We start from the raw sequence: 72,089 nt of genomic DNA, 5'->3' as shown, positions 1-72,089 counted from the left end.
CACCTCTACCGCCTCAAGGGCAGTGTCCTGGAGCTTCAGACTCTTGGTCGGGGGATACAACTGGGGAGTATGACCAGTACCTCGCCCAGGCGGCCTCACCTGCTATGCTGAACAGGGGCCTTGTGGAGGGATGGGAAGATTGGAAGGGATAGGCAAGGAAGAGTGAAGGAAGCGGCCGTGGCCTTAAGTTAGGAACCATCCCGGCATTCGCCTGGAGGAGAAGTGGGAAACCACGGAAAACCACTTCCAGGATGGCTGAGGTGGGAATCGAACCCACCTCTACTCAGTTGACCTCCCGAGGCTGAGTGGACCCCGTTCCAGCCCTCGTACCACTTTTCAAATTTCGTGGCAGAGCCGGGAATCGAACCCGGGCCTCCGGGGGTGGCAGCTAATCACGCTAACCACTACACCACAGAGGCGGACGCAAAATAACAGAATATTACAAAATAAAAATTTAAAACATCTATATCTAGGGGAAGGGGCTGCCTTGCCGAGGCGGTAAAGGCGTGCTCGGTTCACCCGGATGGACGTGGGTTCGAATCCCGTCAGGAAGTCGAAAAATTCAAGAAACGATATTTCCACTTCCGGAGCTGCACATGGCCCTGAGGTTCACTCAGTCTACATCTAAAATGAGTACCATGTTAATTCCTAGGAGCAAAGGCGGTCGGGCGAAGAGCTTACCACTCTACCCCACGAAGTGCCGCTCTAAGGGCCTGCATGGTCTGTACGGAGATGACTTTGCTTTGCTTTTTTATATATTAGGGGAATAAAATTAAATACCACGAACCTGCTACGCAGGCGTAGCAGGGGGAGAGGTGATACTCCCACGTGGCGCGTCCCAGGTGGCGGATAGGGGGGTCCTAACCGGCTTGCCGGCGGACTTGAGGGAAATAAAATACCACTCGTGGACCAAACACACACACACTGTGGGTGGGGGAGGCAGACGAAGAATTCACCCACGGTATCCCCTGCCTGTCGTAAGAGGAGACTAAAAGGGGCGACCAAGGGCTGACTGAATTAGAACCATGAAACTAATTTTGAAACGTACCATCACGCGGGGAACACCATAGGTTGTCTGTACTTGCGAGTAGTACCACTAAATTCGGTACAAAATAGGTTTGTGATTAGTAGCAGTAAAAGCCTGGCCTGGTGGATTCCAGTACCCGTGCGTCGTACCCATGTGAGCAACACCGCGGGTCTGGGCGTAGCCTGTGAGTTGTACCACTATATGAGCAGCACCGTGGGTCTGCGTTGCCTGTGATTAGTACCCACTATGTGAGGAACACCATGGGAATACCGGCGCCCGTGTTTAGTACACCTAGGTGGGGAACCTTCTCGGTTTGCGTTGGCTATGAGTTGCGCCATTGTGTGAGAAACACCATAGGTCTGCGTTACTTGTACGAAGTACAATACTTGTGAGTAGTACCATCTTTTGTGGAACACCGTGAGTCTTCGCTACTTCTGATTAATACCCCAACATGACACATACCATGGTTCTATTTTACTCGCGACATGTACCATTCTGTGGGGCCTTAGACGTGGATTTTGCACCCCTGTAGACATCAAGCATCATTGTGCTTTATAAATGGTCCCTTGGTCAGTAATACTATTATTCACGACCTTTTCTTGTGTCTGATCCACTGTTTTTTTTTTTTTTTTTTTTTTTTTGTAGGGTTCATATCCATCCATTCATTCTTCATGACATTTTTTATTTTATTTTGTTCAGTGGATTAATTTGAACTTTGTTATTTCATTTCGTACCATTAGGGGCCGATGACCTCGATGTTAGGCCCCTTTAAACAACAAGCATCATCATCATCAACCTAAATGCAGTTCCGGAAAAACAGCCTAAAACCGCTTATTTCTTTACCCGGTTTCTTTTTTATTCAAATCGTAGCCAAATTAACTTATTTTTACTGTATAATTCCTACTGTAATGTGTTCCTCGGTTCAATACCCTCAGGGGTTTTTAATTTTTTGAAAATGTCCACTCCGAAAGTAGGTAAAGGTAAGGGTTATTCTGCCCGAAGGCAGGTCCGAACCTCCGCAGAGGTGTTCCTGAGCCAGAGTTTAAGTGCGGTAGGGTGGCCAGTTCCTTTCCGCTCCTCCATTCCCTTACCCCCCCACCAACAGCGCGTGGCAACCCATCCAACTCCTGACCACGCCCAATGTTGCTTAACTTCATAGATCTCACGGGATCCGGTGTTTCAATACGGCTACGGCCGTTGGCCCGAATATAGTAAATAAAAATAATATTTACTACATTCGGTGTGGTTATAAGAGCTTAAGTGAAACCTTGCATTGACTCGCATTAGCGCTCGTAGTGGTAGGAAAAGGCAAACTGCTAATCTAATCGCCCGGATAACGATGATTAAGAAAAGGATTGTAATTTTTAGGCATAAATAAGAAATATGTTCTCATATTTTATTATATTTTATTTTATTATTAGCTCCTTTTTCAGTGGCGAAGTTAGGCTCGAGGCCCTGTCTTACACTTAACCATTTACCTACAATTCGTAGCTCATATCCATAAGATATTTTCAACATTGAATTGCTTGCCTGAAGGGCTAGAACTGTGGATTTTTAGAGTACTTTTGGAAATAAGAATCAACAAGTTCACCAAAATATTTCTGTTTTCAGATTGCGAGGAATACGGCAGATCTCACTTCGCCTGCGGGTCTCATCTGGGCCCTGAGACGTGGGTTGATGACCTCCGATTCAGCTTATCGACCTGTAACTCTAGTAGACTCTTGTCGTCGAGGTCTTCTATAAACAGTTAAAGTCTCGACTGAGTCATTCGGCCGTCAGGAGAGCAAGCGGACGACCTTTCACATTGTGTCGCGCCTCTCGTAGCCAGTGTAACACGGATAAGGTGGGTGGGGTTGTCAGCCCTACATTCAGAATGTATTTGGCGCCAAGCGGAGATCTGTTGAGCTCCTGCCAGGTACTTAAAGCAGAAAACCATCACTACTTGTTGAGTCTGGACAGGAAGAGTTACTGTAGGTTAACTTCTCTGTGGCCACCTCTTAATTAGTTCTGCAGTTCTTCGTTGGCACAGGCTGGAATAAAACGTCACTGAATATCTGTGTTGTTTAGAGTAGAATTTTCTGATGTAGATTTATGAATTACACCCTGTGGGTAGGTGACGGTAGACGAAGAATACACCCACAGTATACCCTGCCTGTCGTAAGAGATGACTAAAAGGGGCGACCAAGGTATTATGGAATTGAAACCATTAGTTTACTTGTGATTAGTACCATTACCTGGGCGACACCATGGGTCGACGATACTTGCGATTAGTACCATTATGGCCCGGTTTATTCCAGTTCAGTTAACATTTAACTGAATGTTCAAATAATTTAACAGTGAAATTAACCAAATTAGCATTTAATAAAGGTTAGTTAAGACTAACAATCTCCACGAACCTACTACGCTGGCGTAGCAGGTGGAGAGGTGATACTCACACGTGGCGCGTCCCAGGTGGCGGATAGGGGGGTCCTAACCGGCTTGCCGGCGGACTTGAGGGAAATAAAATACCTCTCGCGGACCAAACACACTACCCCCTGCGGGTGGGGGACGCACATGTAGAATACACCCGCGGTATCCTCTGCCTGTCGTATGAGTCGACTAAAAGGGGCGACCTAGGCGCGGACATGGATTGCGGTTTGGTATAATGTGTTGGACCTCCTGTGGATGCGAGGGGTTGAATACATTCACACGTAATCCCTGCCTGTCGTAGAAGGCGACTTAAATGGTCATGTGGCCATGGTCCCCTCTTTCTTCTTTATTATTTTTCCGAGGGTCAGATGTAAAACATTTCCAAATTTTGATGTGCGTGCTGCACGGATGTGGGCCTCTTACGTGTGCGATTACGCCCAAAATCCCGCAATTAACCACCCAAGACTTTTGCGCGTGGGCAGGCCATGTACCTTGGCAGTAGTATCCGCCTGACAACACAGGTCCCCGCACAGCCGAATGCCAGAAGTACATCATATTATTAACTACTTTTTTCTTTTTTCTCTATATTTAACTGCTCTGTACTCGCTATGGGATACATGCTATTGCGGATGACTGGAGGAAGGGAGTCTTAGTGCTCATTGCCTCAGTCATCCCGTATTAGGCATCGTCCAACATCGGACCCCGGGCAGTACCTGCTATGACCAGGTGGGTATTGCCTTGGCTGCTTGGTTCGGCTACAGAGACCCCTGATCGGAGTGGGTGGCATTCGGGGGGAAGTTTTCGGACATGGCTTCCAAACGAAGTCGGCTCTCTCAAGGTGGTCCTCCACCTAAGTCTTTAACTTTTGCTTCCCTGAGAGGTTCAACTCCCTGGGAACATGTGCAGCGTGAAGGAATGGGATCCAGCTTCCCTAGGTTTCTGGTCGCTACCAGAACCGATGGGCACGATTTTAAGCTGGTGAAGTTCATCCTTTTTAGTAGGCACATCGAAGGCGTCTATGGCGAACTGGAGTAACTTAAGAAAATGCGCAACGGTAGTTTGCTTATGAAGACTCGTACAGCACTGCAAGCTGATCATTTGCTTAGGTGCGACCACTTTGGCGAAATCCCCGTCAAAGTGGAGGAGCATAAGTCCTTGAATCTGGTTCGCGGAGTCATCTTTCACCGCGACCTTATTTTGAACACTGACGACGAGTTGATGAAAGACATGAAGAACCGTGGCGTGACACACGTCCGGCGCATTACGCGCAAGGTCAACGGTGAAGACGTTGCCACTGGTGCCTTCATTGTCTCTTTCAAGTTGTCAGTGTTACCAGAGAAAGTCAAGGTAACAACTTATCGTTGCGATGTGAGGCCGTACATCCCGCCTCCTATGCGATGCTATCAATGCCAGCGATTCGGACATATGGTCTCTCGCTGTTCGAATCAGGCTGTATGTGGTACATGTGGACGAATAGCTCACGGCGCGGAGGAGTGCACACCTCCATACAAGTGCACTAACTGCTCCGGTTTTCATTCTCCTCGGGATCGGAATTGTCCGACATACCTGAGTGAGAAGAAGATCCAGGAGATCAAGACCCTGGATGGTCTTTCCTACCAGGAAGCGCGCCGTAAGTTTAATTCTACGAATACACCTGCCCGTACACTCGACTATAGCTTGATAGCCCAGAGTCTTCCAGGTTCGTCATTTTCAACATCGACTCCTGTCCAGACCGCTGCGCCCAAGGCGACTGTTGCTGCTCCCAGCAACGTCGCAAATAGTCAAAGCTCGAAGGGGGGGACCACCCCACCTTCGACCAACCGAATTCTGCGAAGGCTGGCAGTTCCCAGCCGGCACAGCAAGGGGGAAGGCTAAGTCTCCCCTCCCTAAGAGGTCGGCGAAAGCCGTGCCCAAGTAGGCGCGGCATCGTCGACCAGGGCTGGGAAACCACCTCCCAGCCCGTCTAAACTAGAAAAGAAGAAGGCGGCTAAGAAGAGCGCCCTTGCTGAGCGCTCTCGCACTTCCCCTGCGAAGGAGAAGTCGTGCCCCCCATCTCGGGGGTATGAGTCTGCGCCGGCAGGTACTCCTGCTCCCAAACCTGTGCGCTCTCCTCGCAGGGGTCCTGCTCGCCCCCGAAAAACGTCGAAGTTCCGGGCGGCATCCCCGCCGTCTGTTGATGACGGGATGGATGTCGCGCTGTCCTCTACATCTTGCGAGCATTTTGTCGCTCATAGCCTAACACTCCTTTTATAGTGGAATTGTAACGGTTATGACAGGCATCTTGCTGAGTTACGTCAGCTCATTAGTGAGTACGCAGCGAGTATAGTCTATATTCAGGAGACCAACTTCAGACCTGGTCATCATACGGTCTTGAGAAATTTCAGACTATACTCGACAGAACGATACTATGCTAACCGGGCTTCCGGTGGCGTTGCCATTTTTGTACGTTCTGATACCTACAGCGAAGAGGTTCCATTAAGAACTCCGCTCGAGGCTGTAGCTGTTCGCGTTCCGCTGCCTGTCATAGCAACAGTGTGTAATGTTTATTTTCCACCAGGCCAGCATCTTAATATAAATGATGTCGCTGATCTTATAGATCAGCTTCCACCTCCCTTCCCCTTATTCGGTGATTTTAACGCCCATCACCCCATATGGAGTTCGAAACACTAGTACCAGAGCTGGATTTATGTATTTTGAACACAGGGGAACCAACTCACTTTAGTGTACGTTACGGCACATATTCTCGCATAGACGTAAGTCTATGCAGCCGAACGTTGGTTCCATTGTTTCGGTGGAATGCACACGATGATCTCTGTGACAGTGACCATTTTCCCATCATTCTTACTTTGTTGAAACATAAACCCGTGTGGCTCCCCCTCGATGGATTCTTAAACATGCTGACTGGCCAAAGTACACCTCACTAGCTGTCTCTAACGATGATATTAGGCGGACCGTCGGCGAGGAAATACCTTACGTCACCCAAGTTATTCTTGCTGCTGCTGAGGAGTCCATTCCGTTCTTCTCGGGGACTCCTCGCCGAAAACTCATTCCTTGGTGTAACGATGAAATAGCAGCAGCCATCAAAGAACGCCGTCGCGCTCATAAGCGTTACCGTCGACAGCCTACTGTGGCCAACTTGGTAACATTTAAGAAACTCTGCGCTAAGGCGCGAGTTCTAATTCGACAAAGTTAGAAGGCTCATGGGAGGGATATGTGTCGTCTATGACGTCACATACTCCATCATCCCAAGTGTGGACTAGGCTTCGACGGATTTCGGGTATCTAAGGATCATCTCCTGTACCGGGAATTTCTATTGCAGGTAATGTCGCCACTGACCCTCTCGCGATTGCTGACCATCTAGCTAGTCATTTCGCGGATGTATCTGGCTCCGGGAATTACCATCCTGATTTCCTCGCTCTGAAGCGGGAGGCAGAACGTTATCACCTTAGTTTTGCCACCCAAGCTTCGGGGACTACAACGTCCCCTTTACGGAGTGGGAACTCCGCAGCGCTTTAACGCTTTGCAAGGACACGTCTCCTGGACCGGACAACATCCATAACCAGATGTTGAAACACCTTAGTAATGATAGTCTATTGTATATCCTTCGTGTGTTCAACCGAATCTGGATAGAGAGTGATTTTCCGTCTCAGTGGCGAGAGTGCATAGTCATTCCTGTCCTCAAGCCTGACAAAGATCCTAAGTATGCAGGAAGTTACAGACCGAGTTGTCTTACAAACTGCCTGTGTAAGCTATTTGAGAGGATGTTAAATCGCCGAATCGTGTGGTGTGTGGAGAAACAAGGACTCTTGTCCAAGTACCAATGTGTTTTTCGAGCCGCTCTATCCACCACTGACCACTTGGTACGTCTGGAGAGCTCTATCCAGGATGCGTTTCTCCGCAAACAGCACTTGGTAGCGGTTTTCTTTGACTTTCGAAGGCCTACGACACCACATGGCGATATGGTATCCTTTCAGTCCTGCATCAGTGGATATTCTGAGGTCACTTGCCGGTATTTATTGCGAATTTTTTGTCCCTCCGTCTATTCCGTGTCCGAGCAGGGAGGACATATTCGCAATACCACGTTCAAGAAAATGGAGTCCCACAGGGATCGGTCCTTAGTGTCACTCTGTTCGTGATTGCCATAAACGGTATTGTTGCTGCTGCTGGTCCAGCAGTAATACCGTTCCTATATGTGGATGACTTTGCTCTGCACTATAGCTCGTGAAGCATGGCAGTCGCAGAGCGACAGTTACAACAAGCTATTAAGAGGGAGGAGCAGTGGACCTTAAAACATGGCTTTCGGTTTTCTGCCGCAAAGACCTCTGTATTCCACTTTTGTCGTCAACGTACTCTTCACCCTCATTCCGTGCTGTATTTAGGAAATGTCGTTCTGCCAGTTGTTGACACTTACCGATTTCTTGGGCTCCTTTTTGATAGTACATTATCGTGGGAGCCACACGTGCGGTAGTCAAAAGTGCAATGCACCAAGAGGCTTAATCACTTGAAGTTTCTTAGCAGCACTAATTGGGGAGCGGATCGCACGGTCCTCCCACCATTCTATATGGCACATATTTCATTCCGGTAGACTACGGCAGTGCAGCATCCAGCTCAGCAAGACCAAGTGTTCTTTCAAAGCTGAACAGCATCCACCACAGCGGGGTTTGGTTGGCGACTGGAGCTTTTCAAACAAGCCCCATAACTAGCCTGCTCGCTGAGTCTGGTGTGCCGCCTTTACATCTGAGGCGCCAGCAAATGCTTCTTACCTATGCTGATAATTTTCGACAGATGCCACTTCATCCATGCTATCCTTACGTGCTCAACAATGGCAACCGTTTGCTGTACGCTGCTTGTCCTCGAGCAACGCAGCCAGTTGGAATACGCTTGGATATCAGTTACAGATTTTTTGACGTACCTTCGGTTCCTTGCCATGTCAGACAACCAAGCGGGATACCTCCGTGGGTCGTACGACGACCTGAAATCATCCTGGTCTGCACACTGGCCCGAAAGGAAACACGGACCCTTCGATTTATCGGAGGCTCTTCCTGACCGTTGTTGGCCGCTATCCAGGTTCAGTCGTCGTTTACACGGATGGTTCAAGAACAGATACGAAGGTGGGCTGTGCGTTCGTTGTCGGAAATGATCGGTTTCTTTTTGCTCTCCCCCAAACCTGTAGTGTGTACACAGCCGAGCTCTATGCTATCTGTGGAGCTCTGCGGTACGCACTGTACAATGTGCGCCGACACTTTCTTGTGTGTACTGACTCCTTGAGTTCGCTCCAGTCTATTGATACCTGTTTCCCTCGGCACCCTCTGGTGCAGCGGATCCAGGACCTGCTGGCCGGGTGTTCGGATGCCGGCATCAGAATCACGTTTCTGTGGCTCCCAAGCCACATGGGCATAGAAGGAAACGAGTTTGCAGATCAGGATGCCAAGGAGGCAGTTACACTGCCCCCGTTGCCTTTCAAGGTTCAAGCAAGTGATATTCGCTCTCAGCTGAGACATCTGGTCATGTCTCATTGGGAGATGGAGTGGCAGGCCATTCCACTTCCCAATAAGCTGAGAGCGATAAAAGGAACAACGAAAGTATGGAGGAATTCCCTTCGGGCTTCGCGGAAGGAAGCCGTGGTATTATGTCGTCTTCGGATCGGTCATGGTATCGTGACTCACTCGCATCTTTTGAAAGGAGAACCCCCTCCGGTGTGTACCTGCGGCGATCATCTTACCGTGGTACACATCCTTACGGAGTGTATGGACCTGGTCGATCTTCGCCGTAATCTTAACCTTCCGTGTACCATCTCCCTTATCTTGCGAGATGACGAGTTGTCAGCAGACCTCGTCATCCGCTTTATGAGGGATAGTGGTCTGTTTTATCGTGTCTAATGATGTCCTTTGTCCTCGTGTATTTGTGTCAATTGTGCTTTTATCCCATTGACTTCATTTTAATTTGTGTTGCGTATTTTAATGTGTTATTTTAACGTCTAACGTAAATTATGTATATATATCTGTACTAACCAGCCAATGCCTTATTCCTTTTTCCCCCTGTATTTTCTCTTATTTTATTAGCAAATTTAGATCCACTGCTGTTTTAATCTCATAATAATTTTCTCATCACCATATTTTTTAACTCTTGTCAGTGGATACATTTTAAAATTTGAAATATCATGTCGTCCATCACGTTCCATTAGGGGCCGATGACCTTCGATGTTAGGCCCCTTAAAACAACAAGCGTCATCATCAGCATCGACTATCAATCTATTAAACTCTCAGTTATCTTTACTGGCCTGGTTCATGCAATTAAGTTCTCACTTAGTTCGAAATATGCCAGGTGCATTATATGCAGAACTTCTATGTCTTGAATATTAGGAGTACGATAGTCGATAAGCCTTTTCCAGAGAGAGTTAGAAAAGGAAGAGTTGATTTTCGTACACTTGTTTCAGTTGCTTGAGCTTACGTTGGCTAACGTCAGTAGGCACATTGAATTCACTACAGTTTTTCCGCAGGGTCACGTTTTTTTAAAAGTTGCTTTCCGTCGCACCGACACAGATAGGTCTTATGACGACGATGCGACAGGTATGGTCTGGGAGTGGGAAGGAAGCGGCCGTGGCCTTAATTAAGGTACAGCCCCAGCATTTGCCTGGTGTTAAAATGGGAAACCATGGAAAACCATCTTCAGGGCTACCGACAGTGGGGTTCGAACCTACTATCTCCCGAATACTGGTTACTGGCCGCACTTAAGCGACTGCAGCTATCGAGCTCGGTCAGGGTCACTTTTAGCTTTGAGCAGGGATCCATTAGTTTGCTTGCCTTCTACAATAGGTACATACTTGGAATTAATTTCTAGAAGAAGAGAAATTTGAACCACGCATTCCCTTCTCGGCTTTTTCCTTTTCCGCCTATAGAGCAACAGTAAAATTCGAGGTTAAGACAAAAAGCATTCTAAAAAATGTTGACATCAAGCGCCTTGGATTACAGCTGTATTTAAACAAAAGCGCATCGGAGCGCACTCACAATCTGCCTGGTAGGTTCTCACTGATCGTGACCCTTGGTTAAAGTTAACATCGTGTTAGCTAACAGTTCCCAGGAAATGTATGCATAAACGCAAGAATCTTAGCATGCTTCTAAATTTTTAACGCTATGTTAACAAACAGTGCGTTAGTTTTCTTTTAACTGAGATTGAATTATGTGAGGAACACCGTGGGTCTGGACGTTGCCAGTTATTAGTACCATAGGGTGCATTCCATCGACGCGGGGGAGCGGACACGCCCGGCTACGTAGATTAATATTAATGCGTGAGAAAGTGCCGTGCGCTGCGCTGAACTGTGTTGGTTCTCCTGTATTCAGAATGGGTCTGCGTTGCCTTGCACTTCTATATAAAGAACGCCATGAGTCTACGCTCCCTGTGATTAGTACCATAATGTGAAGAACACCATGTGCCTGTGTTACCTGTGAGTAGTACCATAATGTGAAGAACACCATGTGCCTGTGTTACCTGTGAGTAGTACCATTATGTGAGGAACACCATGGGTCTGTGTTACCTGTGAGTAGTACCATAATGTGAAGAACACCATGTGCCTGTGTTACCTGTGAGTAGTACCATTATGTGAAGAACACCATGGGTCTGTGTTACCTGTGAGTAGTACCATAATGTGAAGAACACCATGGGTCTGTGTTACCTATGAGTAGTACCATAATGTGAAGAACACATGTGTCTGTGTTACCTATGAGTGGTGCCATTATGTGAGGAACACCATGGGTCTGTTTTACCTGTGAGTAGTACCATAATGTGAAGAACACCATGTGTCTGTGTTGCCTGTGAGTAGTACCATAATGTAAAGAACACCATGTGTCTGTGTTACCTGTGATTAGTACCATTATGTGAAGAACACCATGTATCTGTGTTACCTGTGAGTCGTACCATAATGTGAAGAACACTATGTGTCTGTGTTACCTGTGAGTAGTAACGTTATGTGAAGAACACCATGTGTCTGTGTTACCTGTGAGTAGTAACGTTATGTGAAGAACACCATGTGTCTGTGTTACCTGTGAGTAGTAACGTTATTGAAGAACACCATGTGTCTGTGTTACCTGTGAGTGGTGCCATTATGTGAGGAACACCATGGGTCTGTGTTACCTGTGAGTAGTACCATAATATGAAGAACACAATGTGTCTGTGTTACCTGTGAGTAGTAACGTTATGTGATAACACCATGTGTCTGTGTTACCTGTGAGTAGTACCATAATGTGAAGAACACCATGTGTCTGTGTTACCTGTGAGTGGTGCCATTATGTGAGGAACACCATGGGTCTGTGTTACCTGTGAGTAGTACCATAATGTGAAGAACACCATGTGTCTGTGTTACCTGTGAGTGGTGCCATTATGTGAGAACACCATCTGTCTGTGTTACCTGTGAGTAGTAACGTTATGTGAAGAACACTATGTGTCTGTGTTACCTGTGAGTAGTACCATAATGTGAAGAACACCATGTGTCTGTGTTACCTGTGAGTGGTGCCATTATGTGAGAACACCATCTGTCTGTGTTACCTGTGAGTAGTAACGTTATGTGAAGAACACTATGTGTCTGTATTACCTGTGAGTAGTAACGTTATGTGAAGAACACCATGTGTCTGTGTTACCTGCGAGTAGTACCATAATGTGAAGAACACCATGTGTCTGTGTTACCTGTGAGTGGTGCCATTATGTGAGAACACCATCTGTCTGTGTTACCTGTGAGTAGTAACGTTATGTGAAGAACACTATGTGTCTGTATTACCTGTGAGTAGTAACGTTATGTGAAGAACACCATGTGTCTGTGTTACCTGTGAGTAGTGCCATTATGTGAAGAACACCATGTGTCTGTATTACGTGTGAGTAGTAACGTTATGTGAAGAACACCATGTGTCTGTGTTACCTGTGAGTAGTAACGTTATGTGAAGAACACTATGTGTTTGTGTTACCTTGAGTAGTACCATAATGTGAAGAACACCATGTGTCTGTGTTACCTGTGAGTAGTAACGTTATGTGAAGAACACTATGTGTCTGTGTTACCTTGAGTAGTACCATAATGTCAAGAACACCATGGGTCTGTGTTGCCTGTGAGTAGTACCATAATGTCAAGGACACCATGGGTCTGTGTTGCCTGTGAGTAGTAACGTTATGTGAAGAACACTATGTGTCTTTGTGTACCTGTGAGTAGTACCATAATATGAAGAACACTATGTGTCTGTGTTACCTTGAGTAGTACCATAATGTGAAGAACACTATGTGTCTGTGTTACCTTGAGTAGTACCATAATATGAAGAACACTATGTGTCTGTGTTACCTTGAGTAGTACCATAATATGAAGAACACCATGCGTCTGTGTTACCTGTGAGTAGTAACGTTATGTGAAGAACACCATGTGTCTGTGTTACCTGTGAGTAGTAACGTTATGTGAAGAACACCATGTGTCTGTGTTGCCTGTGAGTAGTAACGTTATGTGAAGAACACCATGTGTCTGTGTTACCTGTGAGTAGTGCCATTATGTGAGAACACCATGTGTCTGTGTTACCTGTGAGTAGTAACGTTATGTGAGAACACCATGTGTCTGTGTTGCCTGTGAGTAGTAACGTTATGTGAAGAACACCATATGTCTGTGTTACCTGTGAGTGGTGCCATTATGTGAAGAACACCATGTGTCTGTGTTGCCTGTGAGTAGTAACGTTATGTGAAGAACACCATGTGTCTGTGTTGCCTGTGAGTAGTAACGTTATGTGAAGAACACCATGTGCCTGTGTTACCTGTGAGTGGTGCCATTATGTGAAGAACACCATGTGTCTGTGTTGCCTGTGAGTAGTAACGTTATGTGAAGAACACAATGGGTCTGTGTTACCTGTGAGTGGTGCCATTATGTGAAGAACACCATGTGTCTGTGTTACCTGTGAGTGGTGCCATTATGTGAAGAACACCATGTGTCTGTGTTACCTATGAGTGGTGCGATTATGTGAGGAACACAATTAGTCTGTGTTACCTGTGAGTAGTACCATAATGTGAAGAACACCATGGGTCTGTGTTACCTGTGAGTAGTACCATAATGTGAAGAACACCATGTGTCTGTGTTACCTGTGAGTGATGCCATTATGTGAGGAACACCATGGGTCTGCGTTGCCTGTGAGTAGTAACGTTATGTGAAGAACACCATGTGTCTGTGTTACCTGTGAGTGTTGCCATTATGTGAGGAACACCATGGGTCTGTGTTACCTGTGAGTGGTGCCATTATGTGAGGAACACAATATGTCTGTGTTACCTGTGAGTGTGTGCCATTATGTGAGGAACACCATAGGTCTGTGTTACCTGTGAGTGGTGCCATTATGTGAGGAACACCATGGGTCTGTGTTGCCTGTGAGTAGTAACGTTATGTGAAGAACACTATGAGTATACGTAGCCTGTGATTAATACCACCATCTGAGGAACACCATGTGAGTAGTACCTGTATGTGAGAAACACCATGATTCTATGTTTTTTAAAATGATATTTGTTCGTGGCGTCGACATATGAAGATCTTTTGCCACTACTTTCATCATTTGAGAGGAACCTGCGTGTAACCGGAATTGCGGAAGTGTAGAGTGTTGGATGTGAGGCAAGGAACGTTAAGGACGACACAAACACCCAGTCACCAGGCCAGGGTATTGATTAATTACAATTAAAAACCCCTAACCCGGCCGGGAATCGAACCCGCCGGGTGACAGGCGGACACGTTGCTCCCTACACCGCGGTGCCGGACTGGGTCTATGTTAGCTTTGAGTAGTACCTTAACGTGTGACATACCATGGGTCTAACATATCATGGGTCTACTGTATATTACCTGTGATTATGAAAGGAACACTACGAATATACGTTACCTGCGATTAGTGCCACTATTCCATGGCTAAATGGTTATTGTGCTGGCCTTTGGTCACAGGGGTCCCGGGTTCGATTCCCGGCAGGGTCGGGAATTTTAACCATAATTGATTAATTTCGCTGGCACGGGGGCTGGATGTATGTGTCGTCTTCTCATAATCATTTCATCCTCATCACGACGCGCAGGTCGCCTACGGGTGTCAAATCAAATGATCTGCACCTGGCGAGCCGAACATGTCCTTGGACACTCCCGTCACTAAAAGCCATACGTCATTTCATTTTATTTCAGTGCCACTATAGGGGGAACACCATGGTTCTTCTTTACCAGCGATAAGTACAATTATGTGGGGCCGGTGACCTGGATTTTGGACCCCTTTGGACAACAAGCATCATCTCAGAAAATAAGGCAGTGTGGATTGGATCCACTCATAAACATTTTCATCAACATTATTTTTTAATTCGTAGTCAGTGGGTAAATTTTAATTAATATTACGTTTTATTAGGGACTGCCTGGCCGAGGCGGTAAAGGCGTGCTCGGTTCGCCCGGAATGACGTGGGTTCGAATCCCTGCCAGGAAGTCGTAAAATTTAAGAAACTTCCGGAGGTGCATATGGCCCTGGGGTTCACTCAGCCTACACCAGAAATGAGTACCAGTTTAATTCCTGGGGGCAAAGGCGGCCGAGCGTAGAGCTAACCACTCTACCTCATCAAGTGCCGAGGTTAACAATGGTGGAAGCCTTTACCTTCCACTCCTCCAAGGGCCTTCATGGCCTGTACGGAAGTGACTTTGCTTTGCTTTTATTACGTTTTATTTCATCTCGTACCATTAAGACCAGTACCCTAGATGTTAGGCCCCTTTAAACAAGAAGCGTCATCATCATCCAGCAGCAGGTGAATGCCTAACTTTCGTTTTATGGCCGGATATCTTTCCTGACGTCAACTCTTTGTAGAGGAATGTATTTACTATTGTGTGTTTCTGTGGTGATTGGTAGTGATGTGTAAATATGAAGAATATATTGAGACAAACACAAATACACAGTCCACAAGCCGAAGAACTAACCAGACGCGGTTAAAATTCGCAGCCCAGCCGCGAATCGAAAACGAGGCCCTCTGCATCGATGCCCATTACACTGACCGTTCAGTCAAGGAGCGTTACAGAGGAACATTACTCGATACGGAAAAGTTAAAAATGTTTTCTTTGTCCTCGAGCGAGATGAGTACATAGCCGACTGTGCCACGTCTCACTGCTACAGGGACTGTAAAACTAGGACCGACCAAAATTAAAGCAGTTCGCTACCCAAAGGTAGCATTTCGCAGCACATCACTTGGCCTTCTTGAGACAAACTCTCTGAACCTGCCTAGAACGCAATTTGCTGGCACGTGCGGGCGATCTGGGTCGTTAATCCCCTTTATCCGCCGCAGGAAAGAATTTAACAGCACAATTAGCGACGACAACAGTAGAAGCGCAGTTAACACCAAAGATCAAGGCACACTGTGGGAGGATGTATTTCGAGAGTACGAGGGAAAATGAATAATCAGGATTACAATGTTCCTTTTACAATGTTAAATACTGTATTTTTATAGCACCTAGTTTCCGTCCCATTCATTCCGAGCTGTTCGTGGAAAAGTACATGTCGTTTTCAAGTTGTTGTGACACAATGTAATCGTTGCTGGATCGTACGAAGTGCTTGAACCATCAGTTATAAGATCGCTGCGTAGTTCAATTCTTTAATATTATCTATTCACCACTATTTTGTCCGGCTCCATGGCTAAATGGTTAGCATGCTCGCCTTTGGTCACAGGGGTCCCGGGTTCGATTCCCGGCAGGGTCGGGAGGTTTAACCATCATTGGTTAATTGCGCTGGCACGGGGGCTGAGTGTATATGTCGTCTTCATCATCATTTCATCCTCATATCGTCGTCTACGGGCGTCAAATCAAAAGACCTGCATCTGGCGAGCCGAGGTCCCCGGACACATCCCGGCACTAAAAGCCATACGCCATTTCATTACCACTATTCTGACAGCAAAAATCTGCCTCCATGGCTTCCCCCTGTGGGTGGGGCGGTAGAATAACACCCACGGTATCCCCTGCCTGTCGTGAGAGGCGACTGAAAGGGGCCCCAGTGGCTCTGAATTTTGGAGCGTGGGTTGGTGACCACGGGGCCCTTAGCCGAGCCCTTACATTGCTTCCACTTACTTGTGCCAGGCTCCTCATTTTCATCTGTCCTATCCGATCTTCCTCGGGCAACTCTTGTTCTTTTCCGACCCCGACGCTATTAGATTTGCGAGGGCTAGGGAGTCATTTTCACGCCATCGATCTCGATAGCTGCAGTCGCTTAAGTGCGGCTAGCATCTAGTAATCGGGAGATAGTGGGTTCGAACCCCACTGTCGGCCCTGAAGATGGTTTCCGTAGTTTCCCATTTTCGCACCAGATAAATGCCGGGGCTGTACCTTAATTAAGGTAACCAGTATACAAGTAAAATAAACAAACACACTTAAATGAGTAAAGTAGACCCTAAAGGATGCCATTAATCGCAAGGCTGCTCACAATATGGACTGAATTTTGAAATAATAAGAGTAACCGCTGGCGTGAGGAAATTTGAATATGTATAGGAATTAAAAACAGTTCTGCATTTTATTATCATATTTTTACTCCTGAAGTAGCGCGAAAGTAGATTTTTGTCTGTCGAACGAACAATGAAAAGCTGAAAATGTATATCTCCAGCAGTTTTATACCTGACTGCAAAATCCGGCGTTGTTATTAAATGTACGAGTATTGTTGACAAGTCTGCAAAAATTATAACGCAAATAAATGAAAACTGTGCCACAAACAGCACTTTACATGCAATATCTAAAAGTAAAAGAAATATTTGTTAATAACTTTGCAACCAATTAACTGATCAACTCCAAATTATGTGTGGGGCTGTATCTTATGAATATGTGCTTGTGTTTTAAATTTTGTTTTGATAAATGGTAAATTGTTGAAGTTCAAATTTTCATTCGTGACTCCCCTTAATATAATTTACGTCATCTACATCTACGTACTCTACAACACATCACACTACCAACCAATATAAAAAAAACGCAGTGTGATATACTGTGCCCTACTGGACTCTTAGGTTCCGGCCAGGCGAAAGCCGGTCTCGAACCCCAAAGTACAGTAGTGAAAGAACTCTCACAAACGTGAGCTGGTGCACATAGTCTTACCTGAACACATATCCATCCTCAGCCGGTAACAAGCGCTCTTCTCAGGGATAACATGGGATAAATGGGCAACATAAAGATAAACACTAGGATATGTGACTAATCAGGTAAGAATTCGCTAAAAAAAAAAAAAAAAATATCTAACAGAAAACATCGCTACATTCAAAGTTTAGCAAATAGGGATTTATTACATAAAATTTAATTATTTACAAAGATAAGGGCCTTCAGAATGCTTGGGTCAAGATAATGCTGAGCCGATGACAACCAGTTCACTGCCTTCACGAAACAGCTGTGCTGTAACAAGCATGTTACAATAGTGTAAGTAACGAACTCTAGAAAAACGGATATCCACTGAAATACACATCAAACAGTGATTCCCATAAAATTTACTATGCCTCGTACCATCGAACCCCGGTGCTAACAAATATCAACACAGAATGTACAGTGTCCTGACTCGGTCACGAACCCTAGTCCCATGAAGAGTCATGCGTATAAGATACCGATACAAGCCAAATAAAAAGAACATAACCAAAATATCCACGGGTGTCAATATCAAACGGGCCAGTGTAAAATTAACGTAGAACAAATAGAACATAAAAAGATCTCTTCCTGCTTTCAAAACATGAAGGCCGTTTCTTCCCTTAGCACACTTGACAAGCTGCAGACGGCAATATCACAAATTTCAAGACTGTGACGTCAGGCTCAACGACCTTCACCCTCCAACCACTTCACCAGTGACAGTCCACATAATTTACGAGCTCATCTGGGCGGCAGGCTAAAAAATCTCGCCTTTCAAAAAAAACACCTCACGTAATCTGCTGCTAAAAGCCCTCTTTTAAATACACCTGGGCTATCTGCCCTCGTCTCAATATCACCAGCAATATCGCAAATCTTACTTCCGCCTCTTATGGGCTCAACCTTGGTGCTACAAAACACTAATCACTAAGCGATAGTCACATGGCCATCCTAAGGCATCTCCAATACATCCAATATACTCTCAACTGTGCTGGGCTCTCTCATATCAATCGCAAATCTTACTTCTGCCTCTCATGGGCTCATATCTCTCAAATATTCGGACTCGCTCGCTCTATCAGTGAAGCTAGGGGAATTACGGGTTACATTCTGGTCACAACAATACACATCTACGTCTGCAGAGACAAATGCCTAAATGTGATACAATAAAAAGTGCCTGTCTGTTAGACTAACCTACTATGACCAAAGGAATTCGACCTGACCCATAAAAATAACACGTACGTTAAAATAATACTATCAAAGGAAATATAAATACACCAACAACGAATCTACAAACAATCATCTACCCTAATGTACGGGATTCGAGCTTGAGGCCTAGCTCATTATTACCAAGAAAATTTCCTCCCATAACTAATCTGTTGACTGACGGGCCCCATATTCCTATCTAAATTTAAATGACATGCTTGAAACAGAATTGGAAAGCTCTGACCTTATGTTATCGATGACATGACGGAGCGGCCCTCCCTGTGGACCACTCAATTTACCACATCATGATAGACTGCGGCGCTTGCATCAGATACTGTTGACCACTTGGAGACATTCTTTCTTGTGTGGCTCCTTCGTACAGCTCCCTAGGTTGGAAGATGTCCCCTTCGACGTCGCGCTGATCAGGTGCTCCCAACGTTCCTGGATCGATGCCCGTTGTCGTGATGGCTTCAGCTCCGGTTGTGGCTCCCTCGCAATGATGATGTCAAAACTCGTTCTGACTTGATGCTGGGGTAACTGAAAACAAATTCCTTCATTACAGACTGTCCAAACTCGATGCCTGTTTCCACTACTATCGTGTCTCACACGTCACATTGACCAAGTCTTGTTCAGAATCTTAAACCTGGTACACAATAGTTTCTTCACTACTCTAAGTCACTGTTATTTCATCCCTTCACTCGGACAACATGTCGTTCTGAATTACTACCCTGAGCCAATATTAATTCTAGCATTTCGTCAGTAATACCTTGACCTCACAGAAATATGAAGCTACTAGTTCGTCAGTTTTTTACAGGCAGTACCTCATCTCCCCATAGCATATCCTCACAGGTAAAATCTTAAATTCAGCTGAATATTCAAGTTGATTACTTACTTCCTCGCAGGTACAGCAGTACTAGTAGTATGTGCAGCTCGAAGACAAAGCGTTGTTCTCAGTACCAACACGCAGTATGACGACTCGTTCAAGCAGCCTTCCGGTCAAAGAATGAGACTGATATGCCAGGCGGCCTTGTGTTTATAATCCAGCTTAGCGTAACCACGCCGTTTGATCGCGTGCAGGATACGCGCGCGCGCGACTCGAAGTTTTCCCGCATAAAGTACATCATGTGCTCTATTTAACGAATGCATTTATGAATGCAGCCCTAATGCATATCAAAATTAAGCAGGTTGCAATTCTTGTCTCAAATCCAATGCAACTCTTCCGTAACCACAGATATTAATTTAATTCTTTCTTCCCTCCTAATATAAGTTTTGCCGGGATCCAGGGAGCGTCCCCAATCTTCATCAAGAGGCTTGGCTTGGGACATAACTCCCTTTAATGAGGTTCTGGAGATTTCTCATAATGACGCTCTAGTTCACTTCACACAAGAACGCTTCTTCTGGACTCCTTTATGAAATATACTGTAAGACAATGGCTTCGTGGGTGGCCTTGTGTAATCCCCATATCCAATACTAAAATCAATACAATTGAGCCATGAACAGTATGGTTCAATACATCCCTTCACAGAGGGTTGGTGTCGGTAAGCCTGTCCGGTCATAAAACTAGGCCAGTTGAACATGAAGTGCCGACCGCAAGAAATTGAGGATAAGGCCTGGAAGAACTAGTATTTCAAAAATTACATTCCCAGAAGGGAACCATATATCTGGTGCGGACATACACTGACTTAGCAAATGTCATGGTATAGTCACCTAACAGCGTGTGGGGCCTCATCTGGCCCTGCGAACCGCAGTGAGACGCCGTGGAAGTGAGTGGACAAGTCCCTGGTAGTCCTCTGCACGTAGCTGACACCAAATCGTTTGCAGAGCGGCCGCCAATGCTGGTCTGTTCGTGGGTGCAGGATCTATGGCACGGAGCCTGCGTTCCAGGACATCCCAGATATGCTCGATAGGGTTCATATCGAGGCTCCTGGGTGGCCATGGCAGTCGTTGGACCTCCGCTGCATGTTCCTGGAACCATTCCCGGGTGACGTGGGAGCGATGTGGGGACGCGTTATCATCTTGAAACACCGCAGAACCGTCTGGGCATTGGAAGGCCAAAAATGGGTGGAGATGGTCTCCGAGCAGCTCAACATACCGCGTACCATTCAAAGTCTCTTCCAGAACAACTAGGGGGGCCCATTCCATACCAGGAAAATGCACCCCAGACCATAACAGAGACAACAGCGCCCTGGACCACACCTTAGAGGCAGGCGGGATCCATCGCTTCATGTGGTCTGCGCCAGACACGGTGCCTCCCATCGGCATGGTGCAGTTGAATTCGTGATTCGTCCGACCATATCACGTTACGCCATTGTTCCAGTGTCCATCCCTGGTGACTGGCGACAAATGCGCGTCGTTGTGCCCGATGACGGGTTAACAGTGGCACCCGTGTGCGGCGCCGGCTCCCATACCCCATAGAACCCATGTTCCTACGGATTGTCCACTGAGAGATCTGTCTAGCATGGCCTATGTTGAATTGAGCCGTGATTTGCTGCACGGTTGCCCGTCTGTCACTATTGAAAATCCGTCTCAGATGTCGCCGGTCACGGTCATCGAGGGTGGCTGGACGGCCGGTCGTTCGTCTGTTGTGGACGGTGACACCCACATTCAACCATTCACGATACACTCTGAACACGGTTGATCGTGTGAAGCCGAATTCCCGCACCACTTCCGAAATCGCACTTCCCATCCGTCGGGCACCGACCACCATACCCCGTTCGAACGGTGTCAGCTCACGACGACGTTCCATGTTACACCTGTCACATGCTCAGCCACTGCTCACAAGGTCTCCTATACAACTGGCGTTGGCACAGGCGGCGTGTGGTGCGCAGACAACACACCTGCTTATCAGTGCTCCGCTATCCCATGACATTTGCTCAGTCAGTATAAGTGCGCATTGTAATCCATGCACCGAGCGAGTTGGCTGTGCGGTTAGGGGCACGCAGCTGTGAGCTTGCATCCGGAAGATATTGGGTTCGAGCCCCATTGTCGGCAACACTGAAGATGGTTTTCCGTGTTTCCCACTTTCACACCAGGCAAATGCTGGGGCCATGGCTGCTTCCTTCCCACTCCTATGCCTTTCCTATCCCATCGTCGCCATAAGACCTGTCTGTGTCGGTGCGACGTAAAAAAATGATGTAATCCATACAGCAGAAATATTCAGCCTGGAGTGCCACAAACCGCACTGCAGTAGCGATAACATATACTGTATGTCCTCGCACTGGAATAGCTAGGAGTTATGTCGGCAACTTGTCTGTCCACAGCGTTGAGTGGCTATGCGTACCTTCCAGGCGTTCTTAATGGCGATACGAACTGACTTTTTGGCCGCACTACATATATCGTTAGCTGAAAACTGACGTAACTTAAAATTAGCAGTTTTATGAAAAATGCTTTTGAAGTTTTGGCGCAACTCAATCTTTCATTCCGCCGTCACCGTTCAATATTTTTAAGAATTTTGATTTATTTACAGACGGTACTCTTCAAGTTAACGTAATATGAAAGCATTTTTGTATGTTAGTAAATGTTTTTATTTTTCTGACTTACGTCGCTAATGAATTAGTTGGTATCATATTCCAAGGAAATACGGATGCAATAATGACGTAATGAATGCTATTCTTACCGAACGGTTTACTTCCCATTAAGACCACAAATATTGACAGATTTATACAAACAACGAATGATAAAAATAAAAATAGATATTTGTTAAAGCATGGAGAGACAACATTGTTCATTATACTTTAGATGTCTTACTGAATAAATTCAGGAAGAAATATCATCATACAGGGAGTCACATCAAACCAAATGAAAAACTAAAATTATAATGATAATGCATGGTTGGAATACGTAAAATTAGATAATAAACACATTGTTTATATGGTTTACCAAATGAATAAGTAAATAAATAATGTTTAAAATGCAAGTGTACCAAATTTCTGATTTCACATTCAACCGCTTGACAAATCCATTCCAACATCCCATTAGATCACTCATCCATGTGGTCACATACCGTACGTCTTTTCACTCTACTAGTCTGCTCTTCGCTCATTCTCTCACACACTCACAGCCGCATGCAGCAGTTCCTTTAAATAGTGTTCTTGTTTAAGCTTTGAAAAATCACTCTCAGCATCATGATGGGTTTTATCAAACTTCCCGCACAGGGGACATTTTCCAGTCCTGTTCGAAGTAGGCATTAGCTTCCCTGTAATGTAATCACTCCCTCGTCCTCGATGGAACTTTGAGAAGACTGAGTGGGTCACTTCCGCCTACAGATACGTACGAAGGATTCCTCGTGTAAATTCATACTACTGTATTACAGGTTTTTAAGGGCCATAATGAGCACGGCAGAGAAATGTATACCCATAGGCTTTCGTAAGGAATATATACCTGGGTGGACAGGAAAGTGTGAAAATTTGGACCAGGAATTTTGTGTTACCTTACCTGATTAGAACCACAATGTGTGGAACACCGTAAGTCTACGTTCCTTGTGATTAGAACCGCTACATTAGAAATACCAAGCCACGAACCTACTACGCTGGCGTAGCAGGGGAAAAGGTGATACTCCCACGTGGCGCGTCCCAGGTGGCGGATAGGGGGCTCCTAACCGGCTTGCCGGCGGACTTGAGGGAAATAAAATACATTTCGCCGACCAAACACACTACCCCCTGCGGGTGGGGGACGCACATGTAGAATACACCCGCAGTATCCCCTGCCTGTCGTAAGAGGCGACTAAAAGGAGCGACCAAGGGATGATTGAATTAGGACCATGAAACTACTTTTGATTCGTACCATCATGCGGGGTTCTCCTGTGGGTTTCCAGTACCCGTGCGTCGTACCCATGAGAGCAACACCGCGGGTCTGGGCGTTGCCTGTGAGTTGTACCACTATATGAGCGACACCGTGGGTCTGCGTTGCCTGTGATTAGTACCCACTATGTGAGGACCACCACGGGATAGTGCGAGTCACTGTGGTTAGTACACCTAGGTGAGGAACCTCATCGGTTTGCGTTGGCTATGAGTGGCGCCATTGTGTGAGAAACACCATAGGTTTGCGTTACCTATACGAAGTACAATACTTGTGAGTAGTACCATCTTGTGTGGAACACCGTGAGACTTCGCTACTTTTGATTAGTACCCCAACATGACAAATACCATGGTTCTACTTTACTCGCGATATGTACTATTCTGAGGGGCATTAGACCTGGTTTTTGGACCCTTTTAGACATCAAGCACCCTCGATTCAGGACTGTGCTTTATAAGTGGTCCCTTAGTCAGTAATAGTGTTATCTACGACCTTTTGCGAGTCGGATCCACTGTTTTTTTGTTTTTTTGTTTGTTTGTTTCTTGTTTCTTGTTTTTTTGGGTTCATGTCCATCCATTCATTTTTCATGAATTATTTTATTTTTTTATTATTTTATTAGGGGCCGATAAGCTCGATGTTAGGCCCCTTTAAACAACAAACATTATCATCATCATCATCATCAGAAATACCAAGGACTGCCTGGCCGAGGCGGTAAAGGTGTGCTCGGTTCACCCAGAGGGACGGGGGCCCGATTCCCCGGCAGGAAATCGAACATTTTAAAAAACAAAATTTCAACTTCTCGAGGTTCACATGATCCTGAGGTTCGCTTAGCCTACACCAAAAATGAGTACCAGGTTAATTCCTGGAGAGCTAACCACTTTACCCCACCAAGGGCTGAGGTAACGGAAAGTGGAAGCCTTTACCTTCCACCATTCAATGGCTTTGCTTTATTGAAGTAAATTTTGTGGATGTTTAAAAATATAATAGATTGTTTCGTAAAAACGTTTGACAATGATTTAGGAACTCTTGGTAGAGAGAATATCGTGGATAATCTGCGGTCAGTATACTGTACAGTGAACGCTTAGCCCTTAGCGACAGTAAAGCTTTTCCTAAATGTATTCTCTCGTGTCAAGGCCCTATGGATCGAGATCTTGGTAAACCTGTTTTTACTAGTTCCACACTTGGCCTCCATATCGACCTGCAGCAATTATAGTTCTCGTTGACTGATAATGTCCACAGGTGGTATACAGTACTCGCATTGATTATGAGCCCAACAGCAAACAAATTTATGGACAGACAATATGCTTTCAAACTACCGATATCGTTATAATGGCCTTATAACTTTTTATTGTGGACGACATTTTTGTACTTTTAGTGTTTTAGAACTGAGAAAGATGGCGTTTGGTTTTTAGTGCCCGGAGTGTCTGAGGATATGTTCGGCTAGCCAGGTGCAGGTCTTTTGATTTGACCCCCATAGGCGACCTGCACGTCGTGATGAGGACGAAATGATGATATAGACGATACATATACCCAGCCCCCGTGCCAGCGGAATTCACCAACGATGGTTAACGTTCCCGACCCTCCCAGGATTCGAACCCGGGGCCCTGTGACCACAGGTCAGCGCACGCTAACCATTTAGCCACGGAGCCGGATATTTTTGAACTAAATGAGTCTTTTTTGTCTATATATTTGTTCGTTCTGTTAATTTTAGAATACAGTAGTACACCCAATTTAATACAAATGGCTTACAGACAAAGAACTCTCACTTATTCCGCCAACATACACTTTTTGTACAGCGCTAAAATAAACATTCCTCTAAACAATTCTGCGGATATTGGCGTCGTGAACTAAGGGCGGGTGAAATATGTTTGACAGGCTGTGTCGCTGTGTTGCTTGCACTACAGTAGAGGAATATTCCCATTCTGACTTGGATTAGGAGGAAACAGTCATAAATAAGTCTGCATTTTAGGAAGAAGGAAAGCATGTAAACCAATTTCCAGGTTGCCCGAGAATGGGATTTTTGCTCATACATATTGTGTTTCTGTTCTGACGCCTTGAATTGTGCTTCGATTTGTCGAAATATGTATTCAAAGAATGAATTTTGAAAAGATAAATATGTTTTATTTTTCGTTTTCTGCCGGGATGGGTAGCTCGGGTGGTAGAGTACTCGCTTTCTGAGCTCAAGTTGCCAGGTTCGATCCTGGCTCAGTCCAGTGGTATTTGAAAGTGCTCAAATACGTCAGCCTTGTGTCAGTAGATTTACTGGCACATTAAGGAACTCCTGGGGAACAAAATTACGGCTGCTCGGCGTCTTCGAAAATCTTAAGAGTAGTTAGTGGGACGTTAGTCAGTAGCATTATTATTATTATTATTATTACTATTATTATTATTATTATTATTATTATTATTATTATTATTATTATTATTATTATTATTAGTTTTGAGTGCATGTAATTTGTTGAGTGGGCTGATAATCGAGTTGCTTTTCCCATAACCTACTCTAGACTGGCTTAAAAACACTCTTTAAGGGAATTCGAGTGCTTTAGAAAATAAATACGGCTCCTAAGCCAATGAAAATAGTTGGAGCTGTTTTTTTTCCTATGATACCTGCCCAATGAAAATGAAAATCCACAGCCTGTTTCCAGTCACTCTACCAGATGAGGAATGAAATGAATAAAGCTCCAACCAGCGGTGAGGATACGAACTGTGTCGTCTGCCGAAACCTGTCGCACCCCTCTGGGACAATGACTAATGACTGACAGATGGAATGAAATGATATTAGCGAGTGTTTCTGGAACGAAAAATGACAGGGAAAACCGAAGTACCTGGAGAAAAACCTGTTCCGCCTCCGCTTTGTCCAGCACAAATCTCACAAGAAATGACCGGGATCTGGAACACGGAACCCAGCGCTCAAAGTCCGGCGCGCTGCCACCTGAGACATGGAGGCTCATTTTAGTGTAAAGAATAAGATAATAATGTGTATTTTTTACAAAGAAACTACCTATTCACAAATATCAAAATATTAATTTCCCCTTGTGTGCCTGAATAATTGCATAACGCATGAAATATCATCAACACGTCGAGTTCATCAAAAGCCCAGCTCGCCATCCTGATTGCTCGGTGACTCACGTAACATTTCCGTTCACTGCCTCTCTGTGAAACAGTGTGCCGTTTGCCGGATTGCTTCAGTAACTAAGAAAAGTAACTTACTCTCAGAGTAGAACAACTGCCGTTATAGACCGTCTTGAATTCCATTCGAATTTACATTACTTATGCTCCAGAACACATAGTGAATGAGCCATCACCAGCATTACACACTCAAACCTGTCGAAAAATTCTCGACATAACCACGAATCGAACTCAGGATAACTGGATAGGGAGCTATCATTATTAAATATCAATGTTGTTGGCTGCCACAGTTGAACTACTTTCTGTTGCTAAACAAGGTGCAAACCCAAGTAGGTCATTAAGGAAGTGTGTGGTGTCTTGTCTGACTATTAGAGACCAGACATGGTGTCATTCCTATTTCTGATTCAAACGATTAAGTCTTCTTCACTGATACACCTGTAGCATGTGTCATACAAGTGTGCTGTATATATTGGGAGATGGGAGAGACTGTTGCGTAATTCGTCTAACGATTGCATATGTTTAAAATAAGGAAGTTGGAGGTTTCAAAGCCTAAAATCCGGCTGTGGAAGATCAGATTGGCATTGTTATTTACGTGTTCAAAATATTATTGCACTCGGCCTTCCCAGGAACTACTGTACTGCTTCTTTACATCCGGTGCTCTCTCGCCAGGTACAGGAGTGCGCTAAATCTATGACTTCTGAGTCAGTTGATCAGTTCCTCATGATATACATGGTGTATCTAAATATTCCGACAAGAAAATCAGGATTGCTCTTTGTGTTATATAAAGAATGATGGCATAATTCAGTTGGCGGTGAAAATGTTTCTTTTCTAGAAAATGAGATTATTTTGTTACTTCTGGCACGCGATTCAAATTGAGGAACTCACCGTATTTGCTGTGCCAGAGGGCTAATCGCTGCCCGCTACTGCGCTTCAAGAAAGGGAGGGGAAGTTATATCAGTTATTACTAACCTACTACGCTGGCGTAGCAGGGGGAGAGGTGATACTCCCACGTGGCGCGTCCCAGGTGGCGGATAGGGGGGTCTTAACCGGCTTGCCGGCGGACTTGAGCGAAATAAAACACTCTCTCGGACCAAACACACAACCCTTTGTGGGTGGGGGGTCGCTGATGGAGAATACGCCCACGATATCCCCTGCCTGTCGTAAGAGACGATTAAAAGGAGCGACCAAGGGGTGATCATATTAGAACCATGAGACTACTTGTAATTAGTACCACCACACGGGGAACACTATGGGTCGCCTTTACTTGCGAGTAGTACCACTATGTTAGGTACACAATAGGTTTGTAATTAGTAGCTATTTGTTTTACGTCGCACCGACACAAATAGGTGTTATGGCAACGAAGAGATAGGAAAGGCCTAGGAGTGGAAAGGAAGCTGCCATGGCATTAGTTAAGGGACAGCCGCAGCATTTGCCTGGTGTGAAAATGGGAAACCACGGAAAACCATTTTCAGGGCTGCCGACAGTTGGGTTCGAACCCACTATCTCCCGGATGGAAGCTCACAGCCGCGTGCCCGTAACTGCACGGCCAACTCGTCCGGTTGTGATTAGTAGCAACAGAGTGTGAATCAGAATTGGTTTTACAGTACCCATGATTGGTACCAGTATACGCGGAACACCACGGGCTTACGTTGCCTGTGATTAGTACCATTATGTGAGGAACACCACATAGGTTTGCATTGCCTGTAAGTGGCGCCGCAAGGTGAGAAACACCATAAGGATGTGTTACCTGTGCGTATTACATTACCTGTGAGTAGCACCATAATGCGTGGAATACCGCGAGTCTACGCTACTTTTGATTAGTGCCGCAAAATGACAAATACCATCGTTCCACTTTACTAGCGATAAGTACCATTATGAGGGGCCAATGACCTGGATTTTGGACCCCTTTAGACAACAAGCATCATCGATTCAGAATTGTGCATTGGAAGCAATCCCTTGGTCAGTAATACTATTGTTTTATGATAGTTTCTGGGAATGTGGGGCATTGCGGGTCGGATCCCCTGATTGTTTTAAATTCATATTCATTCCATTCATTCTTCGTCATCACGTTTTGTATTCTGGTCAGTGGATGGTTTTGGACTTTTAAATTGTCATTACATTTCGTCTCATTTCGTACTATTTGCGGCCTATGACCTAGATGTTAGGTCCCTTTTAACAACAAGCATGATCATCTGCATCATCATTATATCAGTAATACAACCCACGAAAATAAATCAGGCCCAAGAGGGCTAGTACCTTAGTGCTGGATTTAGAAAAAAAAATGCGGTGTAATTTAGACCACTAGTAACTCACGTACCCATACAATTTATTTCCCTTCATTCCCAGAAATTTAATGTGTATGGATGTGTTAAGATGCTGAGCATTCTACCCAGCGAGTACTTCAAGGTCAGTGAATGCGGATGTAATCATGAGTCAGTGTTTGCCTATCTTTAGTGTATGTGAGCAAATGATTTGTGGATGGCGTCACACATCAGTCCATAGCAGGCATACTTTTTCACTTTCCACCCCCTGAAAATTCAGCACTATAATTTATTTATTTAATTACTTTAACTATTAAATATAGAGTTAAATAAATCAAGGTGTGGCAAAGCTACTACACTGAACTTGCACGAGTGAAAAGAAAATTAAGAAAGATGTTAGTTATCTTTACATTGCTTTGTATTCACACCGACTTCGCTATTTGGGAATACGCCTGAACGCTGGGTGAACGAAGGATATCTTATTCATGTGCTGAACGTAACAGATATTAATTAATTAATTAATTAATTTATATTTTTATTTATTTACTTATTATGATATTTATTTATTTATTTATTTATTTATTTATTTATTTATTTATTTATTTATTTATTTATTTATTTATTTACACTTGATCTTTAGCTGTATTGCTAGGACCCTAAATTTCTCTGGTGAAATAAGCATATAATATTAATAGATCTTGTACTGACGCACTCAGGTGGCATTTAAGACTACTTATACGTGAAAGATCCGTGGGGCTGGTGCTTTAAAGGGCTATTTTGATAGACAATAATTATATCGATACTCCTGCTCCTGTCCTAACCAATAGAATTGGAACGAGTGTGATATACGTACTGTTTATTGCTCTGATACTCAAGTGTGAGAGAGGTTTTCGTCTAGTCATTCGTGTCTGTGAAGTGAGAACGAATTATTGTTGTTAAACGTAGACAATGTATAAGACATCGCATCAACACACAAAATATACGATTTAATGTCCAAATTCTGTACATAGGTATGTATGAGAAAATCCTCAGTTTCTCCAAGGTAAGCCCTCGGTGGACGCTCCGACACTATACACCGGATGCTTTATCGTCTGAACACCAATAACCACAGTGAGGAGAATGGCAGCTTATTCCATCTGTACAGTGCGTCAGAACATCCACTATGACTGGCCCGAATTATTTTCAGCTTGAACCAAATGTGTCTGGGCAGATCAAACTCAGAAACCTTCGTGGAGATATGTGGCATGTGCAGAATATTGAAAGAACGAACAATCTTCAGGCTGAACCCAAAAATGGTAAGATTTCCTCCTTATTTCTTTCCCTCGAATATTATCATACTTCTTTCACGTTTTAATAGTGAACATTTAAATACACGACTGGGAATTGAAAAGACAGGTGTTTGCCAATCGTCACGTCCTGACCTCATAACGGTCCGCTGAACTTATACTGGAGTAGTCTAAGATCACCTATAGCACTTGTGAATTCTATTTGGACCTCGTCCTTGGACATTGAACATGATCGAAACCAATGGAAAGTATTGTCATGGGCTATTTCAGGTGCATATAACTTATGACTGCTTGATAAGTTATCACTAAATCAAGTACAACACCAGATAAGTGAATATATGACACGTGCTACTTCGCTACAGTTCCACAATGAATCAGTAAATTCATTAGGTTAGTCTTACGATCAAATGAAGGAAATTACCGTGTGTGTGCAATAATAATGGTATTGGTTTTACGGTTAATGAAGACGCCGAAATACATGAAACACATTTACGTGCTAGTAAATCTGTCACCGGGCGAGTTGGCCGTCCGCGTAGAGGCGTGCGGCTGTGAGCTTGCATCCGGGAGATAGTAGGTTCGAATCCCACTATCGGCAGCCCTGAAGATGGTTTTCCGTGGTTTCCCATTTTCACACCAGGCAAATGCTGGGGCTGTACCTTAATTAAGGCCACGGCTGCTTCCTTCCAACTCCTAGGCCTTTCCCATCCCATCATCGCCATAAGACCTACCTGTGTCGGTGCGACGTAAAGCCCATAGCAAAAAAAAAAAAAAAAAAAAAAAAAAAAAAAAAAAAAAAAAAAAAAAAAAAGTAAATCTGTCGACAATACCTTATAATGCTACCAGACTCTGTCGGACTCCGAAAACTAACATTCCAGTGTCTTAACCAGGCAGCAACGTCGTCTTGAAATATTTCTTACACTAATAGGCTAAGTAATTGCATGGTACTGGAGCATTTTATCCGGCAAGATTAAGGCCTTCAGATCTTCACTTCCATATAACCAAGCACTGAAATATACGCACATTACATTATTGGGGACAAATTTATGCGAAGGTCGAAAATGTCAGAATTTATTTGCTTTATATCGACTTGCGATTGTAGATTTCGACCCAGCATATGTATATCAATGAATAGAGACTTTTAATCCCGACACAACGGTAACATTACGGTAGATATTTCTATATCTCAAAAATAGCCAATTGTCTCGAAACAGTACGTGTGTAGTATCACTAACTAACCACATGGACTACAGCCCTAAAGGGCCTTGGCTTACCAAGCGACCGCTGCTCAGCCCGAATGCCTGCAGATTACAAGGTGTCGTGTGGTCAGCACGACGAATCCTCTCGGGCGTTATTCTTGGCTTTTTAGACCACAGCCGCTATCTCACCGTCAGATCACGTAGGCTGAGTGGACCTCGAACCAGCCCTCAGATCCAAGTAAAAATTCCTGACCTGGTCGGCAATTGAACCCGGGGCCTCCGGGTAAGAGGCATGCAGGCACGCTACCCCTACACCACGAGTATCACTGGATAGAGCAATTAGCGTAGCACTGAACTTCAACTTCAAAAACCACAACCGCACGGGATCATGCGACTTTCATATAACTATCTCAAATCAATTTGGCACTTGAAAGAGAAATCTAAGGCTGCTGCAGGACCTATTTCATGCTGATTGACAGCTAGTATACTAGTGGAATGAGGAAGTGCGGTGGGATGGGAACATGACAGGGTTGTACGGTCAGTAGCTTAAAGCAAATCGGTTCATTATCAGTACAGATTCCCAGTGCGCCAAGTGAGTTATGCCGCCTGTTAATGTTGTTCCTTTAGGGCCGCTTCACACTAGGCGACAGGAATCGGCGACCAGAATCGGCTACACAGTAACTCGGTGAATTCCGTGTCGCCGGCCGCGCTATTCGGCCGCCTTCCCCGGCCTGGTGACAGATTTCATTAATGAGTTCTCAGGCAGAGGAGTGTCTCTTGCTGCTCTTATTATTGTCGAAAAGAAAGAAGGAAAGCTTCGTAGGTTTCATTCACATCCTATCTTGAAAGATCGTTTGGAAAAAGTACTTTCCTATAAACTATCCAATGATTTATGTGATGATGGTACCAAGTATTTTTGTTACCGGGACATCGTTTTTCTCTGTAAACTACTGAGAAGACGGTACCGTAGAGTGATTACTGATTAGTACACACAGCCGCATTTTGAAAATTTATAGGTTGATTCCATTCAATCCTGATTTTTCAAGTAAAATCAAGAACACTCTCAACAAGGTGCCTTAAATATCGTTCTACCCACAAATTAATAAAAAAATGCCTGTCCTTGTATTGACAAAATCTCCATTATCTTCTTATTCTGCCGGGCGTTTTCCCAATCAGTTGAAGTCGGTGCCTTATGTGGATCTGATCCAATTTTACGGAGCGATGTATTCACTATTGCGTGTATCTGATATGGTTGGTAGTGTGGTCTGTTGTGTGTACAGACGAACAAAAGCACCCAGTCCCCGAGGTAGTGGCATTAACCATACGAGATTAAAATCCCCGACCGAGCAAACGGCCATGCGGTTTGGTCCACGTAGCTATCATCTTGCGTTCGATAGATAGTGAGTTCGAACTCCACTGTCGGCAGTCCTGAAGATGGGTTTCCGTGGCTTCCCACTTTGAAACCAGACAGATGCTGGGGCTGTACTTTTATTAGGGACAAGGTCGCTTCCTTACGCTCTTATCCCTTTCCTACACCCTCCTCGGCATAAGACGTACCTGTTCGGTACTACCTAAAGCAAATTTTAAAAATCTAGTCCGAGAATAGAACCCACGGCCCTCTGGATCGAAGGACGCTGTGCTGAGCATACAGCCAAACGAGTCGGGGAGCAAAATCTTTATTATATTGAACATTTAATAAAAGTGATGTCGCTTATATTTGTAATACTTAAATTACAAAGCTCTTTTATTTCTTGGGATGTTCATTCTTTAAAGTCGCAGAAAAACTGTCATTACTTCATAGTATGCATTTCTCTTCTGAACGTCATTACTATAGCGTACTCGTCACAGTTTAAGTTCCAGGTGGACGCTGCTCAATTTGTATAATTACTGAATGTAATATATGTATTTAGTACAGTTTATATTATTCTGAAACGGAATACGTAACGGGAAGGAACTTGAAATGCACAATGGCACTCAATGATGTTCTGAATGGAACGCAAAGAGGACGAGTAGCTGGGCTACACAGTCACCTAGTGTGAAGACTCCAATACAAAACAATGGTTCACCAGCTGTCGCCAGCCGGGGTTGCGGAATTTGCCTCGGCGATCGGTAGCGGGAGTGAGCTACTGCAAGGTCGGTCGCCGGGCTTCTTTCTGTAGCTCAGCTACTGAGTAGCCCAGTGTGAAGGACTCCATTTAAAACAATGTTCCACAAGCACGGGCGGCTGGTCGCCGATTCCTGTCGCCGATTCCAGTCGCCTAATGTGAAGCAGCCCTTATTATAAATTACAAATTACTGTCGCTATATAGACTGTATTTATTCCTAGTTGTAAAGATGCGAAAAAGAAATTATGGCACATAGTGGTTTTCTTCTGAATAAATTTACGAGTGAGAGTTGCTGCGGACTACGACTGACGAATGACATAAAACAAGGAGATTAGCAGGCAACACAGGGCAGCGGGCCAAGGAAAATAAGGAGATTCTATTCAACTTCTTATGAGACTTGCTCAAAATCCAGTTATTAGTTTTGAAGCAATAATAAGCACACTCGCCGATTGGCACGAAATAATACGGATTGATACGTATATAATAGAACGACAAATTCGTATGTCAAACGGTCCATAAGGAGAGAATATTCTTACTCTGGGGGCTAATCTAACCCACTGTCGGCAGCGCTGTAGATGGTTTTCCGTGGTTCCCTATTTTCACACCAGGTAAATGCTGGAGATGTGCCTGAATAAAGGCCACGCCCGCTTCCTTCTCCCACGAACCTGCTACGCAGGCGTAGCAGGGGGAGGGGTGATACTCCCACGTGGCGCGTCCCAGGTGGCGGATAGGGGGGTCCTAACCGGCTTGCCGGCGGACTTGAGGGAAATAAAATACCTCTCGCGGACCAAACACACTACCCCCTGCGGGTGAGGGACGCACATGTAGAATACACCCGCGGTATCCCCTGCCTGTCGTAAGAGGCGACTAAAAGGGGCGACCAAGGGCTGACTGAATTAGAACCATGAAACTAATTTTGAATCGTACCATCACGCGGGGAACACCATAGGTTGCCTGTACTTGCGAGTAGTACCACTAAATTTGGTACGAAATAGGTTTGTGATTAGTAGCAGTAAAAGCCTGGCCTGGTGGATTCCAGTACCCGTGCGTCGTACCCGTGTGTGCAACACCGCGGGTCTGGGCGTAGCCTGTGAGTTGTACCACTATATGAGCAGCACCGTGGGTCTGCGTTGCCTGTGATTAGTACCCACTATGTGAGGAACACCACGGGAATACCGGCGCCCGTGTTTAGTACGCCTAGGTGGGGAACCTTCTCGGTTTGCGTTGACTCTGAGTTGGGCCATTGTGTGAGACACACCATAGGTCTGTGTTACTTGTACGTATTGCAATACTTGTGAGTAGTACCATCTTTTGTGGAACACCGTGAGTCTTCGCTACTTCTGATTAATACCCCAACATGACACATACCATGATTCTATTTTACTCGCGACATGTACCATTCTGTGGGGCCTTAGACGTGGATTTTGCACCCCCTTTAGACACCAAGCATCATTGTGCTTTATAAGTGGTTCCTTGGTCGGCAATAATGTTATTTTCGATCTGTATTGAGTCCGATCCACTGGTTTTTGTTTGTTTGTTTTGTGTTTTGTTGAGTTCCTGTCCATCCATTCATTCTTCATGCCATATTTTATTTTTATTTTGGTCAGTGGATGCCTTTGCAATTTTTGTTCTTTCATTTCGTACCATTAGGGGCCGATGACCTTTGATGTTAGGCCCCTTAAAACAACAAGCATCATCATCATCATCATCGCTTCCTTCTCAATATTAACCCTTTCCTGTACCATCGTCGCCATAAAGCATGTCTGTGTCAGTACGACGTAAAGCAACTTGTAATAAAATAATGGGGGCTGACCCCAGTTTTAACTGAGTGGAATGTTTTAAATTTTTCACAGTTAGGATAAAAAGGGAGCAAGCATAATATGAAAGTTCGGCTTCGTACGTTAAACGATTTTGGGGTAACTTAATGCAGATTTTTATTTTCGGATCTTAACCCGCATTTTTCCCCCTCGAATGGTGGTGGTGGTGATTATTGTTTAAAGAGGAAGTACAACTAGGCAACCATGCTCTATATAACACTAATCAGTGAGAAAAAATGGAAGGGGTCCGACACTTCGAAAAATGAAGATATCGGCCATAGGAAGATAAGGGCCACGAAGGGCGTGAAAATGAAAGACTTCCTAGCGCTCGGAAACCTAATAGCGTTGGGGTCGGAAAAAAACAAGAGTTGACCAAGGGAGGTCGGACAGGATGGATAAAAGTGAGGAGCCTGGCACAAGTAAATGGAAGCAATGTCAGGACTCAGCTAAGGGCCGTGTGGTTAGCAACCCACGCTTCAAATTTTAGAGCCCCTGGGGCCCTTATTAATTGCCTCTTACGACAGGCAGGGGATACCGTGGGTGTTATTCTACCGCCCCCACCCATAGAAGGAGAATCCCCTCCCCCCCTGGAGCGTGAAATTGTTCATACTTTGTCTTATTCAACATCTAGAACATAGAAGCGACCATCGCGTGGAATTTTAACTTATTACTTTTAGTATGTTTAGTACTTTGACCTAAGTATCTTGTACTGTACGTCGTTTTTGGATCTCCTTTACAATATCGTCCCTACAAATCAATAAAATTAGCAGTTTTTATTTTTAAATTGTAGGCCTACCTGTTATTTATCATTTAATATTTACATCTAGATCTACTTCATAACTACCGAGCGAGTTGGCCGTGCGGTTAGGGGCGCGCAGCTGTAAGCTAGCATCCGGGAGATAGTGGGTTCGAAACCCACTGCCGGCAGCCCTGAATATGGTTTTCCGTGATTTCCTATTTTCACACCAGGCAAATGCTGGGGCTGTACCTCAATTAAGGCGACAGCCGCTTCCTTCCCATTCCTAGGCCTGTCCTGTCCCATCGTCGCCATAAGACCTATCTGTGTCGGTGCGACGTAAAGCAAATAGCAAACTTCATAACTGAACATGGTTTCACGAACTATATTCGGCGGACTCTAATGAAACTCTTCTGTAGGTTGAGGTGGTAGTATACATTCATGGTATCCCGCACATGTTTCAAGGGACGACTAAACATGGTAAAACCGGGCGAGTTGGCCGTGCGCGTAGAGGCGCGCGGCTGTGAGCTTGCATCCGGGAGACAGTAGGTTCGAATCCCACTATCGGCAGCCCTGAAAATGGTTTTCCGTGGTTTCCCATTTTCACACCAGGCAAATGCTGGGGCTGTACCTTAATTAAGGCCACGGCCGCTTCCTTCCAATTCCTAGGCCTTTCCTATCCCATCGTCGCCATAAGACCTATCTGTGTCCGTGCGACGTAAAGCCCCTAGCAATAATAATAATAATAATAATAATAATAATAATAATAATTATAAACAGGGTAACATCGAGGGGGTTCTCAACTTGGGAACATGGATAGGCAAAGGGATGCCCCTAGCTGAGTTTGGCATTGCTTCTACTGTGCGAGACTCCTCACTTTCATCTTTCTTATTCCACCTCCCTTTGTCAACTTTTGTTGTCTTCTGACCCCGACAGTGGCCTATGGAAACTTTCATTTGACGCCTTTCGTGACTCTTCCCTTTCTTTATCTATATCCTCAACTTCGAAGGATCGGACTTTTTTGAATATTTCCTCTGATCAATGTTTAGAGAGGATAGTTGCCCAGTTGTATTTTATCTTACCAAGTGTACGCAGCGTATGAATTTCACACATACTGCAGTTTGTTCGTCTGACATTAACCTACCAACACACACAAGTTGAGTTCGCTAAACACTAGCATGAGCTCGTGTTGTATCGTTCAGTGATCCTATCGACGTTTGTGCTGAAAAAGAACATTTGCAGCACGCACTGATTTTCTTATTTAACCAAAAGAGAATGGCCGTGGAAAGTCTTCGTTTGCTGGTAGAAACATATGGTGAACACGCTCTATTGATTAGAACGCGTGAGACATGGTTTCGACAATTTAAACGAGGTGATTTTAGTGTGAAAGACGGTGAGAGCTCTGGTAGAGCACAAAAAGTGCGAAGACGAGCAATTGCAGGCGAAACTGTTAATGCACAACGCAATCGCCAACAAATGATTAATTTAAATCACGCTTTGATCGAAAGACGGCCGGAATGGACCAGAAGACATGGCAAAGTGATTTTGTTACATGACAATGCGTCGTGTAAGACACCTTGAAATCACTTGGATGGGACATCCTTCCGCTCCCACCGCACTGCCCTCGCCATCTGACTATCACCTTTTCGCATCAATGGAGCACGCGCTCACAGAACAGCACTTCAGCAATTTCAAGGAAGTTGGATAATGGCTCGACGAATGGTTTGCCACAAAAGACAAGCGGTTTTTCTGGCATGGTATTCATAACTAGAGATGGGAATTATAGGCACGAATAGGTTAGAATGCAAATGTATTTGAACAAGGCGCAAGTATGTTACCCGCATGACGGTCCTGCGGTGAGATTTGCATAAATATTATCGATCTGAATTATCAGAACCCCTAAAATTTATGCATCTCCGCGACATATCTGTAGAGCGGCTAGATTTCACTTGCGCCTTGTTCAGATACGTTTGCATTCTAACCTATTCGTGCCTATAATTCCCATGTCTATATCATAACTTACTTGAAAGATGGGCGAACTATGTAGAAGCCGATGGCCAATATTTTGAATAAACAAAAAATGAAATTTCCTTGAAAATTACGTGCTTTCTTTACCACGAAAGCCGGCAAAAACTTATACATACAACTGGTAAAACAACAATCACCACCACGATAAAATTAAGGGAGAATTCCACACTAAGCCTGCGGCCACTGAATTAGGTGGGTGAGGAAAACTGTGCTAATCTCAGATATAAGAATGGCGTAGCGTCAGATCGTCGAGACCACGAACCTGCTACGCAGGCGTAGCAGGGGGAGAGGTGATACTCCCACGTGGCGCGTCCCAGGTGGCGGATAGGGGGGTCCTCACCGGCTTGCCGGCGGACTTGAGGGAAATAAAATACCTCTCGCGGACCAAACACACACCCCCTGTGGGTGAGGGAGGCAGACGAATAATACACCCACGGTATCCCCTGCCTGTCGTGAGAGGCGACTAAAAGGGGCGACCAAGGGTTGATTGTATTAGAACCATGAAATTACTTGTGATTAGTACCACCACGCGGAGAACACCAAGGGTTGCTTTTACTTGTGCGTAGTACCACTATATTAGGTACGAAAAAGGTTTATGATTAGTAGCACACAGGAGCACCGCGCGGTCGGCTTTTGCAGTACCTGTGATTAGTACCACCATATGAGCGGGACCATGGGATGATAGCTACCATGGTTCTGCCTTGCCTGTGATTAGTACCCACTATATGAGGAACACCACGGGATAGGGAGAGGTCCCTGTGGTTAGTACTCTCATGTGATGAACACCATAGGTTTGCGTTGCCTGTAAATGGCGCCGCAAAGTGATAAAAACATAGGTCTGTATTATACGTCGAATTTCATAACCTCTGAGTAGTACAATAATGTGTGGAATACTGCAAGTCTCTGCTACTTTTGATTAGTACCGCGGATACCATGGTTCTACATTACAAGCGATAAGTATCATTCTGAGGGGCCTTTGATCTGCATTTTGGACCCATTTCGACACCAAGCATTCTCGATTCAGGATTTTGCTTTGGAAGTGGTTCCTTTGGTCTGTATTACTATTAACTATGATAGTTTTTTTTTGAGACGGATCCACTGATTGTTTTAAATTCATGTTCATTCATTCATTCATTCATTCATTCATTCATTCATTCATTCATTCATTCATTCATTCATTCATTCTTCATGACATTTTTTATTTTGTTCAGTGGATGATTTTGAACTTTTACTTTGTCGTTTCATTTCGTGCCATTAGGGGCCGATGACCTCGATGTTAGGCCCCTTTAAACAACAAACATCATCATCATCAGATCGTCGAGAGTCGCTTACATCTGAGCATGGATTCGCAACACTGACCGTGCAGTGCTGTCGAGTCTAAGCTGGTCCGCTCCAGGTCCACCTGTTCTTTAAAGTAATTCTCCTTTTTATATTACACAGTCCAGCACATAGTATTCAAGTATTTAAACTTGTATGCAAACTATACAGAAATACAAATATATTAATAAAACTGACACAGATTAATACGTAGTCCGAAAGCACTTACTGGGTCATGTATCCTGCACTAGCGAGCGCAACCCGGACGACCTCAGCTAGCTACTTTCCGGACCATTTTCCAGAAAAAACTAAAAGCCCAATGGAAACAGATTTCAGATATAAAAAATGTAAGACGATTTTCTACATTTTTTCCCGCAGACAACATTTTTTGGCTGAAGAAACAAACACGTGGCCGCTTACTGAAAATTTCAATACATGATTTTACGGATTTAAATGTACTTGTTCAGGATTTTATTCTTAATAATAAATTTTAATTGGTTGATGTTGAAAATAGTTATACCGCTGAAATCAGCAGTCTTTCCTGAAGATTCTCTGTGGGTAGGGAACGCAGACGAGAAATGCATTCACGATGTCCCCTGCCTGTCGTACGAGATGACTAAAATGGGTGACCAAGGGATGATTGAATTAGAACCATGACACTACTTGTGATTAGTACCGCTACGTTAGTACACTTATGTGAGGAACACAGTGGGTTTGATTTTCCAGTGAGTGGCGCCATTATGTGAGAAACACCATAGGTCTGCGTTACCTGTGCGAAGTACAATACTTGTGAGTAGTACCATAATGTGTGGAAGACCGTGAGTCTACGCTACTTTTGATTAGTACCGCAACATGACAAATACTACTCTACTCTACTAGTGATAAGTACCATTACGAGGAGCCGTGGACCTGGATTTTGGACCCCTTTAGACAAGAAGTGTCATCGATTCAGGATTGTGCTTTGGAAGTAGCCCCTTGGTCAGTATATACTGTTGTTTTAAGATAGTTTCTGGGAAGGTGAAGGCAGGTCGGATCCACTGACTGTTTTAAGTACATAATTATGATTCATCGTCGTCTTTTTGAATTCTAGTCAGTAGATTGATTTTGGAATTATTTTTAACTTTCAATATTGTAAGTTGGGTCCGTTGATTATTTTAACTTCATATTCATCCATTCATTCTTCCTCATCACGTTTTTAATTCTGGTCAGTTGATGAATTTTGGACTTTGAAATTGTCATTACATTTCGTTCCGTTAGGAGCCGATGACCTAGATGTTAGGTCCCTTTAAACAACAAGCATCATTATCATCTTATTTCCTGAAGCTTGTAGTATAACTTGGTTTGCAAATTTGTACGAGGTAACATCAGGAGCTTGTGAGAGAGAAAACTGCCTCGCGCTCAAAAATGACGCGTTAAATTAGACACTTCTTCGCAAGTTACTACCAGTGTTGCCAACTTGGCGGATTTTCCGCTAAATTTGGCGGAATTAGAAGACTGTCGGCGGAGAAATATATCACTTAGCGGACAGCGGATTTTTTTGGCGGAATTCTAGACTTATTTTAGCGGAATTTAGTGTTTTATCCATTTTACGTTTTTTTTTAAATTTGTACTCCAGTCTGTCTCCGAGCTAGTCCGTATTTCTTGTCAGGAGCTAGCAGTCACATGAGGAAAACATGTTATTTGGATTTGATGTTATGAGATCATGGTATCATAAATTTGTTATGCGTGGGGAAAGGTTACTTATCTCTTAGTTGACGAATGACGACAGATAATGAAACTGTGAGAGAGTAGCATTTATATTTATGCTATGAAGGAAGACCGTTAAATGAACTGGCCTGTTCTGTGTGTGGCCCTTGAGGCAGGGGATTCGCCTAGTTTTGCACCCGGCAATAAAACGCCTACAAGTTTTAACTCTCCGGCTTGCAGACAGGGGGTTAATCCCAGTGAAACTCACAGATCAGGTGAGTACAGACATTTAGTTTTATTATTATGATTATGATTATGATTATGATTATGATTATTATTATTATTATTATTATTATTATTATTACTTATTTTTTATTATTATTATTGCTCATTTTTATGGCTCATTATTTGAGATCGGATTTCTTAGCGGAATTTTAGCGGATTTTTAGTAGTATTTAGCGGATCTTGAAAATATAAGTTGGCAACATTGGTTACTATATAACCTTGACAACAGCGTAATTTCTCTGATCCGCCTAATTTGACAGCGGCGACAATGGACGCAATAAGAATGGCTGAAGGGTCGCCTATACCCTTGATGTTCCTGTGAATATTATTTGAACCGGGCGTGTTGGCTGTGCGGTTAGGGGCGCGCAGCTGTGAGCTTGCATCCGGGAGATAGTGGGTTCGAACCCTGTTGTCGGCAGCCCTAAAGATTGTTTTCCGCGGTTTCCCATTTTCACATCAGGTAAATGCTGGGGATGTGCCTTAATTAAGGCCACGGCCGCTTCTTTCCCATTCCTAGCCCTTTTCTATCCTATCGTCGCTTTAAAACCTATCTGTGTCGTGCGAGGTAAAACAAGTGTCCCGAAACAGTCTGTAACGAAGCACTACACGGGCGTTCGTGTGAGTTCGTCTCCGGAGTCAGTGAGTGTGATCGCCTCGTGGACCGAGCAGGAATAATGTAGGAGTGGCCTGACGCGCGCCAGGTGCAGTCGGAAAGGTAGTTTCGCAAGACAAGTGTGCAAAACATATGTGCGGGTGTGTTGAGCATGTACAATAATGAGCTGGCTCTTGCCGCGTCTTGTTGGCCTTCAGCAGGTAAACAAAGCCTGACGAGTACCCGTGTAAGCGAGCGGTTATCATCGAAGTTATTTTAATATTAGCATCTTCACTTTATAATTAGAAGTGTCCGGCTCCATGGCTAAATGGTTAGCATGCTGGCAGTTGGTCACAGGGGTCCCGGGTACGATTCCCGACAGGGTCGGGAATTTTAACCATAATTGGTTAATTTCGCTGGCACGGGGGCTGGGTGTAAGTGTCGTCTTCATCATCATTTCATCCTCATAAAAATGCGATGCGCAGGTCGTCAAATCAAAAGACCTGCACCTGGTGAGCCGAACTTGTCCTCGGACACTTCCGGGACTGAAAGCCATACGACATTTCATTTCATTTCAATGAGAAGAGTAGCCCGTACTTACTGTTAATACAATTTTCTTTGTTAGCCTATTGTTACCCATCTTGAGCAGGTGACCATAGTATTTTAATCTTTTTTCCTTATGGTGTCTGTGATTTTTTTCTGTTACTTGATGTCCGGCTCCATGGTTAAGTGGTTAGCGTGCTGGGTTTTGGTCACAGGGGTCCCGGGTTAGATTCTCGGCAGGGTCGGGTTGGTTAATTTCACTGGCACGGGGCCTGGGTGTATATGTCGTCTTCATCATCATTTCATCCTCATAACGATGCGCAGGTCGCCTACGGCCGTCAAATCAAAAGACCTGCACCTGGCGAGCCGAACTTGTCCTCGGACACTCCCGGCACTAATAGCCATACGCCATTTTTTTCTGTTACTTGATATATTTCCTGTGCTTTTCTTTTCATCCAAATACCAGTTGCCAAAACTATTATTATTATTATTATTATTATTATTATTATTATTATTATTATTATTATTATTATTATTATTATTATTATTATTATTATTATCAGCCTGGGCGAAAGGTATCATTTTGCCACATCACTGGTAGACATGGAGAAAATGTTGAGAAATGCATTATGCAAGGAAAGGTGGAATGTACAAAACTGTGACAACTGTTGGATCATTCATGATGAATCTACAGTAGTTCCGTGTAGCAATTACATGATCTTGGATGGCTAGAACAATCCTTCTGTTTCTGAGAAAACACCAGGGTAGGTCAACCAAGCGTGCGATATTATTATTATTATTATTATTATTATTATTATTATTATTATTATTATTATATTTATTATTAGTATTAATCTTGTATAAATATTGTATTAAAATACTAAATCCCGCAGTATCTCTAAAAAAATCACAAAAACTGGCTTACAGAAATAAACAAAGATCTTCAGAAAATTGGTATAAATGAAGAAATCTTACAAGACAGAAAAGAATTCAGAAATCTCACAAACAAACTAATTTGCTGATCAACCTAAAAGACAAGTTACAGGATGGACGGAAGAACGCAAAAAGAAGCACAGCGAAAGGATGAAGAGATTTTGGGAAGACAAGAAGAAACATTGTGCTAAATAAGTTCACACGCTCTCCTTAGTTGGACATAACGAATCAATAATAATTGTTACCGAGTTTTTGTGGTAGTTATGCGTGAAAGAAGGTGCGGGGTGGTGAACAGGTCTCAAGCTACTAAAGTAAAATTAATTTAAAATTTAACAAGGTTATATTTTCTTTTTTAAAACAAAGAAATAACAAGCATGGCAGGTACAAAGTAGCAAGTCCAAAGGGTAGTTACAATATTTACAAGATTTGGGCTTCGCGCCCTGACTCCACAATGCTAGGGCAATCAGCCCAGTTTTACCCCAAACACAAGTTTCAACAGAGGGGCAGAAAACCCCATTCATGCCTAGGAGCCCTTGCTCCAAATTACACAGAAAAGCCTCCACGAGGCGTACAACACTCAATTTTCAAAAGAGCCACTCGCTCTCAAATTTAAGCCTCTCCCAGGCCACACCAAACTCCACCTTCAAGTTGTCCTCAACGGACCTAAACACAGGGGTAGAATACCCAATCTACTGAGGTCTATAAAATGAAAAGAAGGTTAATTAAATGACCTCTAAGGTAACAATTTGAGAGGAGGCGAACTTGCACTCCTAATACACTTTGATTAAGACCTACTTGGCACTAGGCCGTTAATACAAGGGCTAATCCCATACTAAAGAGGTGACTTAAGAAGAGAACAATTTGTTTTACGTTAACGAAGAATAGGTTGAGAAAAATAAGTTCACCTCAAAACAATATGAGTGGGAGCTCGAGAGGGTTAGCACTCTCTATCCCAGTATGTAGCTTTAAAAGAGAATATATGAAAGAGTAGTTACATTTAGGAAAAGGTTACATGGTGGAACGCTTAGAACCCGCCCCGAGAGTTAAACTGCTGAGCTAGCAAAGAAAGAAGTTATTAATCGGCCATTACCTTGTTGTTGACCGCTGCCGAGGAAAGAGGCGCTTCCCGCCTCCTGCTATGTACTTTATACACTGAAAGATGGAACAGAAGTGGCCCGGAGACCCTAAAATCAGCAGTTTAAATCCTCTCGCGGAAGTTTCTAGGCGTTAGGGGAATGAAAACACCCGCCCACAATTACTTTATTGGCTAGGGTACAGAAACATATCCAAGATGGGGGAAGATACATCGGATTGGTCGGAAATTACTAAAAGAAATTCGGGATAGGATAAATCTAAAACAAGGGGGAAAAGAGGGGTATACAGCCAACTTAAACAATAACAGAAAGAAATTTAGCAAGAAACAAACATTTGAAATAAAAATTTCTCCAACAAAATAGTTCTTTGACTCCGCACTAGGGTGCACTATTGTTGATCTTCAGTAGTGTCCTCTAGAAGAGAAAGTTCACACTTCTTACTTCAAGCAAAACAAAAACACATAAAAAATGACACAGTTCAAAAACTCAAAATTTTTCACGTGGTGACATCTTCTGAGATGGTAGCGAATTAATAGCGTATATAAAGTTCAGACTTCCTCCAGCAGAGGAGTTTCAACTGGCGCAAATTTTAAATTAGCGGCGTGGAGGTGTACCGCCCGGTACAATAATAATAATAAAAAGGAAAGAAACGACAGGGTCGTAGGACTGGGCAAATAAATTACCACATTAAAATGAAAATTTAACTGTCTTTTCTTTTCTTTTCTTTTCTTTTCTTTTCTTTTCTTTTCTTTTCTTTTCTTTTCTTTTCTTTTCTTTTCTTTTCTTTTCTTTTCTTTTCTTTTCTTTTTTGTTTCTTTCGATTCAACAATTTGACAACTAGAACGAAATAGTGATCGCCGGGCTGAGTGGCTCAGACGGTTGAGACACTGGCCTTCCAACCACAACTTGGCAGGTTGACCCTGGCTCTGTCCGGTGGTATTTGAAGGTACTCAAATATGTCAGCTTCAGGTCGGTAGGTTTACTGGCACGTAAGAGAACTCCTGCGGGCTATATTCCGGCACCTCGACGTCTCCGAAAACCGAAAAAGTAGTTAGTGGGACGTAAAGCCAATCACAATATTATCACCCCCTGTGGGTGTGGGACGCAGACGAATACACCTACGATATCCCCCTGAATGTCGTAAAAGGCGTCTAAAAGGGGCAACCAAGGGACGATCGAATTAGAACCATGAGACTACTTGTAATTAGTACCACCACGCGGGGAACACCATGGGTCGATTTTACTTCCACGTAGTACCACTATATTGGGAGTAGTATAATAAGCGGGTTCGGCGGCCACCGCCACCGCAGGCTCCCAGAGGCCACCTCCACCACCACCACAGCCAGAGGCCTCCCAGATGCCTCCTCCACCACCACCACAGCCAGAGGCCTCCCAGATGCCTCCTCCACCACCACCACAGCCAGAGGCCTCCCAGAGGTCTCCTCCACCACCCGCGGGAAATTTGAATTTGTAAACAAAGCCACGTGCTTTTTGACACCTATCATCGACAACAACGCATCGCAAATCTCAGTACCGCCATCTTGACGGGCCTAAACCTCAGTAGTGCCAACTTAACCTAACTAGCGCGAGGTAAACAAATCCACGTGCTTTTTGACAGCCACGTGCTTTTTGACAGACAACAACGCATCGCTAACCTCAGTACTGCCATCTTGACGGGCCTAAACCTCAGTAGTACCAACTTAACCTAACTAGCGCGAGATAAACAAATCCACGTGCTTTTTTGACAGCTGTCATCCGCCATCTTTAAACTACAGAGCACCGTGCTGCCCTCTTTATCGCAGTAGCTGCAAATTCGTCACCTGTCATCGGCAGTGCTGCCATCTTGGCGGGCCTAAACCTCAGTAGTACCAACTTAACCTAACTAGCGCGAGATAAACAAATCCACGTGCTTTTTTGACAGCTGTCATCCGCCATCTTTAAACTAAAGAGCACCGTGCTGCCCTCTTTATCGCAGTAGCTGCAAATTCGTCACCTGTCATCGGCAGTGCTGCCATCTTGGCGGGCCTAAACCTTAGTGCTACCAACTTAACCTCACTAGCGTGAGATAAACAATTCCACGTGCTTTTTTTGACAGCTGTCATCCGCCATCTTTAAACCACAGAGCACTGTGCTGCCCTCTTTATCGCAGTAGCTGCAAATTCGTCACCTGTCATCCGCAGTGCTGCCATCTTAACGGGCCTAAACCTTACTGCTACCAACTTAACCTCACTAGCGCGAGATTAGAATCGGCAAACAAATCCACGTGCTTTTTTGACAGCTGTCATCCGCCATCTTGCATCACAAACCTCAGTGCTGCACTCTTTAGCTAGATACCTTTGAAATGTGGTGGCGGCAATTTGAAAAATTCTATGTGCTCTTGTTTGGAAACAAAGCCACGTGCTCTTTTGACAGCTGTCATCGACAACAACGCATCGCTAACCTCACTGCTGCCATCTTGACGGGCCTAAACCTCAGTGGTACCAACTTAACCTCACTACCGCGAGATTTGTATTCGTAAACAAATCCACGTGCTTTTTGACAGCTGTCATCCGCCATCTTTAAACTACAGATCACCGTGCTGCCCTCTTTATCGCAGTAGCTGCAAATTCGTCACCTGTCATCGGCAGTGCTGCTATCTTAACGAGCCTAAACCTTAGTGCTACCAACTTAACCTCACTAGCGCGAGATTTGAATCGGTAAACAAATCCACGTGCTTTTTTTGACAGCTGTCATCCGCCATCTTTAATCTATACAGCACAGTGCTGCCCTCTTTAGCTACTTACCCTTGAAATGTGGTGGCGGGTAATTTGAAAAATGCTTTTTGACAGCAGCCATCTTTGAGCACCGTGCAGCCCTCTTTAGCTAGATACCTTTGAAATGTGGTGACAGGCAATTCCACGTGACAACAGCCATCTTTGAGCACCGTGCTGCCTTCTTTGTGGTGGTGGCAAATTCCACGTGCTCTTGTTTGGAAACAAACTTACGTGTTTTTTTCTGACAGCTGTCATCCGCCATCTTGCATCACAAACCTCAGTGCTGCCATCTTTAGCTAGATACCTTTGAAATGTGGTTGCGGCATTTTGAAAAATTCTATGTGCTCTTGTTTGGAAACAAAGTCACGTGCTCTTTTGACAGCTGTCATCCGCCATCTTTAATCAATAGAGCACTGTGCTGCTATCATGCGGGCAATTTCATCAGCCGTCATCCGCCATCTTTAATCCACAGAGCACCGTGCTGCCCTCTGTAGTAGCGGGCAATTTGAAAAGTTATGTTAGCTGTCATCCGCCATCTTTAATCAGGAGAGCACCGTGCTGCCATCTTTAGCTAGATACCTTTGAAATGTGGTGGCGGCAAATTGAAAAATTCCACGTGCTCTTGTTTAGTAAACAAACTCACGCGCTTTTTGTCAGCTGTCATCCGCCATCTTACATCGCAAACCTCAGTGCTACACTCTTTAGTTGAAATATGGTGGCGGATAATTTAAAAAGAAAAATTCTACAGCAGCCATCTCTCGACGCTAATTGCACAAGATGGTAGCTATACATGACTCCTTAAAGGTGCTTATGCAAGATGGCTACTATACATAGGTTCTTATGAGACGCCCTTGGGATGCTTGCGCAAGATAGCGGTTATACAAGACTCCTTATGAGACGCCCTAGAGATGCTTACGCAAGATGGCGGTTGCTCTTATGAGGCGGCTTAAGTGTCCTAGCACAGGATGGCTAGAGACGCCCTAAGGATGCTTGCGTAAGATGGCGGACGCAAGATGGCGGCTATACACGACTCCTTATGAGACGCCTTAACGGTGCTTGCGCAAGATGGCTGCTGCTCTTATGAAGAAAGCTACCTTAGAGGCTAACGTGTCGTGCTAGTTCGATTCATTAAATTTGGGGCTTAAATGCAAAATGTTAAATATCTCGAAAACGGTGCATCGTAGAGCAAAACGGACAAAATTTTTCTACCCAATACCTCGGTTCGCAGTATGGGGAACATGATATCATAAGAAAAACATAGTCCAATGATGAGATCAACGGTTCGGTTCTAACTTAGGCCCTTTGGCATTAGCTCTGTTTCAGCTTGTACTGAAGCAAGTCTTCGTAACATGATCAGGTCTAGCTATGGTAGAGAGTATAACGTACCGTGCAGGTTCGATTCATTACATTTGGGGCTTAAATGCAAAATGTTAAATATCTCGAAAACGGACAAAATTTTTCTACCTGATACCTAGGTTTGCAGTATCAGGAACAAGAAAAACATAGTCTAATGATGAGATCGACGGTTCGATTCCTACTTAGGCCCTTTGGCATTGGCAGCTATCTATTTCTACAAGATGGCGGCTATACATAGCGTCTTATGAGACAGCTTAAGAGCGCTTGCACAAGATGGCTGCTGCTCTTATGAGACGGCCTAGGGGTGCTTGCGGGAGGTAGCAGCGACAAGACGATGACTATACACAGCTGCTTATGATACGGCCTAGAGGTGCTTACACAAGGTGGTGGCTGCTCTGATGAAGAAAGCTAGCTTTGCATCGTGCAGGTATTTTTACAGCACTAAACCTCATACCTTTGAAATGTGGTGGCGGGTAATTTGAAAAATTCGACGTGCTTTTTCATAAGCTCTTAAGGCCTCCTCTTATGTCAAGGCATAGCTCTATCGAACAAGATTAAACCTGCATCGGAATAGCTAGAGTAAGCACGTGCTGCAGTGATGACGTCATTAAGCATGTTTAGACTTGCAAATCACAGAAGAAACGTAACAAGGCTGGAATCGAAAACTGCACTCTATGCCGTTAACTTTATCATGTGATCGGAACATTGATCGAAGTGTTTAGAACACTAAATAAGTAGAACCGAACACTATATGAGGGATAGTAGTCCCTGTGTTTTGTACACTTACGTGATGATCATCATAGGTTTGCCTTGCCTATAAATGGTGCCGCAATGTGCGAAACACCATAGGTCTGTATTACATGTGCGAATTTTCCTACCTGTGAGTAATACCATAATGTGTGGAATACCGCGAGTCTACGCTACTTTTGATTAGTACCGCAACATGACAAATACCATGGTTGTACTTTCCTAGCGATAAGAACTATTATGGGGGGCCGATGACTTGGATTTTGGACACCTTTAGACTGCAAGCATCATCGTTTCATTATCGTGCTATAGAAGCAGTCCCTTGGTCAGTAATACTATAGTTTAACGCTGGTTTCTGGGAATACAGGGCATTGCGGGTAGGATCCACTGATTGTTTTAAATTCATATCCAGCCATTCATTCTTCGTCCTTACGTTTTGAATTCTGGTCAGTGGAGGATTTTGGACTTTTAATTTGTCATTACATTCCGTCTCATTTCGTACCATTAGCGGCCAATGACCTAGATGTTAGGCCCCTTTAAACAACAAGCATCATCATCATCATCAAACATCAGCTCGCTGTGCGCGGCAGTCTCGCATGAGATTGGCATAAATTCTTGTTTGATGGTCTTTTGCTCATATGGGCATTCTTCTATCACATAGCACCCCAATGAGACTGTGTTTATTCACCCAGAAGAGATCCCCGGATGGGTTCGTGGCAGTTAATTGGTTAAGCTTGTGAGATGAACGCTGAGTAGGTTGCACTACCAAAGGTGTCAACAGTTATAACACCTAATGGCAATATATTTTCCCACCCTTCAAAAATCGACTCATTCGGCAAGGTTTTTGTTCTTTTTTTTTTTTTTTTTTTTTTTTTTTTTTTTTTTTTTTTTTTTTTTTTTGCTTTACGTCGCACCGACACAGATAGGTCGTATGTCGACGATGGGATAGCAAAAGGCTAGGCATGGGAAGGCAGCGACTGTGGCATTAGTCAAGGTACAGACCTGGCATTTGCCGCGTTTGAAAATGGGATAATATGCAAAACTATCTTCAGGGCTACCGACAGCGTGGTTCGAACCAGCACCTCCCGAATGCAATACTTTGCCAGTGATCGAAGGCGTGTTCTTGGGATCGTGAGACTCTATTTGTGATTCAGCCAAGCAGCTTGGCCCCACTGTGTTCTTTGATATCTTGTTTTTAAACTAATTGGTCTCCAAATCAGATTAGTGCAAAGTATATTCTACGGGTAATAAACTACAGAAACTAACAGTTCTCCCTTAAAGGCTCCGGGCAGGTAATGGTATTAATTCTAGTGGAACAAGAACCAGTTTGAATCAATAAAAGGAGGGCACCTTCTGTACCCAACCTGTTCCCTCACCGTACCCCGGGGGTATTTTAATGATTAATGGTAGCCGTATATGAAACGTGAAGTGAATCAGGAAATATATAGGACAGGTCTTTAAGCAAGGGCGAGTCCGGTATTTGCTTCTCGGAGTGGAATTAATATTCTCTTGACCACTCTATGCCGGCCCCATGGTGTAGGGATAGCGTGTCTGCCTCTTACCTGGAGGCTCCGCGTTCGATTCTCGGCCAGGTGAGGGATTTTTACCTGGACATGAGGGCTGGTTCGAGTTCTACTCAGCCTACGTGGTTAGAATTGAGGAGCTATCTGACGGTGAGATAGTGGCCCCGGTCTAGAAAGCCAAGAATAACGGCCGAAGGACTCGTCGTGCTGACCACACGGCACCTCGTAATCTGCAGGCCTTCGGGCTGAGCAGTGGTCGCTTGGTAGGCCAAGGCCCTTCAAGGGCGGTAGTGCCCACGGTTTTTGTAAGCATTCATAATATCTTCTTCCTCTGGTTCGGTTCCGACTCAGTCCGGTGGTTATTCGAAAGTGCTCTAATGCGTCAGTCTCGTGTCGGTAGAACTCCTGTGAGACGATATTCTGGGACCTCGGTTTTTTCGAAAACCGCAAAAGTATTTAGTGGGACATAGAATGATGATTATTATTATTATTATTATTATTATTATTATTATTATTATTATTATTATTTCTTTCTTTCTTTCTTTCTTTCTTTTTTCTTTCTTTCTTTCTTCCTTTCCTTCCTTCTTTCTTCTTAATCCGTTCATCTTCCAGGCTTGGTTTTCCTTCGGACTCAGCGAGGGATACCACTCCTACCGCCTCCTGGAGCGGGAGACTTTGGATCGCGGATGAAACTGGGAAGGGGGACAAGTACCTCGCCCAGGCTGTCTCACCTACTATGCTGAACAGGTGTATTATGGGAGGATGGGAAGATAAGAAGAGATAGGCAAAGATGAGGGGAGAAAGTGGCCATGGCTTTAAGTTAGGTACCATCGCGGCATTTCGCTGGAGGAGAAGTGGAAAACCACTTCGAGGATGGCTGAGGTGAAAATCGAACCCCCATCTACTCAGTTGACTTCCCAAGGTTGAGTGGACACCGTTCCAGCTCTCACATTTCGTGGCAGAGCCGGGAATCGAACTCCGGCCTCCGGGGGGTGGCAGCTAATCACACTAACCACTACACCACAGAGGCGGACATCATATTATTATCTTATTCTTTCGCGTCATCTTCTTTGGACTACGTAGAATCAATCCGTTCTCTATGTATTGTTCTTTTCCTAGTATCGTATCGTTCTTTTCTTAGTGACAAGTATTTATTCATTCTTCCTGATCTTCGTTTCCTCTCATCTTCGAGATAATAGGTTTGATTTGGAACCTGATATTATAGTCTTTAGTTATCACTTCAGCTGTTCGATCGAATAGTGAATTTTCTATCGGGCGAGTTGGTCGTGCGGTTAGGGGCGCGCAGCTGTGAACTTGCATCCGGGATGTAGTGGGTTCGAATCACACTGTCGGCAGCCCGGAAGATGGTTTTCCGTTGTTTCCCATTTTCACACCAGGCAAATGCTGGGGGTGTACCTTAATTAAGGCCATCGCCGCTTCCTTCCCACTCCTAGCCCTTTCCTATCCCATCGTCGCCATAATGCGTGTCTGTCGGCGCGACGTAAAGCCACTAGCAAAGAAAAAAGTGGATTTTCTTTAATTTTTAATTTTACTAGGTCTTTTTCAGTTTCTTTAAACCGGTTGGGTTTTGTTTTGCAGTTACAGAAGAAGTAAAAGATTTGTTTGGTTAATCCATTAGAGTTCATTCTGGGAAGATGTAACCGCCCAGGCTTCTCCAGCCCTACTAATTTAATATAATATAATTTTACGCGATATCATTTGATATCAAGTTTATCCGCCATCGGCAATTATTCGTAATAACATATTTATTCTACGTCAAGCATTTGTAAATAAGGTTTTTGCAATCATATTGTATATATTATAACATCATTTATTATTTATTATTATATGTATTATGAAAGATAGGAATTTATTATGTATTGGATTTGGTTAATATGTTGTTGTTGTCATTTCATCTCATATTTGTGTATACGGAAACGGTTATTCTTGAGCGTGGAAAATTACATGACTCACTGGGTTTAACTCATGAGCCAAGGCTAGTAAACAGCGACCCGCGCGCGAGGCTTGCAAGCTGGTCAGCTACATCATCGACACGCCTACTGGACTTGTCAAGAAAGAAGAGAAGGGGAGTTGATAATTCGATCTACGAATCAGATACTTCGTTGTATATGAGTTTTGAGATTGAACTGTTACCAAGAGTGGGGGTGAGCCCGGATATATAGAGATTCTCACTACGAGAACGGATCCTAACTACTACTTCTGCTGTCATCCGATCTACTATTAGAACATCTACTGTGAACGACGTTATTGATTTTTGAAACAGTGTGTGGTCGCTCCGCGACATAGTTATTTTTGTACAATGTGTTATCGCTTCGATACAGTACTTAGCTGCGGTTAAGTTATCGGATCTGCGTGAGACGAAACAAGTTTACGGCTTGTGTTATATTCGGTAAATCTTCTGGACGAAGAACTATGTTTAGTTCGAGTCCACGGAATTTGGTACAAGTCTGTAGCGTATAAATAGTATAGCTCAGTTGGATTGAGATTTCTACTAATATGGAAAAATTCATATCTCTGAATTTTCTCCTCATACGATCAACGCTGATCAGCTTTTACAAGTATAGGGCCAATGTCTAATTTAAAGACTACGCAATTAGGGAGTGCTAGTCCAGATAGCCCGTACCACATCAGAGAAGGAAGGAAGGATGTCCATGGAGCAAATTCTACATCGAGAAGAAGAGAACGAGTAACCACGGAAACCAGATTACTTCTACGGAAGCTGCAATTGGTGAGCTTCAATTAGATAAAGCAAGCAATTAGTAAATTCAGTAAAGTAAATTCTAAATTCCTCCACGCTTTAAGGAACTTTTCCGATTCATCTCATTTTTTTGTATAATAAATTCATTTGTATTTTATATTGCGTTAATTTTCTTTCTTAAGCGATACTTAATGGTTAATTATTTAAAATCCTACCCCTGTGATTTAAGTATAAGTCTCTATGCTAGTAAATATAAATTTTGGTTTACAGTTTTGTTTAAAACTGTAACCCTGGCGCCCAAACATCACATAGAGAAATGGGAAACAATGGAATGTTAATTGTTTCTATTTGCGTGGCAATTTGCGGGCAAGCCACATATAGTTTATTTGATATGCATGTGTCCCAAGGTAATAACTTTCATCTCCCCAAGTGTCTTGATGAGGAGAGCGAACAGTTACAAAGATGACCATCGAAGTGTATCCTTCTTTTTCGCATAGTATCTGAGAGTTTATCAATTTTCTTGTAGAATGTTTCATTCTTGATGTATTTTATCTTCTTTTCCTGAAATTTGGTTCTATGAACTTTCTTAAAATTTTCCTTTATTTTAGCTCGAGATTCTGCATCTGGCCTTTGAAATTTATATTTAGTGTTTCTGCTACGTATAGTGCGTCTGGTTTAATTATTTATTATTATTATTCTTTATTCGCCCTTGAAGGGCCTTGGCCTACCAGGCGACCGCTGCTCAGCCCGAAGGCCTGCAGATTACGAGGTCTCGTGTGGTCAGTACGACGAATCCTCTCGGCCGTTATTCTTGTCTTTCTAGACCGGGGCCGCCATCTCACCGTCAGATAACTCCTCAATTCTAATCACGTAGGCTGAGTGGACCTCGAACCAGCCCTCAGATCCAGGTAAAAATCGCTCACCTGGCCGGGAATCGAACCCGGGGCCTCCGGGTAAGAGGCAGGCACGCTACCCCTACACCACGGGGCCGGCTATTAATTGATAGGGCAAGGTTCAGAATTATTTTGGCCAATCTCTGATTGCTAATTCTGAAAATATGACCGTAATATTTCAAATGTATTTTCCTAATTATGTCTGATATTTTCTCTGTGTGTTCGTACAGGTCATGAGATTTCCTTATCATCAAAATTCCCCCTGAACTGGCTGGTCCAAAAATGTTCCTTAAGATTTGTCTTTCTTGCTTTTCTACATCTTTAAACAATTATCTGCCCCCAATGACCAGTGTTTCAGGCTTGATTACATTTTGCATTTCGAAATATAGATGTTTTATTTATTATATCTGTTCCAAGTCTGTCTGCATGTTTTTTGTAGCGTAGAGACCCTTTCTTTATTTGCTTCACGATTGATACCTGAAGGTTGGATGACTTCTCCCAGGTATTTGAATTTAGACACTAGGGACATTTTGTCATATTGGGTTTTCATTGGTTGTCCATCTATTATTATTATTAGTCTATTATTATTATTATTATTATTAGTATTATTATTATTATTATTATTATTATTATTATTATTATTATTATTATTATTATTATTATTGTAGCCTCCGTGGCTCAAGCGGCAGCATGTCGGCCTCTCACCGCTGGGTTGAGTGGTTCAAATCCCGGTCACTCCATGTGAAATTTGTGCTGGACAAAGCGGAGGCGGTACAGGTTTGCCTCCGGGTACTCGGGTTTTCCCTGTCGTCTTTCATTCCAGCAACACTCTCCAATATTATATCATTGCATCTGTCAGTCAGGAGTGCGACAGGCTTCGGCAGCCGGCACAATTCCTATCCTCGCCACAAGGTTGGGGCTTCATTCATTCTATCCCTGACCCGATCACTGACTGGAAAACAGGTTGTAGGTTTTCATTTTCATTATTATTATTATTATTATTATTATTATTATTATTATTATTATTATTATTATTATTATGTATGATCCTATGTCATACATCTTACCTCGATGGTATCAGATATGGCGACAGTAACAAGTTTGAACCAGAGAGTGTCAAGCGGAAATTTCTTCTATTTTTAACGAGTTTGACGTCGTAGTCCGTAGGTGTGTATTTGATTAATGTCAAATATAGCGCGCAGCTTACATCAGAGGTTAAAGTAAGGAGAAACACTTCCACATGCCACAGCGTGTAAGGTACGAATTACCTAACACTAATGGAACATGTCTCACAACTGTCGTGTAAAAATAAAAGAAACTTGATTTGGGAGGTTTAGTGAATACGAGCAATACTTGCTTTCCTCTCTTTAATTGAGGTTTTTGTTCCCTAACTGTCCAATCTGGTCACTACTAGATAATTTATGATGTGAATAATTAATGTCAAATGCAAGAACCTTGGAAAAAAACATGATATGCGATAAATTACACAAGTGAACGTGTGTCGGCTGCTTTTAACCAACTGCGTATTTTTAGACCCACAGTTTACTTTCCAGACGGATTATAAGGTAATTTGATACCACTGAGTGGATTTCTCGTTAATTATGTTATTTTAGAGAATATTAAAATGCCACTCCTTCGCTGATAACAGGTTTTGAAAAGTTTCCGGAATAAATACATTTCTCCTTTTCTCCCATGGTGCTACACACTTTGATCCATTAAGTGACCGCTACTCAGCCCGAAGATTTGCAGATTACGAGGTGATGCGTGGTCAGCGTAATGCATCCTCTTGGCCGTTTTATCTTGAATTCTAGACTGGAGCTACCATCTCGCTGTCAGATAGCTCCTGAATTCGAAAAAACTTTCAACATACAGGGTGACTCAAACTTTCGTTCACATTTGACGAGGCAATACTTCACGGAATATTAGCGGTAGAGAGGTAATAATTCACACACATGATTGGCATGGCATTGGGTTTTATTAACACCAAAATAAAATAAATTTAAGCTTCACTAACAGTGCCTGTCCTGGTAACGTCAACATGCCGCAACTGTAGACGCATCTGACACCCTCTCTCACGACAGCGCTTTTTATGACATGGATGTAGATTTCCTAAGGGAACATGAATTATTTGTCCTGAATGAGTAAATTTATAACACCAGTATAATGGGTCCGTTATTGGATATTATAAATGTTTAAGTTAACTCATTCATTTTATACCGTACACGGGTCTCATGTGGCATCACTGGCGTGTCCAGCGCCATCTGTTGGCTTGTTTGTGCACTTGTTGTTGGTGTCAATAAAACCCCATGTCATGTCAGGCTTGTGTGACCATTTATACCTGACATATTTCTGTCCAGGGGCACCTGTTGGTCATTTTGTGTACCTTATTCTGGTTTCAATAAAACTCCATATCATGCCAAGCATGTGTGGCCATTTATATCTGACATATTTCGGTCCAGGGCCACCTGTTGGTCATTTTGTGTACCTTAGTTTGGTTTCAATAAAACTCCATATCAGGCCAAGCATGTCTGGCCATTTATACCTGACATATTTCTGTCCAGGGCCATCTGTTGGTCATTTTGTTTACGTTATTTTGATGTCAATAAAATTCCACGCCATGCTAATCATGTGTGTCAATTATTACCTCTCTATATCCAATATTCCGTGAAGTATTACCACGTCAAATGTTTATGAACTTTTGGGTCATCATGTATTAAATCATGTACTGAACATATTGAAGAGATGTTAAGTAGAGAACAAAAATAGCAAATCGGTCACCAGTGGGCCCGAATCCATAGCCTCCTGATTTTGCTTCGGTTGCTTTATCTAAATGTACTGTACGTAACATCTCTTCAATATATAGGACTACTGAAATGGCGTATGGCTTTTAGTGCCGGGAGTGTCCGTGGACAAGTTCGGCTCGCCAGATGCAGGGCTCTTGATTTGATGCCCGTAGGCAACCTGCGCGTCGTGATGAGGGTAAAATGATGATGAAGACGACACAGACACTGCAGCACTGAGGTTTAGGCCCGTCAAGATGGCAGCACTGAGGTTAGCGATGCGTTGTTGTCGATGATAGCTGTCAAAAAGCACGTGGCATTGTTTACCAATTAAAATTTCCCGCGGGAGGAGAAGCGGGCCCCATGGAAGGCCTCCCGGGAGGAGGAGGAGCGGGCCCCTGGGAAAGCCCCCCGGGAGGCGGAGGCGGCGGCAGAATCCCTGACTTTATCTACTAGCCGGCTAAAATAGAATGAAATGTAATATTTTCTCCACAAAGTGGGGGGCGAGGGGGGCATCCGCCGCCCTCCCCCCTCCCTAAACGCCGCTACTGCATCTTACCTCTGACTGAAAATAATATAAAAATATCATTCGCAAACCTTAGAGTTTGGATTTCCTCTCCATGAATTGTGATTAGATTTCCAAATTCCGATTTAATTTCGTTTACTGATTCTTCGCTTTAAAGATTAAGTGCGGCAATAATAGGTTTCTCCTTTGTGACCCTGAATAATGTGCTTTGCATATCAGTCTCTCATTGTTCATGGTAAGTTACAGTACATTTGTGTGTTGTTTTTCATACACACGTGGAGCTTCCATTTTCTGACGCAAGAAAGCCTCGTTATTTCATTTACTCCTCGATTATTAATCATTTATTGGCAAGCTTACGATTACTGGACGGACAATAGGCAAAGAGGTACGAATGAAGGTCGATTATTTGCATTCTCCTGGAGTTTATGCATACAGCACAACGAATAGGACGGAGTTCCCTGTAAGTCAACGAGAATGAGTATTCCTTGTCAAAGGTACACATTAGCAATTATTACGTCGTTTCTGTTATACAGATGACTCAGTTACCTTGTTTGAAACCAAAAGCATTCTCTTTCGAAGCAAATTAAAAATTAACCTTAGTTAAATCCTTTCTACCTCTTTACAAAAAAAATTCTGCAGGTACTTCTTTTATATGTGGTGAAAGTTCATTCCACAGCCGAGCAGAACGATTAAAGAAGCCAATTTGATATGATGCTGTTCTTGCAAATGGAGGGAAAAGGGACACATACCTCGACCTCGTTGAGCCCAAACAGATATTGCTTTTCTGAGAAAATCCCTCGCAGGTAACATTCATATAAACCCTCTCAACCGCTATCGTTCCGCAGTGCCCGTGCTAGAAATACCTGTGCACGCGGGCGCAAGTATTGTTGGGAGATCAGAAGAATGCACATGCTAGGTGAGGCACGGGGCGAAGGGGTTTTAACCAGCAGAGCCAGTGACGCAGTGGTTACCATAGCAACTCCGCTACTACCCAGGCGAATTTACATTATCTTCTACTGGCAGCTCTTCGCTCTTGCCAGTTGTAATCCAGCAAACTACGAAGAGTGAGTCAATGTTTTCGTGTAGCAGATAAGAGCAGATAAGAGCCGATCTGTCTGGGCAGAACAGGAAGTTCGTGCTTGCAGGCCACATTCCTCATTCTTGCATTCTTCTCATCTCTACACAGTAGCTTCCCCTCAGTCGGCTTGTACTTCCACACGTTGCTGACTCAGAGCTGTGCATGCCTACCAGTGATAGACGTTCCCCGTTTTGAAACATGTAGCTACATAAGCTGTGCCATAAGGTTGGACACAGTAATTTGTTAATGACTGCTCGTGTGCCTCTGTATCAACGTGGTTACTTGAAGTGACGCTACTTTTATTGAATCCTATTTTATTTTGTTTAAATTTATAAAAAATGACGTTTTACTACAGAAGCGATTTGTTAGCGGCGTAGTATTCCGTATTATTCTGCTTCACCATTGTGTGCTAGAATCCGAGAGGGAACTAACTCACAAATTGTTTTTAAAGAAAATGAGTTATTGACATATTTGGATATAAATATTATATATATATATTATCTCATAATCCATGAATAATTATTATTCACTTTTACTCTCCAACTGTACAAAATAAAGATTCTGGAATATCTCTGAATAGCAATCTTGTAGTGCGAGGAGGAGCTAAGTCAAGCAGTAACAGTACCGTACATAAGCTAGTAGTAGCCAATAATACACGCCACGAACCTGCTACGCAGGCGTAGCAGGGGGAGAGGTGATACTCCCACGTGGCGCTTCCCAGGTGGCGGATAGGGGGGTCCTAACCGGCTTGCCGGCGGACTTGAGGGAAATAAAATACCTCTCGCGGACCAAACACACCCCCCCTGTGGGTGGGGGAGGCTGACGAATAATACACCGACGGTATCCCCTGCCTGTCGTGAGAGGCGACTAAAAGGGGCGACCAAGGGTTGATTGTATTAGAACCATGAAATTACTTGTGATTAGTACCACCACGCGGAGAACACCAAGGGTTGCTTTTACTTGTGCGTAGTACCACTACATTAGGTACGAAATTGGTTTGTGATCAGTAGCACACAGGAGCACCGCGCGGTCGGCTATTGCAGTACCTGTGATTAGTACCACCATATGAGCAGGACCATGGGATGATAGCTACCATGGTTCTGCCTTGCCTATGATTAGTACCCACTATATGAGGAACACCACGGGATAGGGAGAGGTCCCTGTGGTTAGTACTCCTATGTGATGAACACCATAGGTTTGCGTTGCCTGTAAATGGCGCCGCAAAGTGAGAAAAGCATAGGTCTGTATTATGTTGAATTTCATAAGCTCTGAGTAGTACAATAATGTGTGGAATGCCGCAAGTCTCTGCTACTTTTGATTAGTACCGCAACAGAACAAATACCATGGTTCTATTTTGATAGCGATCAGTACCGTTATGAGGGGCGGATAAATGCGATTTAGGACCCCCTTTTGACTGCACGCATATACGATTCCGTGTTATGCTATAGCAGTAGTCCCTTGGTCAGTAATACGATATTGTCACGTCTGTTTATGTGAATGTGAGACATTGCGTGTCGCAACCACTGATTGTTTTAAATTCATGTCCATCCATTCATTCTTCGTTCTCACGGTTTTGAATTCTGGTCAGTGGAGAATTTTAGATTTTTAATATGTCATTCCATTTCGTCTCATTTCGTACCATTAGGGGCCGATGACCTAGATGTTAGGCCCCTTTAAACAACAATCATCAATCAATCAATCAATAATACACGCGCTTGCAGTCACATGTTTCGTTGCAAGCAGCTACTTCAAATCTAGCTAAGAAACAGACATGCACATTTGGGCAGAAGATAAAATTTCGCTAAATTTGTGTCTTAAAGTTCGAAGCCAGTAAGCCTGGCATTATGCAGTTTAAAGAAAACTACTCAGTCAGTCAATACTGATCTGCATTTAGGGCAGTCGCCCAGGGGGCAGATTCCCTATCTGTTGTTTTCCTAGCCTTTTCTCAAATTATTTCAAAGAAATTGGAAATTCATTGAACATCTATCATGGTAAGTTATTCCAATCCCTAACTCCCCTTCCTCGAAATGAATATTTGCCCCAATTTGCCCTCTTGAATTCCAACTTTATCTTCATACTGTGATCTTTCCTACTTTTAAAGACGCCACTCTAACTTATTCGTCTGCTAATGTCATTCCGCGCCATCTCTCCGCTGACAGTTCGGAACATACCACTTAGTCGAGCAGCTCGTCTTCTTCCAATTCTTCCCAGCCCAAACTTTGCAACATTTTTGTAACCCTACTCTTTTGTCGGAAATCACCCAGAACAAATCGAGCTGCTTTTCTTTGGAATTTTACAGTTCTTGAATCAGGTAATCCTGGTGAGGGTCCCATACACTGGAACCATACTCTCGTTGGGTTCTTACCAGAGACTTATATGCCCTTTCATTTACATCCTTACTACAACCCCTAAACACCCTCATAACCATGTGCAGAGATTTGTACCCTTTATCTACAATCCCATTTATGTGATTACACTAATGAAGATATTTCCTTATATTAAGACCTAGGTACTTACAATGATACTCAAAGGGAACTTTCACCCCATCAACGCAGTAATTAAAACTGAAAGGACTTTTCCTATTTGTGAAACTCACAACCTGACTTTTAACCCCATTTATCAACATATCATTGCCTGTTGTCCATCTCACAACATTTTCGAGGTCACGTTGCAGTTGCTCAAAATCTTGTAACTTATTTATTACTTTATACAGAATAACATCTCCATTGACGTTTTGGAAATACGTTGATGTTTTGAATAAAAGTACTGGACAACCTTGGAAACACAGAACATAAACAGATTTCAACCCCATCACAGCGTATTCATACGTACAAAATGCGGAGTGTTTCTATCCTGTTGGCAGAAAGATTGCTGCTGCAAAACACAAGGACTTACATCCCTCATCACGCCGTATATCGTGCTCTTCAACCAAACACTCAAGGTGCAAACAGCGAGGAGGAAGAGGCTGAAAGGAATTAACTTCTAGGTTTCGATACAGACGACTACTTAGAGTCGGTGTGACTTGTACGTCAGACACTATCAGTAAACCTTAAATGTAACAAGAATTCATGCTGAAGTAAATCTGAACCTAAACGCATTTTAAACTAAGTACAGTAGTTGATGAAAAGTGGACTTCTGTAAAAGTAACCCACTTTTTAAATATCATTTTTCAAGTTTGGCGATTTGGAGCTGACATTTTTCAGAAAATAATGGACATTAGAACATGTAATTTTCATATTATACATAATTGTTCATGAACCAAAAAGGTGACTGTTAATGTACTCAATTTCATGCAGTATGGGCAAATGCAAAACTCAAAATATCTCAGTTCTATGTCTGTGTGGGTTAGCTCCCTCTCTCAATTGTTCATAGGAGAGTTGAGCATGTTAAGCCCCTAAACAAATAAATGCCTTTTATCTTATACCTCATTGCTTATGGAGGGGCTGCCTGGCCGAGGCGGTAAAGGCGTGCTCGGCTCGCCCGGAAGGACGTGGGTTCGAATCCCCGTCAGGAAGTCGTAAAATTTAAGAAATGAGACTTCCACTTCCGGAGGTGCATATGGCCCTGAGGTTCACTCAGCCTACACCAAAAATGAGTACCAGGTTAATTCCTGGGGGCAAAGGCGGCCGGGCGTAGAGCTAACCACTCTACCCCATCAAGTGCCGAGGTTACGGATAGTGGAAGCCTTTACCTTCCACCGCTCCAAGGGCCTTCATGGCCTGTACGGAGATGACTTTGCTTTGACTTTGCTCTTCTCATTGCTTATGGCAACCTTTAAAGTAGTGATTTATTTTCCTGGTACACGGTGATTACAAACCATGTTGTTCGGCACATTTTACGCAAACACAGTATGTCCTTATATTAAAGAATATGTGTATGTTTTGTACGGAGTACTGTAGTTGTGAAAGTGTAATATACACCCCTCTAGGCTTGCGCTATCTCATAACGTCCTGGAACAGCGCTCATTACAGCTGTTTCTCGTGCACGCAGAGTTGTCAGTCAGCTCGTGACATTAACATGCTTGTTGCCCTACTAGTATCCGGATATTTGCGGTCAATGTGATATACTGTACTTGTGACCACTAACAGAAATTATCTGGCAACCACAGGAGTTTTGCGGTCATTGCAGCAGGGAGTGGGCCTCATTAGCTTAATTTCGGGGTGTCCCCGATAACCTGCCTGGGCTCCTGCTCGCTCGCTTCGAAAACCATTTTTCTCGCGCGCGCATTCAGCCATCATTGTGTACATTACAATGGTTATGTGTACAGAAAGTATAGGGAAGTCAACATCGAATCGTCACCTGGGTATGTCTGAAGGAGAACAAGTCATATCATGTTTTTGGAAACATACAATTCTGAAAATTATAAACAAAGTATAAAACATAATGTATATTGTGTTGAAAGTTGGATTAGATGAGATAAGGAACGGGTTCTTGAGTAGCAATGTCTTAAAAGTGACGCATGATTGATAGACATTTAAAAACGGGTACTTTTTGCGTTCCATCTGCGATAAAAAATATGAATATAATTACAAATTCAAAATCCAACGTAAAATGAAACTTAAAGTGAGAAAAATGATGACACCATTGGATTTTCTGTATGCCTATTGGTTATGTAATGAACAAGCTCGAGTACATGTATTAATTTGGTCGACAGTAAATTATATGTTTTAAAATGCCGATTTCCATCACAATTTATTTAGAAAGTTATTCTAGAACAAGGGAGAAGGATCTCAGGCAGGTCAGCGGGGATATTCTGACATTAAGCTAATGAGGCTGCAGTGACCGCAAATCTCCTGTGAGTATTTCTGTGAGTGGGCTCAAGTTTATCTCAGTGATCGCAAATATACGGCAACAGTTGTGAGATGAAAGGCTTACACTGGTGGCTAATTTGACCGGTTGGAGGATGCAAAGTACGTGCTCTGTTTTTGTAATGTTCCATGTAGATGCAATCACTTTAGCTCAATGGGATAAACAGGGCAACGGTAACGTACAGAATTCGGTCCAGAGTAAATTTACAAGAAACTGAGTACATCATTCTTCGGTATCCTGCAGGTTGACACATTTCCAATTTCATGAGCCTCTGTGTGTCACTTAGGAGTGAGATTTGTCTCGAGAGTTGAGTTCAGTCGTTAATTATGATACCTCCACCCTCAGCGGAGAGAGTTCTATTCATATATATGAGTCACGAAGTATTTCTGTGCCGTGGAAAGAAAAAAGAGAAACTTTTCTTATGGACATAATTATTACAGAAGAATTTTAAACTGGAGAAAGTGATTAAGGCGGACTTCTCTATAAGCAGGAACTAGGCTTACATTTATACACATTTTAATTCGTCAATTACACGACCGATTTATCAAGAAACAGGACGAACAGATTTGAGCTCATTATCTGGCTGAACTCACGTGGATGAACTGATTTCACTGTCCTTTGTCTCGAAGCGACAGCTTCACTAATTATACATGCATTCTATTCAGTGGGTTGTGTAACGTTAGTGCTAAGAGTCCACTTATGTAAGCTTCCCGTCCACTTCGAAAGTGGCATGTGACAAGCAAGAGAACAATACTTAAAATTTCAAGTAAGAATGGTATTCATTATAGAACTTTAGCTTATACATCCTACGAAATATTAACATAATTTGATCTCAGGAGGAAAAGTCAGTCCTGTGGAGTTGCTTTTACTTATTCGTTGCTTCTACTCCACAAAATAATATACAGGCACATTCTTTCCATTTGCTCTCAACCATTCATAACTTCCCGACCAGAGCTGGAGTTAACCTAACCCTCAAAATAACAAATGACAGATCCACCCTCTACAATAATACTTTTGTTGTCAGCGCAATTCGAACATGGAACCTGTTGCCCAGTGACCTAAGGGGCACCCTCTCTGAACCGGTATTTGTAAAGAAATGTTGGCAACAGTGCTTGGACGGATCAAGTTGAGTGTAAATGAATTCTACGAACCTACTACGCTGGCGTAGCTGGGGGTGAGGTGATACTCCCACGTGGTGCGTCCCAGGTGGCGGATAGGGGGGTCCTAACCAGCTTGCCGGCGGACTTGAGGGAAATACAATACCTCTCGTGGACCAAACACACAACCCCCTGTGGGTGGGGGACGCAGATGAAGAATACACTCACGGTATCCCCTGTCTGTCGTAAGAGGTGACTCAAAGGGGCGTCCAAGGGATGATTGTATTAGAACCATGCAATTACTTGTGATTTGTACCACCACGCAGGGAACGAACACCATGGGTCGCTTTTGCTTGCGCGTAGTACCACTATGTTAGGTACAAAATAGGTTTGTGATTAGTAGCAACAGAGTGCGTTGCCGGTTTTTGCAGTACCTGTCGTTAGTACCATTTTAGGAGCGACACCATGGTTCTCGCTTGGCTATGATTAATACACACTATATGAGGAACACCACGGGATAGTACGAATCTCTGTGGTTTGTACACTTTTGTGATGAACACCATAGGTTTGCGTTGCCTATAAATGGCGCCGCAATGTGCGAAACACCATGGGTCTGTGTTACATGTGCGAATTTTATTACCTGTGAGTAGTACCATAATATGTGGAATACCGCGAGTCTACGCTACTTTTGATTAGTACCGCAACGTGAAAAATACCTTGCTTCTACTTTCCTAGCGATAAGTACCATTATGAGGAGCCGATGACTTGGATTTTGGACCCCCTTTATACTACAAGCATCATCATTTCAGGATTGTACTTTAGAAGCAGTCCCTTGGTCAGTAATACTATTGTTTTACGTCAATTTCTGTAAATGTGAGGCATTGCGGGTCGGATCCACTGATTGTTCTAAATTCATATCCATCCTTTCATTCTTCGTCCTCACGTTTTGAATTCTGGTCAGTGGAGGATTTTTGACTTTTAATTTGTCATTCCTTTTCGTCTCATTTCGTGCCATTAGGGGCCGATGACCTAGATGTTAGTCCCTTTTAAACAACAAGTATCATCGTCATCATCAGCAGGAAAAAAAATTCCTTGTTAGCTGACCTCTTTAGTTAGTTATCCGTAGATCATGCCATATATTCTCCGCATACGTTTTCAGTTCAGTTTTTACAAATTACGAATATATTAACGAAGAGTTGGCGGAGGTTGCAGCTTCTTTGGCGAGTCCATCAGCTCTCTCGTTCCATTCTATGCCGCCATAACGTCGTACCCATTTCATACGGATATGCTTGTTGTAGTCTAATACATGTGATCATGCATTAACAGCAGTCGGATGTAAATACTTGCCTTGAATAGTGCATTCAAAGCTGCCTGAGAATCGCCCAATATATGTGCATTACAATTGTGACTTTTAATGCATTCAACTGGCCGTTGTATAGCGCATTGTTCTGTATGAAGTATTAAACATTCTGAAGACAGTCTGAACTTTTCAGTGTCAATCTCGATGTCATTATTTAAAACCACAAGGGCACACTCCACAAGCCAACGATCATTTTCGTTGGAAATCCAAGAACCACCTGTGTAACTATCAAAATAATGGGTAATGTTTCAGTTAAGGTGTGTAAAACAAATTTGTGAAATGTACATGGGTGGTCTCTTCTTAATGCATTTTCCTACAACTCTGGAGAAAATATTCTCAGGACCGAGTTTGTTGGCCGTGCGTTTAGGGTCGCATAAGTGTGAACTTGCATTCGGAAGATGGTGGATTCGAATCCCACCATCGGCAGCCCTCGAACAGACCTGGCAATAACAGCCATACGCCATTTCATTTCAAGGCTGCCCACTATCTCCCGAATACAAGTTCACAGCTGCGCGACCCTAATCGCACGACCAACCGGCTCGGTACATCGATTTCTAATTAGCCCGTCTTGTTTATAGCGAATATGTTTTCTGCATGTTATCATTGAGAGTTTGCATCGTGTTTATTTCCATCTCCACTTGTTTTTTAACCCACTGGAACCTGAATCATCTTCAGGGACAGAAATCTCGGCTCGTCAGATGCAGGTCTTTTGATTAGACGCCCCTCGGCGACCCGCGTGTCGTGTTGAGGATGAAATGGTGATCAATATGACGCATACACCTAGCCCGTGTCAGCGGAATTAACCCATTGTGGCTAAAATTCCTGACCCGTGGGTCCTGTAACCAAAGGCCAGCACGCTAACCATTTAGCCATGGAGTCGCACATTGGCAGCCATGAAGATGGTTTTCTGTGGTTTCCTATCCCATTTGCACACCAGGCAAATGCTGGCGCTGTACCATAATTATGGCTACACCTTCGTTGTGTTAGCGCGACGGTAAACCAGTAACAAAATCGGAAGAAGAAGAAATAAAACGTCGGAATTTGGAAAATACTGTTGTACAAGGCAAAGCAGAAGACCTCGAGGAAGAACAACAAACCGATAGTTCGATCAAGCAAAGAAGAAGAAGAAGATCACCACCTCCCTCTTCACTTGATACAATGAAAAACTGCTCTTGGTGGTTATGTCTGTCTCCTGTTCCCATGACTGCAGGTTCAAACCCAGGAGAGGTGGTCGGAGAAAGGTTCATTCGTCACTCTATGGGCCCATGGCATATGTGACCCATTCGTTGCTTACGTGGCAAAATTAGTAATAACCATTATGACGTCTAATGAGGTGGATGGTGTTCTGGAAACTTTTCAATATGTGAAGAACCCCCTGTGGGTGGGGGACGCAGAGAGAGGCGACTGAAACGGACCCCAGGGATTCTCAACTTGGGAGCGTGGATTGGTGACCATGGGCCCCTTAGCTGAGTCCTGGCATTGCTTCCACTTACTTGTGCCAGGCTTTTCCCTTTCATCTATCCTGTCCGACCTCCCTTGATCAATTCTTGCCTTTTCCGACCCCGACGGTATTAGAGCATTTGAGGCTTAGGGAATCTTTCATTTTCACGCCCTTCGTGTCCCTTACCCTTCTTTGTCCGGTACTTCATTTTTCGAAGTGCCGGATCCCTTACTTTGTTTCTTCCTCTGACCCCCTGCGGGTGGAGGACGCAGATGATGAATCACCTGCTTGTCGGAAGAAGAAGAAATAAAATGTCGGAATTTGGAAAATTTGCAGGACAAACAATACGAGTCACTGCTGCTGCGCTACTGACACCAGGCGGGACTTATCCGGCTGGTATATGATGATTGAATTAGAACCATGAGACTACTTGTGATTAGTATCAACACGCGAGTAACACCATGGGTGTAGCGAGTAGTAGCCTACCAATATGTTAGCTACACAATAGGTTTGTGATTAGCAACAACAGAGCGTGAATCAGTATGGCATTTACAGTACCCGTGATTAGCACCACTACATGCGGAACACCACGGTCTTACGTTGCCAGTGATTACTACCATTGTGAGGAACACCACACGTCTGGGCGTTGCCTGTGATTAGTACCACTATATGAGCGACACCATGGGTCTGCGTTACCTGTGATTAGTATCCACTATGTGAGGAACATCACGGGATAGTACGAGTCCCTGTGATTAGTGCACCTATGTGAGGAACACCATGGATTTGCGTTGCCTATGAGTGGCGCCATTATGTGAGAAATACTATAAGTCTGCGTTACCTGCGCGTAGTGCCACAATGTGACGAACACAGTGAGTCAACGTTACTGGTGATCAGTACACTACATGAGAAATACCATGTTTCTACTTAACGAGCGATGAGTACCATTATGAAGGGACATTGACCTGGATTTTTAACTCCTTTCGACAATAAAATTATCGATTCAGGATTGTGCTTTGGAAGCAGTCCCTTGGTCAGTAATACTATTGTTTAAGTTAGTTTCTGGGAAGGTGGAGCATTGGGAGTCGGATCCACTGATTGTTTGAAGTTTATAATCATTGTTCATGGTCGTCTTTTCGAATTCTATTCAGTGGATTAATTTTGGAATTATTTTTAACTTTTAATATTGTGAGTTGGAACCGCTGATTATTTTACATTCATTCATCATCGAGTTTTGAATTCTGGTCAGTGGATGAATTTTGGAATTTAAATTGTCATTACATTTCGTACCATTAGGGGACGATGACCTAAATGTTAGGCTCCTTTAAACAACAAACGCCATTATCATCATCATAGCTGAAGTAAGTATACTCTTAGAGCATGTCATTTAGATGCTGAAGTGGGGAAACATCTGCCTCATTTAAGACTCCTAACGCCGGTCAGAATAAATAATAATAATAATAATAATAATAATAATAATAATAATAATAATAATAATAATAATAATAATAATAATGTTATTTGCTTTACGTCCCACTAACTACTTTTTAAGGTCTTCGGAGACGCCGAGGTGCCGGAATTTAGTCCCGCAGGAGTTCTTTTACGTGCCAGTAAATCTACCGACACGGGGCTGTCGTATTTGACCTTCAAATACCACCGGACTGAGCCAGAATCGAACCTGCCAAGTTCGGGTTAGAAGGCCAGCGCCTTAACCGTCTGAGCCACTCAGCCCGGCGGTCAGAATACTATCCATGTCCCCCACGAGTCTTCAGTTGATCAATACTCATGACATGAATACCGTTTTAACAACTTTCGTCATTCATATACAGCGAGCTCCGCTTCAGCGATCCCCATAGTCTATTCCCTGCAATATGTTACTTTTAATAAGGCTGGGAAGCTCTGTGTCATTACCTTCCTCCGACACTTCGGCGCTAATGACCTTGTCATTGTCGGCAGTTAGTATCTTAACCTCGAGCCGTAACACTACAGGCAAACTCGCATCTGCCAGTCAACCGAGGACAAAACAAAGAGTTTGTCCTAGTAGTTGACCTTTGTTTAGTAAGTCCATGAGAGCTTTCAATTTCAAGTGAAACACGTGTTATATAATTCTACGATCATTGGGTGACTGACCATTTTAAACTACATTTCTTCTCACTCCGGGTTCATTGTAATTGTAATTTAAATCAAGAATATTTACACCTGAGTTCATAATTTACTCGTATGTATCAAGTTTCTCCTGTGAAATTCCTGGGAAAAAATGCTCTCTCTCCCTCTCGTCTTGACTTATGCGGTGAAGGTTCCTTTCAGCACTTTACGTGAGTCCTGGTAAAGACTGGTCTTATAGGCAAAGCAGAAACAAGAAATTAAAGCAGAAAGCGCGGTGATATTCAAACTGCGGACTATAGTCCCTACGTAATTTCGTTTACTCTTCATATGACTGAGAAAATTATTGCTTTCTATGGGCTTTATCCTCTGCCGCGAATGACGGACACCCTCGCAGGCCGGCAGCTAGTCTACCGGTTGCCATGGCAACGTCTCAGTCTGCTTGCCAGCAGGGAAATAACGTAATGCCATTTTCGTCATAATTCGTGTAAACTCGTGATTGTTCGTTGAGTAGAAGGCGGTTCAGGCGTCAAGCTGCAATTCAGCGGGATGTTTGCGGAATACCGCTGCAGGTTGCAGTTGTCTTAAAGCAGTGCTAAGCGTGGTTGTTAATATTTTATAGCAAATCAAAGGTGTATGAGAAAACATTAATAACTATTTTGATCTTCCTATAAACCCCCAGTTTTTCAGTGATTTTCAAATTGTATGCATATCAAAACCTGCTCCTGAATTAGTAGATTCTAAATATGAGGTTTGGTCGAGATGTATCCAGTGTTTCCCCGTGGTGGTAAAACAAACAAGCAAACAAACAAACAAACAAACAAACAAACAAACAAACAAACAAACAAACAAACAAACAAACAAACAAACAAACAAACACACACACACACACACAAACAAACAGAGAAACGAAAGCTAAAAACCACTGAGACGGTCCTCAGTAGACATAAATTGGATAAATATCTCAAAAATGGCAAATTAACGAAATAACAGACACCGGACCCGTTACAAGTTTATCTGTGTAGTATTTACGGAATCACCCTTCAGCGGTATATTTGCTTAAATACTTACCTGCCGGGCGAGTTAGGGGCGCGCAGCTGTGAGCTTGCATCAGGGAGATAGTGGGTTTGAACCCCACTGTCGGTAGGCCTGAAGATGGTTTTACGTGGTTTCCCATTTTCATACCAGGCAAATGCTGAGGCTGTACCTTAATCAAGGCCACGGCCGCTTCCTTCCCACTCCTAGGCCTTTCCTATCACATTGTCGCCATAAGACCTATCTTTATCGGTGCGACGTAAAGCAAGTTCCAAAAAAACATACTTACCTAACCATCTTTCATAAACGAAGAAGCGTATCTTACCAGAGTGGCCAATATCAATGAAATTGAATCTTACGAATTTCCGAAATGCCACTAGCTTCTTACCATGGCTAACCACTTCGAACTGCGGCCAATGTTGATGGGAATAATGAAAAGGAAATTCATATGCTTGTAATTAGGATTCCACTTAAAACTGGAGGTTCCATAGTAATGATCACAGTATTAACTCACATAAAACTATAAACTTGCTTAAAGATCTCTTTTTCAGTCTCGGCCATATTGACTGTAACTTCGAAAGGGCCCCTTGTGGATGACGCCTTTCTCAAATTACACCTTATATTCAATGACTACTTGGTCCGACTCGTTGGCTGAATGGTCAGCGTACTGGCCTTCTGTTCATAAGATCTAGTGTTCGATTCCCGGCCAGGTCGGGGTTTTTAATCGTTTCTGATTAAATCTTCTAGCTTGGGGACTGGGTGTTTGTGTTCGTCTCAACACTCTCCTCTTCACATTCAGACACATACCACAGTACTAATTATCACAAAAACACATTCCTCGATATAGGGTTGGCGTCAGGAAGGGCATCTTGCCGTAAAATAGTGTCAAATCCACATGTGCTACGCTGTTCGCAACCGCCACCCCATAGGTGTGGGAAAATGTGGTAGGAAAAGAAGAAGATTCAATGACTCCTTGCTGCTATCAGTAGAAACAACGGAGAGGAGTGGGTTTCGGATAATCAAAATTTCGGATAATAATTGAATGTTTTTTGAAGGTTTAGATGAAAGTATGAGGGCCATCCAGAAATTTAGTTTCCCTAATTTAAAAAAAGCATTTAATTGAAAAACTTTATTAAACCAAACCAAACCAAACCAAACCCCATGGCGCAACAGCCCCGAAGAGCTATGGCATACCAAGCGACCGCTGCTCAGCCCGAAGGCCTACAGATTACGAGGTGTCGTGTGGACAGCACGACGGATCCTCTCCGCCGTTATTCTTGGCTTTCTAGACCGAGGCCGCTAATTCACCGTCAGATAGCTCCTCAATTTTATCACG

Source organism: Anabrus simplex, chromosome 4 (genome assembly GCF_040414725.1).
Source record: "Anabrus simplex isolate iqAnaSimp1 chromosome 4, ASM4041472v1, whole genome shotgun sequence".
NCBI lineage: Eukaryota > Metazoa > Arthropoda > Insecta > Orthoptera > Tettigoniidae > Anabrus > Anabrus simplex.
The sequence above is the reverse complement of the archived record's forward strand: the minus strand, read 5'-3'. Positions refer to the sequence as shown.